Here is a 72089-nt window from a genome sequence, read left to right on the forward strand (position 1 = left end):
CTAGAGGACTGGCACCTAAGACTCAAAAAGTGGAAATTTGCCCTAAAACCTGCTCCGACCATAATGCAGTGAAAATGGAGATGAAATTAACACCTACCGGCTCCTTCAGATGGAGGATGAATGACACCTTGTTTAGAGATCAAGAAGTTACCAAGAAGGCCCAAAAAACCTTGAGAGACTACTTTGAGATAAATATGAACACCACCATCGAAAAAAGAGTAATCTGGGACGCAAGCAAAGCGGTTATGAGAGGGTTTCTAATTCAACAGAATGCAATAAAGAAGAGAACTCAAAATGAGAAAAAAGATAAAATTTTGGAAAAAATAAAAGAGGGGGAGAAGAAACTGAGAGCGAAACCAAAATCACAAGAGATTCTGAGAGAAATAAAGTTATACCAAGTGCAATATATGAAGATGATGAATCAGGAAATAGAATGGAAAATTAAACAGATGAAACAAAGGACATTTGAATCGGCTAATAAATGTGGAAAACTGCTAGCTTGGCAAATGAAAAAAAGACAAAAACTTAACACCATTACCAACTTGGAAGTGGAAGGAAAGAACATCCAGAATCCAGTGGAAATTAGAAAATGTTTCCAGAGGTACTTTAAACAGCTATATACACAAGGGCCACAGAAAGAGTGTGATTTAGACAAATTTTTAAAAACAAATGGACTTCAAAAAATCTCCCAAGAAAATAAGTCAATGTTGAACTACAAAATAACAGAACAGGAGGTGGAAGGTGCCATTCAGAACAAGCAGTTGGGCAAATCTCCAGGGCCAGATGGCTTAACCTCAAAATATTATAGGTCCTTGAAGGATTGGATAATTCAACCATTAAAGGAGGTTTGCAACGAAATTTTGGAGGGGAAAAAAGTGCCAGAGTCGTGGAAGGAAGCTTATATTACACTAATACCGAAAAATGAGTCTGAAAAGACGCAACTTAAGAACTACCGCCCCATATCCCTGCTTAATGTGGATTATAAAATTTTTGCAGATATTTTGGCTAAAAGGTTAAAAAAAGTATTAGTGGAGGAGATACATAAAAGCTGTTTTAATTTTTGTAGATGCGGAGAAAGCCTTTGATAATATTTCTTGGAGTTTCATGAAGAAAAACCTTCAGGGGATGGGGGTTGGTCAAGGGTTTGAAAATGGTATAAGTGCAATTTACTCAGAACAAAAGGCCAAACTAATAGTTAACAATGTGGTGACAGAGGAATTTAAGATAGAGAAAGGGACACGACAAGGCTGCCCAATTTCCCCATTGCTGTTTATTTTGGTCCTGGAGGTTTTGCTAAATATGATCAGAAGGGACCGTCTAATTAAAGGTATACAGGTCGGAGCTAAACAGTACAAATTGAAAGCTTTTGCAGATGATTTAGTATTGACGTTACAGGAGCCAGAATCTAGTACTAAAAGAGTATTAGAATTGATTCAGGAATTTGGTCATGTGGCAGGATTTAAGTTGAACAAGTCAAAGACTAAGGTGCTTGAGAAAAATTTAACACCGATTGAGAAAGAGAGGCTTCAGAAGGAGACAGGTTTAACATTGGTTAAGAAAGTAAAATACTTGGGGGTTAACATGACTGCTAAGAATTTAAACCTATTTAAAGACAATTATGAGAAATGTTGGTCAGAAGTGAAAAAGGATTTAGAGATATGGTCAAACTTGAAGCTTTCCTTGTTAGGTCGAATTGCTGTTATAAAGATGAATGTATTGCCAAGAATATTATTTCTGTTTCAATCATTGCAAATCTTGGACAAAATGGACTGTTTCAAGAAGTGGCAGAGAGACATTTCTAGATTTGTCTGGCAGGGCAAGAAGCCCAGAATAAAATTTAAAATACTAACCGATGCAAAGGAAAGAGGTGGATTTGCCCTGCCAGACCTTAAACTTTATTATGAATCAGCAGCATTCTGCTGGTTGAAAGAATGGCTGCTTCTTGAGAACACAGACATTTTGGATTTAGAAGGTTTTAATAATGTTTTTGGGTGGCATGCATATTTGTGGTATGACAAGGTTAAAGCACACAAAGCATTTAAAAACCATATTGTCAGGAAAGCATTGTTAAATGTCTGGATAAGATATAAGGACTTACTTGAAAACAAAACCCCAAGGTGGTTGTCACCGATGGAAGCAAAGGCTCAGAAAAGGCTCAATATGGAGGCCAAATGGCCGAAATATTGGGAAATTTTGGAACAAGAAGGAGACAAATTGAAATTGCAGAGTTTTGAGAAATTAAAAGACAAAGTGCGAGACTGGCTTCATTATTATCAGATAATGGAGGCATACAATTTGGATAAGAAAATTGGCTTCCAGGTGGAAAAATCAAAATTGGAAACAGAACTGTTAGAACCCAAAACTAAGATTTTGTCAAAAATGTATAACTTGCTGTTGAAATGGAATACTCAGGATGAAACGGTGAAATCTGCTATGATTAAATGGGCACAAGATCTTGGACATAACATTATGTTTGCTGACTGGGAACAGTTGTGGACCACAGGTATGAAATTTACGGCATGTAATGACCTAAGAGAGAATATTATGAAGATGATATACAGGTGGTACATGACACCAGTCAAGCTTGCAAAAATCTACCATTCGCCCGATAATAAATGTTGGAAATGTAAAGAAAACGAAGGTACATTCTTTCACCTTTGGTGGACGTGCCCAAGGATTAAGGCTTTCTGGGAGATGATATATAATGAATTGAAAAAGGTATTTAGATATACCTTCTTGAAGAAACCAGAGGCCTTTCTCCTAGGAATAGTCGGCCAATTGGTGCCAAAGAAGGACAGAACTTTTTTTATGTATGCCACAACAGCAGCAAGAATTCTCATTGCAAAGTATTGGAAGACACAAGATCTACCCACCTTGGAAGAATGGCACATGAAGGTGATGGACTATATGGAATTGGCGGAAATGACTGGCAGAATCCGAGACCAGGGAGAAGAGTCGATGGAAGAAGATTGGAAAAAGTTTAAAGACTATCTACAGAAATATTGCAAAATTAATGAATGTTAGAATGATGTTGGACAGAAACTAAGTGGTCTTTGGCTGAAATGTTATAAGGGAACATGAAAAAATGGTTTATTAATACGTAAAAAATTAAAATTACAATATTTTATGATTAATGATTAGGATACATAAAGAGGGGAGGGATTTGTTGAACTAACAACCGAACTGGAATACAAAAAAGGGAGGTGCGAGGAGGTCCTGGAAATAAGCAAATGAAGGCTAAGTATCAGGTGATATAAGAGTAAATATGAGGACTAATGGTGGCAAATGATCCATATGTACACAAGTGGCACATATAGTGTGGTAAAAAGCTGCTGCTCTAAGCATCATAGAAACATAAGAAGATGTCAGTATTCATGCCTGGACCATCCAACCTTACAGCTGTGTTAGAATTTGGTGTGATTTCACCCTGGCTTGGCCTTTTGATGGAGTCACCACCTAACGGCATTTGTTTAAGGTGTTCACATGGTGTTCCTTTGTGGTGGCACAAGGAATTAAAGGTAAGCCATTATAGTGGTTCTGCTCCTACCTGCAGGGTCAGTACAAGAAACTAGCACTAGGAAATCATTGAATGACCTTTGGATTGTGGTGCCCTGTTAGACCCCATTCTGTCTACTATAGTATTTATCATCTATAGGAAACCCTTTGGAATAATATCCTAGGATCTGACACATGGTGTCATCTGTATGCTGATGATTTGAAGTTCTACCTTTCCATTCCATTGGAACGAGAGGAGGTGGTGAAGGTGCTGGACAGGTGTCTGAAGACAGTGATGGAAGGGATGGGGGCTGAATCCTTATCAGAGAGAAATGCTTTGGATGGGTGGTTCCTATGCCAGACCTGCTCTGGGAGGGGTTGCATTCCCTTTGAAGCAAGAGGTCTATGAGCACTCTTCTAACTCATCACTAGAGTCTGAAGTGTTTTTTGGTGTTAGCTAGGATTCCTCCAGCCACATCAGACATATTGACCAGTTACAAACAGTCCTAGATGCATGCACTCTGAAGTTAGCTTCATACAAACTAAAAAAAGATTATGATGTTCATTCTCAACCCAAGTAGTGATATAGCTTGCTCCTTCTTAGTGGGAGATGTCTTCTGCGCATGTTGCTCATTTTGGTATTGTGGCTCATTTGTTTATGTACGGATAGACCTTACAGCATTTCTCCAAGATGGCTTATTAGCATGCATTAAATAAAAAGGGAATGTCAGTATCCCATGTAATATCATGTAAAAAGAAAAGTGCCATTAGCAAAATTGAAGGCCAACAGGTGCAAAAATTAAAGGTGCAAAAATAAAGGAAAAGTCACTCTTTCAAATAGAGTATCTCTCCAATAAAGCACTATCCATCTAGATATGAAAACCTCTTATTTTAAGCTATATTTAATAGTGAATTTCAAAATTAATAATGTATGAATGGCTTTTGTTACATCACATTTTGTGGATAACCACAAATTATGGCATTTCACATACTGTGCCATTATTCCCATACCTGAGTGAAGTATCTGTGCCATTTGATTCTGTCCTCATTAATAGTGAGCTCTTTGCCAGGAGGGGCCTGAGAATCCAGCCTCCCCACTTTGACCCTGACATATGATCCATATGTCTGAAGTGGTTTCAGGTGCTAGTGAATTTCAAAATGAATAATGTATGAAGTGCTATTGTTACATCCCATTTTGTGGATAACCGCAAATTCTGGGTTTTCAGGGACTGTGCCATTATTTCCATACCTTAGTGAAGTGTCTGTGCCATTTGATTCTGTCTTCATTAATGGTGAGCTCTTTACCTGGAGGGGCCTGAGGATCCAAACTTCCCACTTTGACTCTGATATAGGAATTATTTGGGAAAGTGACCAAGTTTGTAATATCAAAGCCAGCTGCTAACTCTCTATATTCATTTAATGTAATTTCATCCCCAGCACTGTTGTTGAATGAAATTCTCTGCAGGAATGAGTGGAGCTAAGTGGAAAAGAATAAAAAGGTCTATAAAGCATTCCAATAGTCTGATTAAGATTGTTGAATAGCTTTCCAAGATGGAATTAATTCCTTTTCCTCTAGGAGTTAAACACTTCAGTTCACTATGGAGAGCATCCATATTTCAGTTGCACATACAGGTGAAGGTGGAAATCATGAATCAGTGTCAGTTCAACAGACTTCCATAAAGATATTATGAAGGAGAATTGAGCCCATAGACCTGCTTCCTTCAGACCTGCCTTTGTAAATATCCATGACAGGGCAGAAGAGAAGCGATGGGAGCCCATGTTCTGAAAGGATAGGAATGCAAGATGAGAACATCTGACTGAACCTTTCCTTAGTCTATAGAGTGGATTTGAGCATGGTGTCATGGACTTGCTGGATGCAGAGGAGTGGCAGAAAGCAGCAGCTGGGGAACTCCCAAGGGACACCCAAAGGAAAGGAGGTTCGGAGCCAGGGATTGGTGGTGGGATGACAAGGAGTGGTCAGTGGCAGAAGAGGGAGCAGCCTGGGAGGAGGGGGTGTTGGAAATTGAAGAGGCAACAGCAGGGGTCAGCAACCTTTTTCAGCCGTGGGCCACTGTACCTCAGACCTTGTGAGGGGCCGGACTATATTTTGGGAAAAAAATATGAACGAATTCCTATGCCCCACAAATAACCCAGAGATGCATTTTAAATAAAAGGACACATTCTACACATGTAAAAACACACTGATTCCTGGACCATCCGTGGGCCTGATTGAGAAGGTGATTGGGCCGCATCCAGCCCACGGGCCTTAGGTTGCCTAACCCTGGGCAACAGGGTTAAGTGAGATGGAAGAGGCTCTGACAGACAACAATCCAGTCTCAGAGGTGGAAGAGGAGGCTTCATTATTATCAAATAATGGAGGCATTTAAACTAGACAGGAAAATTGGCTTCCAGGTGGAAAAATCAAAATTAGAAACAGAATTGTTAGAACCCAATACTAAGAATCTGTCAAGAATGTATAACTTGCTGCTGAAATGGAATACTCAAGATGAAACGGTAAAATCGGCTATGATTAAATGGGCACAGGACGTAGGACATAACATTATGTTTGCTGACTGGGAACAGTTATGGACCACTGGTATGAAATTTACGGCATGTAATGCCTTAAGAGAGAATATTATGAAAATGATATACAGGTGGTACATAACCCCAGTCAAGCTTGCGAAAATCTACCATTTGCCCGATAACAAATGTTGGAAATGTAAAGAAACTGAAGGTACATTTTTTCACCTTTGGTGGACGTGCCCAAAGATTAAGGCTTTCTGGGAAATGATATATAATGAATTAAAAAAGGTATTTAAGTATACCTTCCCCAAGAAACCAGAGGCCTTTCTCCTGGGCATAGTGGGCCAAATGGTGTTAAAAAAGGATAGAACTTTCTTTATGTATGCAACAACAGCAGCAAGAATACTCATCGCAAAGTATTGGAAGACACAAGAACTTCCCACGCTGGAGGAATGGCAGATGAAACTTATGGACTATATGGAATTGGCGGAAATGACTCGCAGAATCCGTGACCAGGGAGAAGAGTCGATGGAGGAAGACTGGAAGAAATTCAAAGACTATCTTCAGAAACACTGCAAAATTAAGGAATGTTAGAGTGATGTTGGATTGAAAATAAGTGGTTTCCAGCTGTACAGGTTAAAGTTAAGGATAGATTAAGATTAAAGTTCAAGATTAAAGATGTTTAAAGAAATGGAAATTTGATAATAAAAGGGAAAAATTTAAAGGTATATGACATTAAGAACAAGGATTATGTTTAAAAAAGTTGAAGCTATATATTTTAATATTTTATTAAATTAAAGATTGGGTTTAAAAAAGTGGAAAAGAAACTGCTGGACAAATAATGCAGACTGGAATACAAAAGAGGGAGGTATGAGGAAGTCCAGAAAATAAGTAATTTAAAATTGGGAATGGAAAAGAGAGTTTGTTTTTAATTGTTATGTTTTGTGTTTTTATTGTTAAATTTTGTATTGTTTTTGTGTGTGTGTTGTTTTTTCTTTTTCTTTGTTTAAAACCTTAATAAAAAATTATTTAAAAAAAAAAAAAAACAGAGGTGGAAGAGGAGGATGGAGAGAAGCATGGTCTAGAGACAGTGGCCACACAGTTGTTAGCCTCTTCTGGGGTTAGCCTTCATGGCCCAGAAACCTCTGGTGGTGGGCAGGCAGGCAAATCTGAGGAGTCGGGGACAGTGGCCTCCCTACCTGTTTTCTCTTGGACAGGCTGAGGATCCCCCTAAAAGCCAGTGCCTGGGGTGGGGGTCCTGGTTGTACTCCCTCAGAATTATGGGTCTGGGGCCATGGACCCCGGCCTCCAACTTTACACCACTAGGTAACTGGACAGGTAAGAGAGACAGAGAGAATTGCAAAGGGATGTGGGGAGAAAACGGAGGGGTTTGCAGTGTGAAGGAGGTGGTTGGCACAGCTTCAGTTACGTGTAGTTGTTGGTAGTCTGTTGCTTATGAAAGTCTGTGTCATCTAATGTCTGTTCAGTATCATTATAGGAAATATTCTAATTCCCATCTTTGATTCAATAAAAATTCCTTAGCTTTATTTTTAATTTCTTAAGTTCTATTTTTTTATTTCTTTACTGATGATTAAAAGCCAACTCACATAATTTATCAATGCAGTGTACCTGCCAAGATTCTACATATTGTGGAGAGATTTCCCCCCGGGCATCTCTTCTCTTGCGGATGGCTCCAGCCAAGTGCATGCTATTTAAGGCATGTGCCAAAGCATAGACAGCATTATGGATACTGTAGCTGTGACCAGTCATGCTCATTTCAAAATATGGTGCAGGAAGGCTCTCCAGCATCTCCTCTCCAGTACACATGGTTGGTGAGAGATTGGAATTTGGAAGTGAACAACTGAATGCATCTTCCCAGAAATCTTGGATGAAACCATCTGCGTCTGTCCAATAAGGATGTATATTCTGAAGAAAGTCTTCTACAGCTGCTGCAAACTTCATTGACGTTTGACATCTTCATCAAACTACTAGGACCACAACATCTTATTTTTGATTTCTTACAACCAGTTGAGACCCCATGGCTGCAGAAGTGAAATTAAATTTTTGCTCATCATATCGCACTTGCTTACAGTGAATTGCATTTGCCACTTTTCTTCCTATGCATTCCCTTTGAAGAGATCATTTTGTTGCTCTTTGCAACCCATGCTTGTTTTCTCCACCCTGGACATTTTTGTATCATCAGCAAAGTTAAGTATCTCACTGCTTGCCCATTTGTTCTTCTTATGTTTTTATGCCACCCCTTTTCTCTTGCTCTTACTCTCTTTTCTCTCTGCCTTTATAGACTTAGATAAAAAAGCTTAATGTTCATTGCCATTAAACTTTTCTGCATAGCCTATGTGCATGGAGATTTCTAATAAAAATGTGTGTGTGTGTAGAAAATCTTTCCATTCTTTTTCTTTAAAAAATTCTAAAGCTTTTTTCTCCAAACCAATCAAAAGTTTTTTTCCAGTCAGCCATGACATATAAAGAATAAATAAAATAATATTAAGTACCAGTTACTTACAGTGGGGTATTAATGAAGACCTGGGAAGGGTGTTCATTGAAAGAAACTCTGGGTAATATGTAATACATGTAAGATACTGTTGCACCAATGACAAGGTCCGCTGGCTCATACCACTCGTGTGGAACATGAACAGAATTATCTGTTGTGCATTTAACACTTTGTACTTGGTACCCCATGTTGGGGAGAAGCAGAAGCAAAAGAAATATTCTGATGACAAATGTCCTTCTCTGCATAGACACTCCTGTTTCTCTCAACAATATTATTGCTGTCCTCCATCTGATTTGAACAAGAGAGATTGGGTGGTCGTTGACTGTTAATTTGGTACTTTAAGGGACACGTATCCACCTTATTGTCAACTTAAAGACTATCACAACAGAATGCCTTGGATGCTAAATAAGATGCAGTAATTTGATATGAAAGAGGGAAACTCATAACTGAGAGATAACAAAGCCCACCCTCTCTCCTCCTTTACCATAGCTGCCTATGAAACACTGGGGAGCTTACAATCATTTCAAACTAGCTTGTTGATTCTTTTTTTCCAGTTTGACATCCAGAGCTTCAGCCAGGTGAATTGATTACACTGGTCAACAACAAATTTGTTGTCTGCGTTTTTTCAGTTGATTTAGGACGAATCTGATGTGCTGAATTCAAAAATCACATTGGTTTTGCTCAATCAGGTCAAGTTTTTGAGCTATGGCCACATATCATTTTTTTCCGTTTTTGTTCACATGTACGCTTGTGTGGAGCATTTTAGAAGAAGTTGGTGGGGGTAAAATGCCATGTCAAATAATTGTTTTGATTGGAAATGATTATTTTAATGACAAGAAGTATTCAGGTCTGATAGTTCTGGGTGATTATGTTGAAAAGGGATCAGTTTGAAGTAATAAAACCTCGAAATCTTCCATAAATTGGTGCGGCAAAGCATAAAGTTGGGGGATCAAGACTAAGTTAATGGGGCAGCCGCCCCACGAAGAATTGTCAAAGGACTCTGCTGAACTGTTGGCATCCAGATTGAAGGAAATAAACCCCTTGTCTGACAGTGCTCACATCAGCTTCTTCCGCAACAGGCATCAAGAGTACCTCCGTTTTTTCTCGGAAGAGAAGGACTTGGTGTACTGTGCAGATATTGCGCAGCTTCTGCTCAAGCTTGGAGTGCCACAGTACAAACCCAAAGATTGGAGACTGTTCATTGACAGCAGCAAGCAATCACTGAAATGTGTTCTGCTACACAATGGCAACCAGTTTGCCTCTATACCCCTGGCTCACTCGACTACACTGAAGGAGAACTATGAAGCGGTGAAGTATGTGCTGGAGAAAATTGGTTATGATCAGCATAAGTGGTTTATTTGTGTTGACCTGAAGATGGTGAACTTTTTGTTGGGACAACAGTGTGGCTTCACCAAGTACCCATGTTTTCTGTGCATGTGGGATAGTAGGGACCGTGCTCAGCATTACACAAAGAAGGACTGGCCTGTGCGGGAGGAATTGGTGCCTTGCAAAGAAAGGAACGTCATCAACGACCCTCTGGTAGACAGAGACAGAATACTCTTCCCACCGCTGCACATCAAGCTCGGCTTAATCAAGCAGTTCACCAAGGCTCTGGACAAGGATGGTGACTGCTTCACTAACTTGTGCCAGGCTTTTCCAGGATTGACCATGGAGAAGTTGAAAGCTGGCATCTTTGACGGTCCTCAGATCAGTCAGCTCATCAGAGATCCAGAGTTCGGAAACTCAATGAACGAAGTTGAACTGGAAGCGTGGAAGGCATTTGTTCTGGTAGTGAAGAACTTTCTTGGCAACAATAAGGCCAGAAACTACACAGAACTTGTCAACAACATGCTGACTGCTTTCAGAAACCTGGGCTGCAACATGAGCATCAAGATGCACTACCTATTTTCACATATGGACCGGTTTCCTGAGAACCTGGGTTCAATGAGTGACGAGCAGGGGGAGAGATTCCATCAGGACATGAAAGAGATGGAGACCAGGTATCAGGGTCACTGGGACGCATGATGGCTGACTACTGTTGGACTCTGAAGAGAGACCTCCCTGCCGCTGAGCATTCCAGGAGTTCCAAGAAACGGAAGTTCAAGCCCTGAAGTTTGAAAAATGGTGAAGCAACATGCAATTTACATGTACTTACCTTTATCAATGCCCACCATTCAGTTTACAGTAATCAATGTTTCTATCAGGTAATCAATATATGTAGTTGGAAAAACATTTTTTTCTCTTAAAAACATATTTAGGATGATATGTGTTGACAAAAATCAGCTGATAATGCCACAAAAATGTAATCGATTTTGTCACAAGATCTGATTTTTTTCAAATCAACATAGCACAAAAACCTGACCTGATGGAGAGAATCGAATACCATTTCCTGATTCAGCAGTGCAAAAATACCCTAAATCAGTTGTAGAAATCTAGACAACATTCAAAAAGTAGAAAATTGTTGCCCAGTGTTATTGTAATTCTAATAATGATAGGGTAGATAATCATATGTTCAATGTTTTTGGAGTTTATAGCACATCAGCGGTAGGGAAAATGCCAATGTTTTCATTTTTCTTACAGTGTAGAAAGAGCCTCCCTGGGTGAAAAACTGGGACAAGAAGATGCACAGGAATGACAAAATTGCAAGCAAAAGAAACTTAAGATTTGGGGTAATGGGAATCTAAATGGAGTTCTATTGTGCTTCTGATTGGCTAAGAAATTGAGAGAAACAATGTATGCAAGTAAAGCTGTCAGCCAGGGATTTTCAGAGAGTTTGTGTTTGTCTTGGGAAACTGATGAAGAACAAAATGAAATTAGAATAGGAGGCTCCAAGAACAGAAGAAGATGAAGTCTGTGAGGGGTGGAAGTTCTTGCTGACCTTGGTCTATATGGACCAGCAATTCCTCCATTCTTAAGCATTGTCTTCAGTAGTGAACACTTCTAGATACTATTTAGCAGGAAGTATTCTGCTATTTTCATTCGGTTTTATGTTTACTTGTTCAAACTGTGGTTATTTACCATATGCCTTGGTGTGCTACCACCCAAAGAAGTGCATACACTGGAAGTGCATATATATATAATTTTTTAATTGAAAAATTGTGATATAGAATATAATATGAATCAACCTAGTCTACAGAACAAGACTAATAAAAAGAAAAACCCAAAAAAATAAGGAGAAAAAGAGACAGAAGAGAGACCCTTTATCATATTTATATCATATAAATCCAGTAATTTAGTCACACAGAGAGAAGTAGAGCCTACCATCTCCCACCTTTGACCCTACTTCCTGTGCAGCTGCTAAAAAGAGTTTCAAGGGAAATATGGACATGAATCCAGCAGCAAAATCAATGAGATAGGGTTCCATGCTATTGTATCCACATATGGGTAGAACAGATTTCCATGAGCTGATAAGGGAAGGAGCATAGCTTAGTAACATTTTCTTTTTATTGAAGTGAGCCCAGTTCATACCATTGGCAGCCACTTGCTGAACTGCTTTTCTTTGTCAGTCTTTGGAGTCTTTTGTCCTCTGTTACATGCAAAACCATGTATCCATACGGGTAACTAGTGTTCCAGAGATTGTTCACAAAAGGTTATTGAGCTGGCATGGACATGGAGTGAAGGTGGAAACAGGGGTGAAAAGCAATCCAGTCCAGGCCCTACTTGATGAAGACTTCTGGCATGATCTTGGATCCATCCTGAAGCAGATCAAGAACTGGCCTAATGTCTAATACAGTGGTACCTCGGGTTAAGTACTTAATTCGTTCGGGAGGTCCGTTCTTAACCTGAAACTGTTCTTAACCTGAAGACCACTTTAGCTAATGGGGCCTCCTGCTGCTGCTGCGCCGCCGGAGCACGATTTCTGTTCTCATCCTGAAGCAAAGTTCTTAACCTGAAGCACTATTTCTGGGTTAGCAGAGTCTGTAACCTGAAGCGTATGTAACCTGAAGCATATGTAACCTGAGGTACCACTGTAATGTCAAAAGCTCCAATTAAACATATGTCTGGGAGCAGAGTGGGAGGATATGAAGTTGCAACTTCTCCAAACTCAGGATTGGGTGGGGGCGGCGGCGGCAGGGGGGTATAATTCCAAAACTTTCTCTTTTGCAAACAATTTATTTGTGGGGAAGCTGCTTATGGTTGAGCATTCTACAGGTTCTCTGTCCCCAAGCAACTATTTGGTGAAGGAAAGGATGCCGTTGGGTGGGACATCAGGTAGGAAGGAGAATCAGTCAGTGAATCTCCTACATTATCCCGGGAAGACACACCGAGAACAAAGTTGGGTCTAGATTATTTCACAGGTAACCCAGCCTAATATCTGAGTTTAGTTCCTTCCTGATGCACCACTGCCGGACAACCCCAGAAAATTTTGAGGCAGCCACAGTCCCATTAGATAGACAAATGGTCTGACTCAGAATTAGGCAGTTTCCAGTATTCCTGTGGTTTTCTTCCTCTCTTCTCTTGGCAGCTTCCTATGGTTTCCCCAAATTTGTTCAGGAAAGGCACAGAGACTCTTGAGCAGAAATGTGGGGCACCCACATGAATGCAGGAGAAGAGTAGGAAGACAAAGTCAATATTCTGGTAAGGTCTTGGTGGGGAAATGGCAGGGAAAGTGATACCTGCCAGCAAGTCCAGGTAACCTAAGAACCAACAGAGCTACAAATTCCTCTGTCATTTAAACCTTCCTTTGTGTTAGCTGCTCTCTGTTGTTCAGGTCTGGCCTCACCACAATAATGTAGCATTTAGGGGCAAAGATACAAGCCAGTAACCCAGCACCAGAAGCAAAGATGGAGAAGATCTCCACAGCCACCATGTATTTTCCTCTGGTGCTCAGGTAGGTTGGAATGAAGGAGAGCCAAACACTGCAGAAGACCAGCATGCTGAAGGTGATGAACTTGGCTTCGTTGAAAGTGTCAGGCAACTTCCTGGCTAGGAAGGCCACCGTGAAGCTGATAGTGGCCAGGAAGCCCATGTAACCCAAAACACAATAGAACATGGAGACTGACCCTTCATTACAAAGAAATATGATTTCTTCAGGCATTGAGTGCATGTCCACATCTGGGAATGGGGGAGAGGTTGCCAGCCAGAGGACACAGATTCCTACTTGAACAATGGAGCAGGAAAAGACAATGGAATAAGCCAGTTCTTTGCCTACCCATTTCCTCATATTGGATCCTGGTTTGGTAGCCATGAAAGCCAAAACCACCAATATGGTTTTGGCTAAGATGCTGGAGAGGGCCACAGAGAAGACAATGCCAAAAGCAGTTTGTCGGAGAAGGCAAGTCACCATATTAGGTTTTCCGATAAACAACAAAGAACAGAGGAAACACAAGAGGAGGGCGATAAGGAGACCATAGGTAAGGCTTCGGTTGTTGGCTTTGACTATGGCTGTATTGCGATGCTTAATGAAGATGCCAAGCACCAGAATTGTGATCAGAGAGAATAAAAGTGCAGAAGATGTTGAAACAATGGCCAAGGTTTCATCAAAGGCTAGGAAGTTTGGAATCTTAGGAATGCATAGATCCTGGCTGCTCTTTGGAAATTGATCTGCTGGGCAACTGACACATGTTTCCATGTCTGAAAACAAACAAAGAATGCATGACAAATTTAAGCATCCAATACTATTCTTAAGGATTTCCTCATTGAAATTTTAGGATAGTGTTTTCTATCTCAAAATGTTTAAGAACTTCTGTATGAAATCTGGAATTTTCTACATGGGTGACATCTTTTTTACTGGTTCCCTTCTCTTTTTGTTGTAACGACTTGTAGTGCATAGCAAAATTAAAAATACATTACTGCAGAAATCTTTGGAGCCCAGAAAGGCAAGATTAATGGGACTTTCAACCTTTTGTCAAACAACCTAAGTCTTTCAGGAGAGACCACCACTTCTATTCCACCCTAACTTTGTAGAAGTTGGAGGTAAAATAGATGACTTTCCATTTTAAAATATTTTTAATATGTTTTAAGGATGGAATTAAATTGATACTAACTATAAACAATGAGAACAACACATCTATTTAAGTTAAGCCTTCCCTCCTCCATCAGTTTAATGACAACAAGTTTGCCAAAGAGTTCAGAGCTTATTAAAATAAATTGGTATATCCTAAGATGACATCTCCCACCTTTCTCATTTGAGATCATTCCTTCTGGACATGGATCACAATCATAACAGCAAAACTTCCTTCCTTCCTTCTTTTTCTTCCCGTATCCAGGATGGCAGTTGTCATTACATATAGAAAGAGGTGGCACCTATTCAAAGATATAGGAAGAGTTTAATATGAAGACAAGGTTTGGGTGAATTATTTCTGTTGCTTCTTGTAGGGTCATTTGAGAAACTAGTACTAGGAAACCACCCCATGGCTTTGGGGTTGTAGTGTCCCATTATGGTCCATTCTGTTTCCTGTGCTATTTATTATATCAATGAAACTGTTAGGAATAATATCCTAGAATCTGGCTCATGGTATCATCTGGATGCTGATGATGTGAAGTTCTACCTTTCCATTCCATTGGAACGAGAGGAGGTGGTGAAGGTGCTGGACAAGTGTCTGAAGACAGTGATGGATGGGATGGGAGCTGAATCCCTATAGAAGAGAAATGCTTTGGATGGGTGGTTCCTACATTTGACCTCTGCAGCAAGAGCTTCTTAAGTCTGGGATACTCCTTGATTCTATCTCATCACTGGAGTCTTAATTATGGAATTTCATGGCCTGTGCAGTTATTTCTGTACCTCAGTGAAGTCTCTGTGCCATTTAATTCTGTTCTCATTAATGGTGAACTCTTTGCCAGAAGGGGCCTGAGGGTCCCACCTTCCCACTTTGACTCTGATGTAAGATCTATTTGGGAATGTGACCAAGTTTGTAATATCCAAGCCAGCTGCCAACTCTCCATATTCATTGAATTTAATTTCATCTCCAGCACTGTTGTTGAACGAGATTCTCTGCAGGAATGAGTGGAGCTAGGTGGAAAGAGAATCAAAAGGTCAATACAGCATTCTAATAGTCTGATTATGATTGTTGAAGAGCTTTCCTAGATGGTATTAAATCCCTTTCCTCTAAGAGTTAAACACTTCAGTTTACAATGGAGAGCATCCTTGTTTCAATTCCCCATATGGGAACTAGGAAAACATAAATCATTGTAAATTCAACAGTTGACAGAATTCTATAAATAAATGTGAAAGAGTTAAGTATATAGACCTGCTTGCTTGGGACCTGCCATTGTCAAGATCCAAGAAAGGGAAGGATTTTGAGAAGTCAAGTAAGAGCTCATGCTCTCATGTTCATGTTCTCAAACATCATGTTCCCTGAGCATAGGAATGGAATATGAGAACATCTGACTGGACCTTTCATTAGTTTCTGCTGTCAAGATGTATGAGAAGGAGAAGGGTGTGACTGTGGTCTCACTGAATGCAAAGCTCTACAATTGTGCCCTGTGCAACAGGCGAAGCATTCTTCTGGCTATCTCTCAAACTCTTTGGTCCTTGTAGCATCTGAAGCATCATTCAGTGAGGGAGAGGAGGGGGAGAAGGAAGATGAAGAGCCACATTTGTCCCTCGCCAGTAAGTACAGCAATTCTTAAGATGTTTTTTTAAAAATTGGTTTTCTAGAGGTCATTCTGTCTTTAAATGATTTTGCTTGTATGTGCAACTGCCCCCTGTAAAATGTGAGTAAGTTTGTTGCTTATGAAAGTCTGTGCCATCTAAAATCTGTTTACTATCATTATAGGAAATATTCTAATTCTCTTTCTAATTTCTCAAGTCCTTCTCTGTTATTTCTTTACTGATAATTAAATGCTTACTCACATAATGGATCAATGAAGTGAATGCTTTGTAAGAGAGAATGTTACCTGCCAAGGTTCTACATATTGAGGAGAGAGTTTCCCCTTAGCATCTCTACACTTGTGGATCGCTCCAGCCAATTGCTTGCTATTTAAGGCATGTGCCAAAGCATAGACAGCATTATAGATACTGTAGCTTTGCCCGGTCATGCTCATTTCAAAATATGGTGCAGGGAGGCTCTCCAGCATTTCTTCTCCAGTACACATGTGATCGTTGAATGTTGAGAGAGTGGAATTTGGAAGTGAACAACTGAATGCATCTTCCCAGAAATCTTGAATGAAACCATCTGCGTCTGTCCAATAAGGATGTATATTCCGAAGAAAGTCCTGAAAGTTGTGGATCTCCTTGGAGTGAATTGCAAAGGAGATAGCACCATGGAATATTCGTATATTAACATAAATTTTTTTTTGAAGGCTGTGTAATATGAAATCAAGTTGGGTTGTCGTAATCCATACTTTTCCTTTACGTGACTTCATGTGAGGAAATAGGAGCTGAGTTAACTCCATCACGATTAAAGCATTTGCCAACCATAGAATAAATCTGCTTTCTCCGAATACAAGAACTGCATTGGCTTTGCTGGTTGTGAAAGTTGGTAACAATATCCTTGAGTCAGCCAGCGTTTCTAGAAAGTCACCATTATAATGCAGATTGAGTTCAACTCTTTCTGTGAAAGCTGAACAGATTCTATTCTTGAAAAACATGGGTTCAATTGTCTGTAAGAAATGTTCGCCGGCTTCATTAGCTGTAGTCACAAGCCCAACCCATTTCCACCTGAAATGCAGAAGTAGCCGGATAATTCCCTGATACTGAAGGTCTTCATTGGGGACCATGCGATAAAAGGAAGGGAACTTGGTTCCATAATTTATGGCTGGTTCAAATAAACCGTATGAAATCTGGAACAAGCAAAAGCCAAATGTTTCTAAGTGGAAACAAGAACTCATGAGATTCCAATTTATTCAAATATAAGCGCACACACACACACACACACACACACACACACACACACACTATGTTGAAAATATATCCTAAATGTACCAAGTTTAGGGACAGCACCAACTCCGGCTTATATAGGAAAACACTGATACTCTTGCTCAGTGGCAGGGCTGTCTTAAGAATATGTGGTGCCGGCAGGCAAAGATCCACCAGGCGCCTCTTCCCCAGGTTGCCCAGTCCCAGGTGCACAGGAGGTCGGAGCTGGCTGGCCATCTCAGTGTCTCGCTGGCTCGGTCGCCCCCAAACCTGCTGCCTGGCGCCCCTAAGAGCCCGGCGCCTGGATGCCCAGCACCCCTAGCGCCTATGGGTAAGTCGGCCCTGCTCAATGGTTTCTGTAATTATTATTTTTTTTATTATGGCATCATCACAGCTTTATACTTGTGCACACTGATTGTATCCAAGAATAGGGGAGCATTTATCATCACTCATGTTAATATACTAAGTGGATGATTGAATAAAACTCCAAAGGGAAGGTGGATCATGTACTTTTGCTCTGTAACCTTTATAGCGGTTGAAGAGGGAAGTTGATTCTTTGTCTACTTAGAACTCTCTTGGGAAGGTTTCCTGGGAATCACGAAGAGCTCTGAAAGATTAAATATGTTATTGTTCTCTGACTACAATAAACCACATCATATAAAATATCAGTAAAATGAAAATTAACGTACCAGCAGTAATTAAAAAAAATGAAATCCAACAATGAAGTAGAACAGCACAAGGCTGACACCACTATGTATATAACGCTCTGAAATCACAGGTGACAAATTCCAGAATAATAGCAAGAAAACAGTGTTTTCACTTAGCCTCTGAAAGTGAACTTTGGGAAAGGACTATCTTGATTTTTAAGGGGAGGAACATTTTTAGTTAATGTGTCCTGAGTTATTCATACCTTTGAAGTCATCTGTCAATTTCATAAATTGAGTAGCTCACAGGAAGCCAGTGCAGTGCTTTCAGGACTGATATACATGAACCAGTCTAGGCTTCTCATTTACAAACCTGGCAGCTTTGCAGCAATCTTCTATTACATCTATTAAACACAAATTGCCCTTCTTACACACATTGTTGGATATGCATATTATGCCCCTTTTACGTTGTCTATTTCCCCAATCCATATGTATGAATCAGTAGATTCCTAATGCAAGGAAAGCATGAAATCTGTTTTTCAAAACCCATATTGTACCTGTGGAATCTTGAAAAGACCTAAGACGTTTGCCATGCACCAGGAGGTATCAGAGCTGAGTCCCCCAATGACTCCTATTACATTTTTCTGGATCCCACACCTGTAGTTGGGAACAAAGTGATGTGATTTAAAGAGCAGGTCAAGAGTTGTTTGGTAGGCCATCTTTGAATCATAATAGTTATCATAGATGTGGAATCCCAGAGAGACATTGGGCAACATCCTGGGATTCTTGTTGATCTCATCAACACCAAAGACCAAAGCAAGGATGTGCTGGTAGAACTTTGTCATCACCCTGCAAATGAAGTCAGTTAATGTTTAATGGGAAAATTAAAGAGTGCATGTTATCTAGATATAGGAGAGATTCACCCACCTGCCTATAAAAAAGGGCACAGCCAGCAAAATTTATTTATTTATTTAGACAACCTTTATATAATACTGTGTCAATAAAAATACATTAAAGTGTTTTCTATAGCTGCTGCAAACTTCATTGACGTCTGCATCAAACTATCTACTAGGACCACAACATCTTATTGATGATTTCTTACAACCAGTTGAGACTCCATGACTGTGGAAGAAATTATTTTTGCTCATCACTTTGCACTTGCTTACAGTCAATTGCATTTCCCATTTTCCTGCCCATGCATTCAGTTTATCATTTTGTTGCTGTTTGCAACCCATGTTTGTTTTCTCCACCCTGGACATTTTGGTATCATCAGCAAAGTTAAGTACCTCACTGCTTGCCCATTTGTTCTTCATATGTTTTTATGCCATCCCTTTTCTCTTGCTCTTACTCTCTTTTCTCTCTGCCTTTATAGAATTGGATAAAAAAAGCTCAGCGTTCATTGATAGTATATGTGTAGCCTATGTGCATTGAGATTTCTAATAAAATGTGTGTGTGTTTGGAAAATCTTTCCATTTTTAAAAAAAAGTTCTGAAGCTTTTTTTTCCAAACAAAAGTTTTTTTCAGACAGACATGGCATATAAAGAATAAATAAAATCATATTAAGTACCAGTTACTTACAGTGGGGTATCAGTGAAGACCTGGGAAGGGTGTTCATTGAAAGAAATTTCGGGTAATATGTAATACATATAAGATACCGTTGCACCAATGACAAGGTCCGCTGGCTCATACCACTCGTGTGGAACATGAACAGAATTATCTGTTGTGCATTTAACACTTTGTACTTGGGACCCCATGTTGGGAAGAACCAGAAACAAAAGAAATATTCTGATGACAAATGTCCTTCTCTGCATAGACACTCCTGTTTCTCTCTACAATATTATTGCTGTCCTCTACCTGATTTGAACAAGAGAGATTGGGTGGTCGTTGACTCTGTCAATTTGGTACTTTAAGGGACACGTATCCACCTTATTGTCAATTTAAAGACTATCACAGCAGAATGCCTCAGATGCCAAATAGGATGCAGTAATTTGATATGAAAGAGGGAAATTCATAACTGAGAGATAACAAAGCCCACCCTCTCTCCTCCTTTACCATAGCTGCCTATGAAGCACTGGGGCGCTTACAATCATTTCAAACTACCTTGTTGATTCTTTTTTTCCAGTTTGACATCCAAAGCTTCAGCCAGGTGAATTGATTACTGTAATTCTAATAATGATAGGGTAGAGAATCATATGTTCAATGTTTTTGGAGTCTATAGCACATCAGCAGTAGGGAAAATGCCAATGTTTTCATATTTCTTACAGTGTAGAAAGAGCCTCCCTGGGTGAAAAACTGGGACAAGAAGATGCACAGGAATGACAAAATTGCAAGCAAAAGAAACTTTAGATTTGGGGTAATGGGAATCTAAATGGAGTTCTATTGTGCTTCTGATTGGCTAAGAAATTGAGAGAAACAATGTATGCAAGTAAAGCTGTCAGGGATTTTCAGAGAGTTTGTGTTTGTCTTGGGAAACTGATGAAGAACAAAATGAAATTAGAATAGGAGACTCCAAGAACAGAAGAAGATGAAGTCTGTGAGGGCTGGAAGTTCTTGCTGACCTTGGTCTATTTGGATCAGCAATTCCTCCATTCTTAAGCATTGTCTTCAGTAGTGAACACTTCTAGATACTATTTAGAAGGAAGCATTCTGCTGTTTTCATTCGGTTTTATGTTTACTTGTTCAAACTGTGGTTATTTACCATATGCCTTGGTGTGCTACCACCCAAAAAATTGCATACACTGGAAGTGCATATATATATACAATTTTTTTATTGAAAAATTGTGATATAGAATATAATATGAATCAACCTAGTCTACAGAACAAGACTAATAAAAAGAAAAACCCAAAAAAAGGAGAAAAAGAGACAGAAGAGAGACCCTTTATCATATTTATATCATATAAATCCAGTAATTTAGTCACACAGAGAGAAGTAGACCCTACCATCTCCCACCTTTGACCCTACTTCCTGTGCAGCTGCTAAAAAGAGTTTCAAGGGAAATATGGTCATTATTCCAACAGCAAAATAAATGAGAGAGGGTTCCATGCTATTGTATCCACATATGGGTAGAGCAAATTTCCAAAAGCAGATAAGGGAAGGAGCATAGCTTAGTAACATTTTCTTTTTATTGAAGTGAGCCCAGTTCATACCGTTGGCAGCCACTTGCTGAACTGCTTTTCTTTGTCAGTCTTTGGAGTCTTTTGTCCTCTGTTACATGCAAAACCATGTATCCATACGGGTAACTAGTGTTCCAGAGATTGTTCACAAAAGGTCATTGAGCTGGCATGGACATGGAGTGAAGGTGGAAACAGGGGTGAAAAGCAATCCAGTTCAGGCCCTACTTGATGAAGACCTTTGACATGATCTTGGATCCATCGTGAAGCAGATCAAGAACTGGCCTAATGTCTAATACAGTGGTACCTCGGGTTAAGTACTTAATTCGTTCGGGAGGTCCGTTCTTAACCTGAAACTGTTCTTAACCTGAAGACCACTTTAGCTAATGGGGCCTCCTGCTGCTGCTGCGCCGCCGGAGCATGATTTCTGTTCTCATCCTGAAGCAAAGTTCTTAACCTGAAGCACTATTTCTGGGTTAGCAGAGTCTGTAACCTGAAGCGTATGTAACCTGAAGCATATGTAACCTGAGGTACCACTGTAATGTCAAAAGCTCCAATTAAACATATGTCTGGGAGCAGAGTGGGAGGATATGAAGTTGCAACTTCTCCAAACTCAGGATTGGGTGGGGGCGGCGGCGGGGGGGGGGGTATAATTCCAAAACTTTCACTTTTGCAAATAATTTATTTGTGGGGAAGCTGCTTATGGTTGAGCATTCTACAGGTTCTCTGTCCCCAAGCAACTATTTGGTGAAGGAAAGGATGCCGTTGGGTGGGACATCAGGTAGGAAGGAGAATCAGTCAGTGAATCTCCTACTTTATCCCGGGAAGACACACCGAGAACACAGTTGGGTCTAGATTATTTCACAGGTAACCCAGCCTAATATCTGAGTTTAGTTCCTTCCTGATGCACCACTGCCGGACAACCCCAGAAAATTTTGAGGCAGCCACAGTCCCATTAGATAGACAAATGGTCTGACTCAGAATTAGGCAGTTTCCAGTATTCCTGTGGTTTTCTTCCTCTCTTCTCTTGGCAGCTTCCTATGGTTTCCCCAAATTTGTTCAGGAAAGGCACAGAGACTCTTGAGCAGAAATGTGGGGCACCCACATGAATGCAGGAGAAGAGTAGGAAGACAAAGTCAATATTCTGGTAAGGTCTTGGTGGGGAAACAGCAGGGAAAGTGATACCTGCCAGCAAGTCCCGGTAACCTAAGAACCAACAGAGCTACAAATTCCTCTGTCGTTTAAACCTTCCTTTGTGTTAGCTGCTCTCTGTTGTTCAGGTCTGGCCTCACCACAATAATGTAGCATTTAGGGGCAAAAATACAAGCCAGTAACCCAGCACCAGAAGCAAAGATGGAGAAGATCTCCACAGCCACCATGTATTTTCCTCTGGTGCTCAGGTAGGTTGGAATGAAGGAGAGCCAAACACTGCAGAAGACCAGCATGCTGAAGGTGATGAACTTGGCTTCATTGAAAGCGTCAGGCAACTTCCTGGCTAGGAAGGCCACCGTGAAGCTGATAGTGGCCAGGAAGCCCATGTAACCCAAAACACAATAGAACATGGAGACTGACCCTTCATTACATAGAAATATGATTTCTTCAGGCATTGAGTGCATGTCCACATCTGGGAATGGGGGAGAGGTTGCCAGCCAGAGAACACAGATCCCTACTTGAACAATGGAGCAGGAAAAGACAATGGAATAAGCCAGTTCTTTGCCTACCCATTTCCTCATATTGGATCCTGGTTTGGTAGCCATGAAAGCCAAAACCACCAATATGGTTTTGGCTAAGATGCTGGAGAGGGCCACAGAGAAGACAATGCCAAAAGCATTTTGCCGGAGAAAGCAAGTCATCTTATTAGGTTTTCCAATAAACAACAAAGAAGAGAGGAAACACAAGAGGAGGGAGATAAGGAGACCATAGGTGAGGCTTCTGTTATTGGCTTTGACTATGGCTGTATTGCGATGCTTAATGAAGATGCCAAGCACCAGAATTGTGATCAGAGAGAATAAAAGTGCAGAGGATGTTGAAACAATGGCCAAGGTTTCATCAAAGGCTAGGAAGTTTGGAATCTTAGGAATGCATAGATCCTGGCTGCTCTTTGGAAATTGATCTGCTGGGCAACTGACACATGTTTCCATGTCTGAAAACAAACAAAGAATGCATGACAAATTTAAGCATCCAATACTATTCTTAAGGATTTCCTCATTGAAATTTTAGGATAGTGTTTTCTATCTCAAAATGTTTAAGAACTTCTGTATGAAATCTGGAATTTTCTACATGGGTGACATCTTTTTTACTGGTTCCCTTCTCTTTTTGTTGTAACGACTTGTAGTGCATAGCAAAATTAAAAATACATTACTGCAGAAATCTTTGGAGCCCAGAAAGGCAAGATTAATGGGACTTTCAACCTTTTGTCAAACAACCTAAGTCTTTCAGGAGAGACCACCACTTCTATTCCACCCTAACTTTGTAGAAGTTGGAGGTAAAATAGATGACTTTCCATTTTAAAATATTTTTAATATGTTTTAAGGATGGAATTAAATTGATACTAACTATAAACAATGAGAATAACACATCTATTTAAGTTAAGCCTTCCCTCCTCCATCAGTTTAATGACAACAAGTTTGCCAAAGAGTTCAGAGCTTATTAAAATAAATTGGTATATCCTAAGATGACATCTCCCACCTTTCTCATTTGAGATCATTCCTTCTGGACATGGATCACAATCATAACAGCAAAACTTCCTTCCTTCCTTCTTTTTCTTCCCGTATCCAGGATGGCAGTTGTCATTACATATAGAAAGAGGTGGCACCTATTCAAAGATATAGGAAGAGTTTAATATGAAGACAAGGTTTGGGTGAATTATTTCTGTTACTTCTTGTAGGGTCATTTGAGAAACTAGTACTAGGAAACCACCCCATGGCTTTGGGGTTGTAGTGTCCCATTATGGTCCATTCTGTTTCCTGTGCTATTTATTATATCAATGAAACTGTTAGGAATAATATCCTAGAATCTGGCTCACGGTATCATCTGGATGCTGTTGATGTGAAGTTCTACCTTTCCATTCCATTGGAACGAGAGGAGGTGGTGAAGGTGCTGGACAAGTGTCTGAAGACAGTGATGGATGGGATGGGGGCTGAATGCCTATAGAAGAGAAATGCTTTGGATGGGTGGTTCCTACATTTGACCTCTGCAGCAAGAGCTTCTTAAGTCTGGGATACTCCTTGATTCTATCTCATCACTGGAGTCTTAATTATGGAATTTCATGGCCTGTGCAGTTATTTCTGTACCTCAGTGAAGTCTCTGTGCCATTTAATTCTGTTCTCATTAATGGCGAACTCTTTGCCGGAAGGGGCCTGAGGGTCCCACCTTCCCACTTTGACTCTGATGTAAGATCTATTTGGGAATGTGACCAAGTTTGTAATATCCAAGCCAGCTGCCAACTCTCCATATTCATTGAATTTAATTTCATCTCCAGCACTGTTGTTGAACGAGATTCTCTGCAGGAATGAGTGGAGCTAGGTGGAAAGAGAATCAAAAGGTCAATACAGCATTCTAATAGTCTGATTATGATTGTTGAAGAGCTTTCCTAGATGGTATTAAATCCCTTTCCTCTAAGAGTTAAACACTTCAGTTTACAATGGAGAGCATCCTTGTTTCAATTCCCCATATGGGAACTAGGAAAACATGAATCATTGTAAATTCAACAGTTGACAGAATTCTATAAATAAATGTGAAAGAGTTAAGTATATAGACCTGCTTGCTTGGGACCTGCCATTGTCAAGATCCAAGAAAGGGAAGGATTTTGAGAAGTCAAGTAAGAGCTCATGCTCTCATGTTCATGTTCTCAAACATCATGTTCCCTGAGCATAGGAATGGAATATGAGAACATCTGACTGGACCTTTCATTAGTTTCTGCTGTCAAGATGTATGAGAAGGAGAAGGGTGTGACTGTGGTCTCACTGAATGCAAAGCTCTACAATTGTGCCCTGTGCAACAGGCGAAGCATTCTTCTGGCTATCTCTCAAACTCTTTGGTCCTTGTAGCATCTGAAGCATCATTCAGTGAGGGAGAGGAGGGGGAGAAGGAAGATGAAGAGCCACATTTGTCCCTCGCCAGTAAGTACAGCAATTCTTAAGATTTTATTTTTTTTAATGGTTTTCTAGAGGTTAGTCTGGCTTTAAATGATTTTGCTTGTATGTGCAACTGCCCCCTGTAAAATGTGAGCTATCTGTAAGTTTGTTGCTTATGAAAGTCTGTGCCATCTAAAATCTGTTTGCTATCATTATAGGAAATATTCTAATTCTCTTTCTAATTTCTCAAGTCCTTCTCTGTTATTTCTTTACTGATAATTAAATGCTTACTCACATAATGGATCAATGAAGTGAATGCTTTGTAAGAGAGAATGTTACCTGCCATGGCTCTACATATTGAGGAGAGAGTTTCCCCTTAGCATCTCTACACTTGTGGATCGCTCCAGCCAATTGCTTGCTATTTAAGGCATGTGCCAAAGCATAGACAGCGTTATAGATACTGTAGCTTTGCCCGGTCATGCTCATTTCAAAATATGGTGCAGGGAGGCTCTCCAGCATTTCTTCTCCAGTACACATGTGATCGTTGAATGTTGAGAGAGTGGAATTTGGAAGTGAACAACTGAATGCATCTTCCCAGAAATCTTGGATAAAACCATCTTTCTCTGCCCAATGAGGACGTATACTCCGAAGAAAGTCTTTAAAGTTGTGAATTTCCTTGGAGTGAATTGCAAAGGATATAGCACCATGGAGCACTTGTATGTTAACATTTAATTTTTTTTGAAGGCTATATAATATGAAATCAAGTTGGGCTGTTGTAATCCATACTTTTCCTTCACGTGACTTCTTTTGAGGAAATAGTAGCGGAGTGAACTCCATTATGTTTAAAGCACTTGACAACCATATATTAAATCTACTTTCTCCATATACAAGAACTGCACTGGCTTTGCTGGTTTTGAAAGTTGGTAATAAAATCCTTGAGTCATACAGCATTTTTAGTAAGTTACCATTATAATGCAGATTGAGTTCAACTCTTTCTGTGAATGCTGAACAGATTCCATTCTTGAAAAACATGGGTTCAATTGTCTGTAAGAAATGTTCACCAGCTTCATCAGCTGTAGTCATGAGCCCAACCCATTTCCATCCAAAATGCAGAAGTAACTGGATTATTCCCTGATACTGAAGGTCTTCATTGGGGACCATGCGGTAGGAAGAAGGGATCTTGGTTTGATCATTTATGCCTTGTTCAAATGAACCATATGAAATCTAGAGAAGGGAAAAGGCAACCATATCCAACGGCAAAAAAATACTCATGTTAATCACATTTCTTTGAATATCAATAGAAAACCTCTGAATCCCTACTGTACAAAGTTTGGGGACAGCACCAACCTCAATTTGCATAGATAACAAAGACAATCTTGCTCAATGTTTTCTGCATAAATTATTATTATTATTATTATTATTATTATTATTATTATTATGGCATCATCAGATCTTCATACTTGTACACATTGATAGTCTCCAAGAGCAGGGTAGCATTTATCATGGCTCATGTTAATATACTGCTAGGTGGATGACTCAACAACAAAAAAAAAAAAGGTGGAGGTGGAGCAATAGAAATTGTTGATCATGCTTTTTTGCTCTCTAACCTTTATAGCGATTGTAGAGGGAGGTTGATTCTCTATCTACTTATAAGTCTCTCGGGAAGATATCTTGGGGAATCCTGAAGATCTCCATTCGATTGTATATGTTATTCTTCTCTGAGCAGAATCAACCACATCATATAAAATATCAGTAAAATACAGAAATGCCATACCAAACACTTTCAGCCAAGGTTAAAACAACAAAGAATGAAATCCAACAATGCAGGAGAACAGCCCAATACTGACACCACTATATAATTATATTGTTCCAAATGCTGGAACAATAACAATAAACAGTGTTTTCAATTAGCTTCTGAAAATTAATAATGCTGAATAACATCCTAGTTCCCTAGGAATGGAATATCTTGATTTTTAATGGGAGGAACTTTATTAGTTAACGTCTTGTGAATTATTTATGCATTTGTCTTTTTAAAATATTTTTTTATTAAAGATTTTCCTCATTTACAAAAGCACATTGTCTCTTTCTTCATGTTGTGCTTTCTATAGATCAGTTACATTTGTTTTATATGCAGTATAGGACTGGGAAGAAAATAGGCGGGGAGAGGAGTGTGGGTTTGGGGTGGTCAACCTTATGTTCTTTTACTTAGTGTATGTGTGGGGTTTTTATTTCAGTGAATATGGCATGAATAGTTTTTTCTTTTCTGTTCAAAATCCATATTCTACCTGTGGAATCTTGAAAAGACCTAAGACGTTTGCCATGCACCAGGAGGTATCAGAACTAAGTCCCCCAATGACTCCTATGACATTTTTCTGGACGCCACACCTGTAGTTGGGAATAAAGTGACGTGATTTAAAGATCAGGTCCAGGGTGGTTCGGTAGCTCATCTTTGAATCATAATAAATATCATAGATGTGGAATCCCAGAGAGACATTGGGCAACATCCTGGGATTCTCGTTGATCTCATCAACAGCAAAGACCAAAGCAAGGATGTGCTGGTAAAACTTTGTCATCACTCTGCAAATGAATTGAGTTACTGTTTAGTGGGAAAATTACAGAGTGCGCATAATCTAAAAATGAGAGATTCACTTGCCTTTCTGTAAAGAGAGGACACAACCAGAAAGGTTTATAGATTTTTTAGACAATACAGTCATACCTCATGTTACTTTTGCTTCATGATCTGTTTTTCAGGTTGTGTCCCGTGGCGACCTGGAAGTACCGGAAAGGGTTACTTCCGGGTTTCTCCGCTCGCACAAGCGCACAAGCGCCAAATCGCACCATGCACCTGCGCAGATACGGCAGGCTTTTCATGTTGCAAAAGGGCCTCCAGAACGGATCCCGTTCACAACCAGAGGTACCACTGTAGTATACAGCTGTGTCAGAAGAATATACTAAAGTGCCTGTGTGCCTGGAGATTTCTAAAAAACAAAGTTCTAAAGCTTTCATTCTAAATCAATTCAAGTTATTTTAAGTCAGATACAACATTTAAGGAATAAAAAAAATACAAAAAATACTGGTTACTTACATTGGCTTATAAATGAAGGCTTGGGAAGGGTGTATATTGAAGGATAAATTGGGGACGATATAACAGATATGAGATGCCATTGCACCAATGACCAGGTCACCTGGCTCATACCACTCGTGTGGAACATGAACAGGATTATTTGTTGCGCATTGAGCGCTTTGTCCTTGGGACACTATATTGGGGAGCAGCAGAAGCAGCAGGAGCAACATCCTGATTGCAAATTCCCTTGTGTGCATGGACTCCCCTGCTTCTCTCTACAGTATTATTCCTCTCCTCCACCTGATCTGAACAAGACAAATTGGGTAGCAGCTGACTCTGTCAATTTGGCACTGTAAGGGGCACGTATTCACCTTATTGTCAACTTAAAGACTGTCACAACAGAAATCCTCAGATGCCAAACAAGATACAGTGATTTGATATGAAAGGGGGAAACTGATAACTGATAGGTAACAAAGCCCAGCCTCTCTCTCCTCCCTTACCATAGCTGCCTATGAAGCACTGGGGAGCTTATAATCATTTCAGGCTTGCCTGTTGATCTTTTTTCCACTCTGACTTCTGGAGCCTTGGCCAGGTGAACTGATTATTGTAATTTTAATAATTACAGGGGAGAATATCAATTGTGCAGTGCTTTTGGAGTCTATGGCGTATAAGCAGTAGGCAGTGTTTTTTTCTGATGGTACTCAAGGTTATGTAGTACCGGCACCTGTTTTCCTGGGTGAAAAGCACTGATTTAAAATGTGGCACTTAGTGTAACAACTTCATGGTGAGTACTGGCACTGTTTTCCTAGAAGAAAAGCACTGGCAGAAGGGGAACTGCCAATGTAAACATATTTGTCACACTACAGAATCTTAGATAATGAATGAACCTACAGTCCACTCCCTATGAACCCCCTCTTATCAGCGGCGTAGCGTGGGTTATCAGCACCCGGGGCAAGGCAAGTAATTTGCGCCCCCTAACCCGGGGCAAGGCAAATAATTTGCGCCCCCTAACCCGGGGCAAGGCAAGTACAGTAATTTGCTCTCCCAAGCAGCAGCAGCTGCGAGGCTTCTCTTTCCCCCGCGCTCTCCTGGAGCTGCCTCTTTTCTTTCCTTTTTTCCCTTTCTCCAAGGCTTTTCGCTTTCTCTCCTTAATTGATTCCTCCTCCACACCGCAGCATTTCCTAGCTGCTTCCCCCCCCCTTCCCCTCTCTCTCCTCCTCGCTCTGCTTGCCTTGCCCTGCACCGGCAGCAGCAGGCGCAGCCAGACCCCCGCCAGCCAGCCCGCCCGCCCGCCCACCCGGCTTCCTCTCCTTTTTTTGCCCGCGGCAGAAGGCTTCGCTCTCCCCCTTCCGCGACCTCCTCACCAAGCCGAGCGAGCGCGGGCTCCCTAACCCATGGATTTTAGTAGGGGCAGAGAGCTGCTAGTGTGAGCGCGCCCCCCGCCCATGTTGCGCCCGGTGCGGCCGGCCCCCCTGGCACCCCCCACGCTATGCCACTGCCTCTTATTGCAACATTAATCCTGTCCCTTGCTTAGGAAATAGCAAGGGAAATAAATCAATATATTTTATGAACACATGTTTGCCTGCGTTTCAGCACCTGCACTCTTAGGGGAATTATTTGGTTGTCTCCCTGGGGTTACAGAATGTTTATAAAATGTTTTCTCTTTCCATCCTGCCCATGTTCAAGATGCACAACAGGAGTCTCCATAAATTCCTTCATGACGATAAAGCAATCAGCTGCAATGGATTAAAATGTAGAAGGGACCTTCAAAGGCCTTGATATCAGATGCACCCATGGTTGAATTTCTGTAGCCCTTTGGAGGAAAGGTAGCTTGGATGACTCTTCAACATATTTGTTTTGTTTTGTTTTGTTTTGTTTTGTTTTGTTTTGTTTTGTTTTGTTTTGTTTTGTTTTTTGTTTTGTTTTACTCTGACAAAATGAGTATTGTAAATCAGAATCAAGTTTGTTTTTGCGTTAACATAGGGGTGCAAAACTAATGTTTGTTCATCAAGTGCGGTTCAGAGATAGTTTGAAAGGGGTTTTAAGCATAAGGTAAAGGTAAAGGGACCCCTGACCATTAGGTCCGGTCATGGCCGACTCTGGGGTTGTGGCGCTCATCTCGTTTTATTGGCCGAGGGAGCCAGGTCATGTGGCCAGCATGACTAAGCCGCTTTTGGCGAACCAGAGCAGTGCACGGAAACGCCATTTACCTTCCTGCTGGAGCGGTACCTATGCACCTATTGCTTCTGTGACAATGCTGGGGAATTCTATTGCCGGAGCCTTCACTCAAATCTGGATTTACTTGCAAAAAAATGGCTTGGACTCATGTGAACACATGATGCTGCCTTCTACTGCGTCAGAAGCACATTGATCCATCTAGCCCAGAATGATCTACTCTGAGGCCCCATCTGCACAGAGGGGTTTAACACTCAATCCCAGGGAACGCTGGGAAGTGTAGCTCTGTGAGGGGAACAAGGGTCTCCTAACAACTCTCAGCTCCTTTAGCAAAAACCCATAGCAGTTTCCCTCAGTATAAACATATCTGCAAGCCATTTCCCCTAATATAATGCATTTTTGTAGGTTATTTTCACTAATATATATATTTTAATGCACATGTTAACCTAGCATGTGCATTGTTGTACACATTACATGGCAGTATTTAGGGTTGCCATATTTCAAAAAAGTAAAATTCCTGAGTTTTTGCTGAGTTTTTTGGGGGAACAAACCAAAATTGCTGGGGAACCCCCCCATAGTGATTTTTAGCTTTTGGAGCTGTTTCCGCTGCTTTTGCCATAACACTTTCCCAGACATTTTCCCAATTCTGCAAAAATCCCCCCCTGACACCATTTTTACACCCGAAAACTAGGACATGTCGAGAATTTTTCTGATGTATGGCGAATCTAACTGCATTGCAAAATTCAGAGAAGTGAGAATTTTGAATGAATGGCTGCATTTTGGTTTGTGAGTTGTGCTGGGAAATGTAAATTAGGTAGGTTTCTCCTCCATTTCTAGAAGTAGCCTATCCTCAATTTGCCAGCACTTCTACTATCACCGAACACCCAATCCACTTCCATCCTCGTGCTTGCCTCCACCCCATCTCATCCATCAAATGTACATCCAATATTTCTGCTTATTAAATCCTGCTCATTGTGTTCTGTCCAGTGCTCATTAAAGGGATTGCATAGTGATGTGTATTTAACATTTCTTTCTCCGTTTTTTCTAATGGCAGCTGTGGGGGAAGAGAAGAATTTCTGCTTTTGTTTGATCTTCTTGCTTAGGTGCTATACCTTCTTACTTAGGCTCCCATGATCTGGAACACAACCACTATTAGATGAAGAAACCCAACCTGACTGTGGGGATTCAGTTCACTCTCTCTGGGTTTTCTGATGTTCTGGAGCTCCAGCTCCTCTTTTTCCTGCTCTTTCTTTTCATCTACATGTTGACTCTTCTCGGAAACATCCTCATATTCCTCACCATCTGGTTCAGCCCTGTGCTCCATTCCCCCATGTACTATTTTCTTGGCGAGCTTTCCATCCTGGATGTGCTTTATTCCAGCACCACCGTGCCCAAGATGCTGACCAGCTTCCTGACTGGTTCCCAAGCCATTTCCTTTGAGGGCTGTGTGGCTCAGCTCTATGCCTTCCACTTCTTTGGAGGCACCGAGTGTTTCCTGCTCACTGTCATGGCATATGACCGCTATGTGGCCATCTGTGACCCTCTCCGCTACTCTGGGATCATGAACAACGTGTCTTGCATCAGACTGGTGACTGCAACCTGCCTGGTGGGGGCACTTCATTCGACTCTTCAGACTGTGCTCACGTTTCGCCTCCCTTACTGTGGGCCTTACAAACTTGACCACTATTTCTGTGATGTCCCGCCCTTACTGAAGGTAGCCTGTGCAGAAACCTCTCTGAATGAGACCGTGGTCACAGTGAACATTGGTGTTGTGGCACTGAGCAGCTTTGCTTTGATCCTTGGTTCTTATATCCGCATTGCCACCACAATTCTCAAGATGCGCTCCGAGGAAGGGAAGAGGAAGGCCTTCTCCACCTGCGCGTCTCACCTCACTGTAGTCCTCCTCCTTTATGGCCCTTGCATATTCATTTACATGCAGCCATCCACCAACCACTCTGCCCTGAACATTGTGGCCCTCTTTTACACATCTGTGACACCTGCCCTGAACCCCATCATCTACACCTTGAGAAATGAAGAAATCAAGAAGATGGTGAAGAAACTGGCATTCAAGAAGGTGTTTTCTTGAAGGACAGCAATGCAGCTTCTGTAGACAGAAGCACCATGAGCTGGGATGAATTGTACCTCTATGAGTTGTAGCCACTGCTAATCTTGCTCAGAGTAGAACCTCTGGATGCCAGTTGCTGGGAATCACAAGTGGGGAGAGTTGCTGTTGCGCATAGATCTTCCTGTGGGTTATTGGTTTGCCATTGTGAGAACAGGATGTTGGGCTAGCTGGGCCTTGGGCGTGATCCAGTAGTGGTCTTCTGATGTTATGTTCTTAATGGACATGTCTATATTTGCTCCAATATTTTCAATGGGTCTATTCTGAGCATAACTTTGTTAGATACAATCCTATGTCTATATGTGGGGGATAGTCGTGCCATGAATACTACTCATATTGATCCAGAGGAGAACTCCAACGTATAGTTAGCAGAGTAAAAACTTAGCTGCAGGATTCCCCCCAAATAGACCAGAGGCAATTAATATTTCATTCAGCAGAGCTTTATGGCTACTGAAGGCAAATGGTCACAAATCCAATACAGTGGTACCTCGGGTTACATACGCTTCAGGTTACATACGCTTCAGGTTACAGACTCCACTAACCTAGAAATAGTACCTCGGGTTAAGAACTTTGCTTTTTTTTTTAATAATGATATTTATTAAAGTTTCACAAAATTATACAAAACAAAGAAAAAAGTATAAAGTACAGCAAAAAAGTAGAAAATAAGAAAAAACATACAAAATAAAACAGGACCTCCTCATACCTCCCTTCTTTGTATTCCAGTTCCATTTGTTGGTTCAGCAAATCCTTACCATTAATCTTTTACCCAATTGTTAACCTTTTTTTTCCCCCATATCTCTTAAAGCATTACAGCTAAAAACCTCTTAGTTTCTATCCAACATCCTTCTAAAGTTCCTTAATTTTGCAATATTTCTGTAAATAGTCCTTAAATTTTTTCCAGTCTTCTTTCACCGATTCTTCTCCCTGGTCTCGGATTCTGCCGGTCATTTCCGCCAATTCCATGTAGTCAATCACCTTCATCTGCCATTCTTCCAAAGTGGGTAAATCTTGTGTCTTCCAATACTTTGCAATAAGTATTCTTGCTGCTGTTGTAGCATACATGAAAAAAGTTCTGTCCTTCTTTAGCACCAGTTGGCCGACAATGCCCAAGAGAAAGGCCTCTGGTTTCTTCAGAAAGGTATATTTAAATACCTTTTTCAGTTCATTATATATCATTTCCCAGAAAGCCTTAATCTTTGGGCACGTCCACCAAAGGTGAAAGAATGTACCTTCAGTTTCTTTACATTTCCAACATTTATTGTCGGGCAAATGATAAATTTTTGCAAGCTTGACTGGGGTCATGTACCACCTGTATATCATTTTCATAATATTCTCTCTTAAGGCATTACATGCCGTAAACTTCATACCTGTGGTCCATAACTGTTCCCAGTCAGCGAACATAATATTATGTCCAACATCTTGTGCCCATTTAATCATAGCAGATTTCACCGTTTCATCCTGAGTATTCCATTTCAACAGCAAGTTATACATTCTTGACAAATTTTTAGTTTTGGGTTCTAACAATTCTGTTTCTAATTTTGACTTTTCCACTTGGAAGCCTATTTTCTTATCCTAATTATATGCCTCCATTATCTGATAGTAGTGGAGCCAATCTCTCACTTTATTTTTTAATTTTTCAAAACTCTGCAATTTCAATTTATCTCCTTCTTGCTCCAAAATTTCCCAATATGTCGGCCATTTGGCCTCCATATTGAGCCTTTTCAGAGCTTTTGCTTCCATTGGTGATAGCCACCTTGGGGTTTTATTTTCCAATAAGTCTTTGTATCTTATCCAAACATTAAACAATGCTTTCCTAACAATATGGTTTTTGAATGCTTTGTGTGCTTTGACCTTATCATACCATAAATATGCATGCCATCCAAATACATTGTTAAAACCTTCTAGATCCAAAATGTCTGTGTTTTCAAGAAGTAGCCATTCTTTCAGCCAGCAAAAAGCTGCTGATTCATAATAAAGTTTAAAGTCTGGCAGGGCAAATCCACCTCTTTCCTTGGCATCAGTTAATATCTTAAATTTTATTCTAGGCTTCTTGGGTTAAGAACTTTGCTTCGGGATGAGAACAGAAATCGTACAGCAGTGGCACAGTGGCAGCAGGAGACCCCATTAGCTAAAGTGGTGCTTCAGGTTAAGAACAGTTTCAGGTTAAGAACAGACCTCCAGAACGAATTAAGTTCTTAACCCGAGGTACCACTGTACATTCAGGATTGGCACTGTCCGTAAGAAATCCAGTTGCAGCAGACTTAGTTTAAGTTAACTTACAGTAACTTATAATAAGACTGAAACCTTAACACTAAGTAAGCATACTATATACAGAACACCATACCAGAAGGAAAGAGAGATAGAAAGGTGAAACCCAGGCACCTTCTGGCCTTATTATTATAGCATGACCTTGACAGAAAGAAATAACAGAACCATTTTAAGCCAGCCATACTCAGCTTCTCTGAAGGAATAACCCAAACATCAGGAACCAACATTTCTTCTTCTCCTCCCCCCTCTTTATTTTTTCTTCTTTTTTCCTTTCTTCGTTTCTTCTCTTTTGTTCCTTTTTTCATATATATGTGCTTATTTGAAATATATATGTATGTATGTATTTGTAACATTTTGCTTATATTTTGTAACAATTATGTTAAATAAACAATAAAATTATCCAAAAAATAGAAAATGAAAAAAAAACCACTTTATTTTTCTGTTATTAAACCTGATCTCATTCTAAAATGTTATTTGTTGTATTTTATGACCGAATGTAGTAAGACCAGGTATCTGATGAAATCAGAAGTCCTTTGGAGAGATAAAATACTGCATGGAAACAAATACAACAAAACTCTCATTTCTCACTGGTAGTTATTATTCTGCACAAATGATGCAAACACCAGTAATTGCTCATTAAACTTGGTGTGTAGATCCTTTAAGGTACTTTTCCTTGGAGTCACCAAACTGATGTCAAAATATGCTTGGGGAGAATTCTCGACTCCCATGATGAATAAGAACCAGAGATATGGTGAGAAGAGGGTTCATAACTCCCCCAGCTGGTGTACTCAAACCGACCTTGAAATGTGGCTGAGGAAGACATTTGTTTTGTCCTTGTACATTCTTGAGCTTCTCGTTGAAGCGTCTTGCAACTTCTGAAGAAGATGCAAACACTGGCTCCTTCTCAAGGCAGCTAAGGAAGCTGCATGGGTCATTGACTTGGATCAACCCTCTCTAAAAAGACAGGGAGATCTATTTGTCAGAGTATTTGCAAGATGCAAGAATATTGTGCATGTGAATACAACTAATCTGACATTCAGTTTTACCAACAGTTCAAATCCTTCCAACTGGAAATTTCCATAGTTGAGGGACTCATGTTCTTGTAGATCACGTATTGACTTTGATGCAAGAGTCATTGTCTGGAGACATCCCAGAGCTCTTATAAAAACAGGGAGATCTTCTGCCAGAGAGATACAGCTATGTTCTGCATTTGAAGGCCAATGCAACTGATTTTTGCCCGCTTATTTGTGGTTCAGGTAAGTTCAAATACTGCCGATTGAAAAGGTCCATAGTTAAGAATCGATGTTCTCATAGCTCAGTATGACTTCAAGAGGGCTATCTCCTCAACCCAGATATTTCAGGGTGAGAACACACCTGATCTGCATATTGCTCCTAATTTGATTAGGGAGACTATGCTGTGGGAAGTGGGTGTTGGAAGAACAGAGAAGCAAACCTGCCTAGTTTCAACTTCCTGAAATAAAAAGTGAACAAAAACATAGCTACCCATCAAAATTGGCTATTCTCTGTATTTCACAATGCTGCTCTCTAAGCAAATGCTGTGTACAAAAATGCACATATTAGGGGGAAGAGTGCATAGAAATGCATATATTAGTGAAATCAATATACAGAATGCATTATGTTAGGCAAAATTATTTGCCAAAATGTGTCTATTAGCCAAAATTGCATGTAGAATTCTGACTATATTGGGAGAAATGCTGGTGAATTTCCATGAGGATTTTTTAAAAATGTAAATTGATGTGGAAATGTGGCAAACTGATTGGAAAAAATGAAATGGAGATAAATCAAAATGGACTGATTAGTTTCTCCTCCTCTTCTTCCCCTCCTCAAAATTCTCATTTTCTTCCCACATTCAGGTGTGTGCCATTAACAACCACAACAATCAATTGAAGGTAGATGGAGAAAGACAACTTCACTCTTGTGATTAAATTCACTCTCCTGGGTTTCTCTGAAGTCCAGGGTCTTCAGATCTTTTTCACTCTCTTTCTTGCCATCTACCTCTTGACGTTGCTCGGGAATGCCGTCATACTCTTCACAATCCGCCTCAGTCCTCAGCTCCACTCCCCTATGTACTACTTCCTCTCTGAACTGTCCCTCCTAGATGTGTGTTACTCCACTACCACCGTTCCGAAGATGATGGCTGGCTTCATCAATGGCTCTCAAAGCATCTCTTATCAGAGCTGTGTGGCTCAGCTTTACTTCTTCCACTTCTGTGGGGGCACAGAGGGCTTTCTCCTCACTGTCATGGCCTTTGATCGTTATGTGGCCATATGCAACCCCCTTCGCTACTCTTCCATTATGAGCAAAATGGTTTGTGCCCAGTTCATAGCTGGAACGTGCCTCGTCGGGACCATCCATTCTACTATTCAGACCGTCCTCACTTTCCGTCTCCCTTACTGTGGCCCTTATGAGCTTGAGCACTACTTCTGTGATGTCCCACCTTTGCTCAAAGTGGCCTGTGCTGACACATCGATAAACAAAGTTGTCATCATGATCAATGTTGGTGTGGTTGCCCTCTGTTGCTTCATCTTGATCGCGGGCTCCTATGCACATATTGTTGCCACCATACTAAAGATGCGCTCGGAGGAAGGAAAGAGAAAAGCTTTCTCCACCTGCACAGCCCACCTCATCGTGGTCTTGACTCTCTACGTCCCTTGTGTCCTCATATACTTGCAGCCAGCCACAACCAACTCGGTTCAGAAGGTGATGTCCATTTTCTACACAGCTATCACCCCTGCACTAAACCCCATCATCTATTCCTTGAGAAGTGAAGAAATCAAAAGGGCAATGAAGAAACTTGTATTTAGGAAGATATCTTCCTGAATGAAAGGGAAGGAATGAAGGAGAGAGAGAGCTTGGCAAGTGGTGAGTTCAAGTAAACTGGTCACTATGTAGCCCTCATTACCAGTAGCCACCAATTGCTGTATCCTCCATCACCTTCTCCAATCCTATTCTAAAACCATCTTTGTTGGTGGCTCTCACCATGTCCTGTGGTAGCAAATTTCGCAGTCTAATGGAGTGTATGGGATGATGAATACCCTTCTTCCATCTTGAATCTCTTTGCTTTCAGCTTTGTTCCATGGCCCTGGTTCTAGTACTATGAAAGGGGGAGCAAACTGTTTCTGGTTCAGTCATAATCTCTTGACCTGACCTACTTCATGGGTTGCTGTGAGAATAACGGCGGTGGGATGTTTCATCCCTTCCACCCATCCACCCACCGTTTTTTGTTTTTGTTTTTTGAAACTGAATCTTCCACCTGCCTCTTTCTACACATCCCTGCTGGAACACTGAGGTCTTCAGGGGAGTTATAGTTATTTGTCTCCAATAATTTGGTGGCACAGCCCATATTCATGAAGCATCATGCATTCAATATAGTGGGTTCAATTTTGTGGAACGCCCTGCCAACTGAGATGAGACAGGGCCACTCCCTGATGGAACTTCTGGAGACTAGTTGGTAACTTTTTATTTCAGTAAGAATTTAAGGACATTTCTGATTTTATAGCTGGCTTGTAATGGAGTTTGTCACTATTGTATTTGTTCAGCTTACTGTACACTGCTTAGAGACAATTGCAGTTAAGTGGTATAAATAATAAATAAATAACCTGATTAATCCAATTCTGCATTAAGACATCTAATTGTATCTTGGCTGGCCCTGGCACAGTATCATATGTGCTAAAAATTCAGCTTTGCTCTGCTCACCACCTATCATGCTGAAAGTTTTGCTGCTGTTTATGGGTCTGTTTATAGATTATTGTATGACTTTTATTGTAATGTGCTTTTCTTTTTTATTTTGTGTCATGCTTTATGCTCTCAAATTCTGCAAGTTGCTTGGAGCCGCCTTATGTGGGTAGCAACTAATAAACTGAAATAATAATAACAATGGTAATGTTGTAAACCACTGTTATATATATATTTATACAGATAGATAGATAGATAGATAGATTGTGGTTCGAGGACCCGATCCCCGCTTTGTGGAATGAAGACACACGGACACAGTGTATAAGGTTAATGGGCAAGAAAAGGCCACAACTTTATTGATTACAGCAAGTGAAAAGGTATTGGCTTAGGCATTGGACCATGACAGATTGACTCCACCCACTCGGAGAGGGGTGAGCCTGAAGGGGGTTTATTCACCAGAAGGTGGAGCCTGTTGATGCCAGTACAACTATAAGCTCTCCCCTGATGTCACCGAGGGTCGTGCCATGGCCCCCCACCACACAGGCATCGGACAGGATCCACGACCGCCGGATTCCTTTAACGGAATACCCAAATTTGAAGGGGTAGGCGATGGCCACACCTAGCCCTTCCACACACCAACAACACATTCCAATGCCTAACCGCCAAATACCAAGAAAGTTGTGACATTTGCTACGAGGCAGGTGAAAAAACCAAAAGGCCTAATGCCAGTTGGAAAAATTCCTACCAGGCCCCCTGGCAACCTGGGTGACCAACCAAAGGTCCATAGCAAGGTCAAGCGAAAAGCTAAGCCCTAAGGGAGTGGTGGGTGGGTGACTCGCGACGGGAAAGCGAAAAGTGAGGCAGAATGGCTGGCACAGCAGTATCTCCAACTGCAAACCACGCCCCCTCCAAGCCGCCCGGTTGGGCACTTACCTGTGGGCATGGTGCGCCAGTCAGGTGAGTGGGGCAGGGGGCATAACGCCCCTTGCGTGACGCAGAAATCACGTCCCGCCCACAACACCTCCCCTCCTTGAGGAGGAGAGGCCTAACAACAACTCCTTGTGGTTGTTGCTATGGGAAAACTACTGTATTAGGAGTCAGAAACTCTTGCCAATCTACCAGAAGATCTTCCTTTGCCTTCTGCTCACCCCTGTTTATGGATTTTAAGCCTGTGGGCCATAATTATATTGTTTATTATTGATTTTATGTAAGCCACTAGACCTTTTCAACTGAATAAAGGGGCAAAAGGGCTGTAGGTCTACATGTAGTTTGGTGGGTAAGAACATAAAAGCCTGCTGGATCAGGTTCATGGCCCATCTAGTCCAGCATCCTGTTCTCGTAGCGACTAACCAGAAGTTCAGAGGAAATCAGCAAATGGGACCCAAGCACACAAGCACTCTGTCCCCTGCTGCGGTGTCTGGCAACTGGTATTCAAAAGCATGACTGCCTCTGACTATGGAGGAAGAGCCTAGCTATGATGGCTAGTAGATCATAGATAGTCTTATATGCTGTAAATTTGTCTAATCCTCTCAAAGCCTTCCAAGTTGTTGGCCATCACTGCCTCTGGTGGCAGCACTTAATTTTTTATAAAATACAATTTTTATGACTTTTTCATTGATAACACTCCAATTTGGGCCACATTATTACAATATCAAATCGTGCCAAATCATAATACAATTTATAAAGCCAATTATACATTCCAAATTAAACAAATTGGGTGACTTCCCGTGTTCTGATCGTGGCAGCACTTTAACTGCATGGTGTGTGAAGAATCACATTACAGTCGTACCTTGGTTCTCGAATGTAATCCGTTCTGGAAGTTCGATCGACTTCTGAAAATGTACGAAAACCAAGGCACGGCTTCTGATTGGCTGCAGAAGCTTCCTGCACTCAACTGGAAGCCGCGGAAGCCACATCAGATGTTCAGCTTCCAAAAAACATTCGCAAACTGGAACATTTACTTCTGGGTTTGCGGTGTTCAGGAGCCAAGACGTATGAGTACCAAGGCATTTTAGAACTAAGGCACTAAGGTTGATGGATCTCAACCAAAACTCTTGCTACCAGCTGCCAAATCATACAATTCCAGGACGACGAACAGGAACAGAACTTGCTTGACTAGTAACTTGATTTTTAGTTAGCATTATTATATGCAGCAGAGTAAAGCACAGCTTGGGGACGCGGGTGGTGCTGTGGGTTAAAGCCTCAGCGCCTAGGACTTGCCGATCGAAAGGTCGGCAGTTCGAATCTCCACGGCAGGGTGCGCTCCTGTCGTTCGGTCCCAGCACCTGCCAACCTAGCAGTTCGAAAGCACCCCCGGGTGCAAGTAGATAAATAGGGACCACTTACCAACGGGAAGGTAAACGGCGTTCTGTGTGCTGCGCTGGCTCACCAGATGCAGCTTGTCACGCTGGCCACGTGACCCAGAAGTGTCTGCAGACAGCGCTGGCTCCCGGCCTATAGAGTGAGATGAGCGCACAACCCTAGAGTCTGGCAAGACTGGTCCATACGCGCAGGGGTACCTTTACCTTTACCTTTAAAGCACAGCTTTGTACAAGTTGCTATATACACAGACTATTCAACTATTCAGACTATACACAGAAGATTCAAACTTCTTTCCAAACTTCAACACTTCAATACTCCAATAAGGAAACTGCTTTGTCATTCTCCTTATAAGGAAGAACTTAGCCAATCACTATCTGTTGTTAGGCTTCCTTATCTCCAAGCAAACTTTCTCACATACTCCATTTAACTTGGCTTGTTGCCAACCCACTGATTGTTCACTCCAAAAGCTGCCAGAAAACCAAAGTCTCAACAATGACTGTATTTTCTTTGTCCTGTATCTTCCATATGCTTCAGGTTACAGACTCCGCTAACCCAGAAATATTACCTCGGGTTAAGAACTTTGCTTCAGGATGAGAACAGAAATTGCGCGGCAGCAGCAGGAGGCCCCATTAGCTAAAGTGGTGCTTCAGGTTAAGAACAGTTTCAGGTTAAGTACGGACCTCCGGAACAAATTAAGTACTTAACCCGAGGTACCACTGTAATAATATCAGCATATAAAAATTAAACAGAAACCCACTCTTAACAATTACAATAAATAATTTTGAAACTGCAATCAATAAAACGACGGCAAGCCACAGTACATAAAACAATACAATACAAATTCAGAAACAGAGACTGGAGGGTGGGGCAAGGCAGGTGGAAGAAGGCCTTGCCTGGTGGAGTCTCTCCCCTCTTCTGTTCATCTATCTCTGAGCTGTGACCTTCCTCAAACCCCTGCTGTAAATCAAGACTACATTCCTCTTCTCCTGCAGCATCAGGAGAATGTGTGTGTGTGTGTGATCTCCACCATTCCTCCTCCATCTTGTCCTCTTGAGTCCAATCCCTGACATCTACTGAATGATGTAACTGACCGTGTGTTTTAAATGAGTCTTATGTTATTTATGAACCTCATTTTTTGTATTTGTTTTAATCATTGATGCAATCCCTGGATTCGGTTGGAGAAAAGGTGATACATAAATGCAATATATAATGTAACAGTAATAATATACCACCACCTCCCCCCTTTCAATACCTCTCATTATAGTTTGCCAACATGAGATATCATTATAGATTTACAGTGGTACCTCGGGTTACATATGCTTCAGGTTACAGACTCCGCTAACCCAGAAATAGTACCTCAGGTTAAGAACTTTGCTTCAGGATGAGAACAGAAATCGCGCAGTAGCGGCAGCGGGAGGCCCCATTAGCTAAAGTGGTGCCTCAGGTTAAGAACAGTTTCAGGTTAAGAACGGACCTCCAGAATGAATTAAGTTCTTAACCAGAGGTACCACTGTATTTTGAAAACAAATGAAATCCCCACCCACTAGTTGGCTGTGGCTGATCCTGAGGGAAACAGATTAATGTTATGGGAACTGGTGGTGATGAAGCCTGATGACATAAATTGCCATGTTGCTACCATCTAGGACTAGGTGAAATACCCAAGACAAAGCGAGAGTTATTGTTATGCTCACAGCATGCATTCTGGAGTGATTTTGGATTAGAGATTATTTTACTGTAACAGGAGAATATTTTTGTCTTCTATGGTTTCAGGTTAAAGAGATACACAGGTTGCTCATAGGCCACAGTCAAAAAGAGTACAATCTGTGTACCTACATACCCAAATAGTTGAGCTATACGCTCATACAGCTATTCACATATAATGTTCAATGAGTGTACAGTGTGTACATGTGTACACAACAGCAGAACTGTACAGATCAACAAGTGTATACTCTTTCACATATAAACTTGTACATGTCTACCTCTGTTCAGTGTAACATGTGAACCTGCCTAAGCTGAGAAAGGATTGGAGTTCTTTTCTCACCAAGGCATTGACTTTATGTTTAAGAGTGGTGACTGTCTTGAAATGCAGAGAAAGAAGACTAATGAAACACTGAAAAGGACTGCGGCATAAAATAAAGAGAGCTTCAATTTCTGCAGGCTACAGAACATCTGACATTGCATCAAGCAGAAAGGTAAGATTTCGTGATGGGATGAGTTCAACATAGTTAAGCATTATGAGACATAATCTAGCACCAGGACCAGCCCTGCTATCAGGTGGAGTGGGCAGTCATCTCAAGCAGCTGCTTAGGGTGCCATTTGCTGTTTATCCTGAATGTCTTTGGCCAGTCCTGCTAGTTTTCTCCAGTTCTGCATGCTCTTCTCTCTTTTGCCACTGTGAGGAGAAGTTTTGATTAACTGCAGTTTGCTGTGGCATCAAAACCTGGGCAAATTGTAGTTACTCTTATCTATCAATAGAAACAAGCCAATGACAAACCACAGCTGATGCAAATTTAATAAATAAAAATTTATTAATTAAATTTAAATAACAACAACAGCATCAATTAATAACCGACTAGGTTTTTGCTAACCATCATTAACCACAGTTAAGGAGTTTGGATGACACAGGAACATAAGGCACACTAAACATTGGTTACTCTAAATCAGAACCTGAAAGAACCTGAAGAATCTTATCATCTCCTTATGCCTATACCAGAGGAGAGAAAGGGAAGATGTGTGTACATTCTTGAAACACCATACCACAATTTGGTGTTGTCTCTGAACACAGTCAATATCTAGAACTATTGAGCTTCAGAACCTAGGAAACTCCATTCTGCTGAGATAGACTATCATCCTTTCTTACATCAGCTCCGCAGAGTCTCAGGCCAGTATTGATTTCCCCCATCTCTGTTTCCTGAGATTATTTTGGCAGGTGAAGATTTCAGGGTTTGAACCAAAGGGTATATTCTGTTTCTGAGAGAATCACCTTTCATCTTTAAGAAAGAAATGGAACCAAAATGGACATGTTCGGAATTCAATTGTTTTGCAAATTCTGGATCTGAGAATACTTGTTTGAGAATTGCCTCCCAGACTGAATTTTAGCATGGCTTGTAAGATTCGTGTGCCAAGCCAACTTTTACAGCAAGCCAGTGTCATTTTTGTTTCTTAGGATCATACAGAGCTGTTATATTCTGTGTCATACCTGGGTGGCTCTCCAGGGTTTTAGGCAGGAGGTCTCTCCCAGACCTACCCAGAGATGCCTGGGATTGAAAATGAGACCTGTTTTATGTATTTCCTGGAGAATAGCTGGAGTGAGTAAACAGAGATGATACAGTGGTACCTTGGGTTACATACGCTTCAGGTTACATACGCTTCAGGTTACAGACTCCGCTAACCCAGAAATAGTACCTCGGATTAAGAACTTTGCTTCAGGATGAGAACAGAAATCGCGCGGCGGCGGCAACAGGAGGCCCCATTAGCTAAAGTGGTGCTTCAGGTTAAGAACGGACCTCCGGAACAAATTAAGTACTTAACCTGAGGTACCACTGTATTAAGTTTCAGAGACAACTTCTGCTTTCAGTTGTAGCCAAGGTCTTCTGAAATCGGAGTTACAAAAAATTAACTTGTGTTTTGGCTACTGTACAAAGCTATAATACAAAAACCTGCTAGTGAAAAATGAAATCCTTACAAAAAAAAAGCAAAGCAACCTACTCTTACAGCTTGAACAACTTTATTTGGCGATCAGTACTATGATCTATTTGGCGATCAGTACTATGAACGCGGTCACGCTGTGGGGGATGCGGGTGGTGCAGTGGTCTAAACCACAGAGCCTAGGGCTTGCCGATCAGAAGGTCAGTGGTTCAAATCCCTACAACGAGGGGTGAGCTCCCGTTGCTCGGTCCCTGCTCCTGCCAACCTAGCAGTTCGAAAGCACGTCAAAGTGCAATTAGATAAATAGGAACTGCTCCTGCAGGAAGGTAAACAGCATTTCCATGTGCTGCTCTGGTTTGCCAGAAGCGGCTTAGCCATGCTTGCCACATGACCTGGAAGCTGTATGCCAGCTCCCTCGGCCAGTAAAGCAAGATGAGCGCCGCTACCCCAGAGTCGTCTGCGACTGGACCTAATGGTCAGGGGTCCCTTTACCTTTACCTTTACTATGATTTTCAGCAAAATTAATCTCTGAGCATAGCAGTCCAACTAAAAACTTGAACACCTAGTTTGAAATTCATATAACTAATGGTCTAGACGTTTGATATTCCATGTGAAAATTGAGGGTACGGTTTGGAATCTGCCACCCACCCGCAATGTTAATTTTATCTGTACTTTCATTTTATCTCCTAGAAATAACCTAAGTGGTTACAAGTAATTTCATTCAGAACTGAGCAGTTGACGTGGCATGCCAACCCCTTCTCTCCCTTGTTTGGATTTTGCAGTCTAATCATTCACAACACTAAGGTGAACATTAAGTTACATGGAGTGTGAAAACCAAACGGGACAGTACCATTTCATCATTGTCGGGTTTCCTTATCCCCGTGAACTACGAGTCCCATTGTTCCTCTTCTTCTTGCTCATCTACCTGCTCACCTTCATAGGAAACCTCATGATCCTCTTGGCAGTGGCATTTGAGCCCCGGCTGCACAAACCTATGTATTGGTTTCTTTGCCACTTGTCCTTCTTGGATATGACTGTCTCCTCAGTGGTGGTACCCAAGGTGGTCGCTGGGTTTCTTGAAGGTGGTGGGGTCATCTCCTTTGGTGGTTGCGTGACCCAACTCTTCTTCTTCCACTTTCTGGGCTGCACTGAATGTTTCCTTTATACCGTCATGGCCTATGACCGCTTCCTGGCCATCTGCAAGCCGCTCCGTTATGGCACTATTATGAGCCATAAAGCTTGCCTCTGCCTCTCCTTTGGGACCTGGTTTGGGGGCTCCTTGCACTCTATGATACAGACCACTCTCACCTTCCACTTGCCCTATGGCCATGGGGACCAAGTGGGCTATATCTTCTGTGACATCCCAGCTGTGCTTAAGCTGGCCTGTGCTGACACGGCACTCAATGAGATGGTGACCTTTGTAGACATTGGCTTCTTGGCCATGACCTGCTTCTTCCTCATCCTCACATCCTACGTGTACATCATCTCTGCAATCCTGAGGATCCGTAGTGCTGAGGGACGCCGCCGAGCATTCTCCACTTGTGCTGCTCACATCACAGTTGTCATAACTTACTATGTTCCCCTTGTGTTCATCTATCTGAGACCAGGGTCTGAAGACCCACTGGACGGAGTGGTGGCTGTGTTCTACACCACTGTAACCCCACTCCTGAATCCCGTCATTTATACATTGAGGAACAAGGAGATGAAGTGTGCATTAAGAAAACTGTGGAGCAGGAAGATGTCCTCACCAATTGAATGATTCCCTGGGCAACTAATAGGATTTCACTGGCCATTAGCTGTGTTCACTCAGACAATATGGGGAATGTTATCTTTTACTATGTTGGTGCATAATAGAAATGTGTTCGTTTTCCAATGGTGTCTGTGGTGAACAAGAATCTTGGGTGATCTAAAGAATGTTTCTAGCTAATCAGTTTTCTTAAAGGTGGGCATACGGGAAAGGGAATGTGGGATGAATCAACTTCCCCATACCTAAGGGGCTGGGGTTTGTTGTGGGGGTGCTGTTGGTTTTTCTGTATCTTTATTCTAGATCTTGTTGTGATTTATATGGAAACTGTTCTATTTGGTTGGGTATTTTTTAAATGTTTATGACTACTTTTGTTATGTTGTAGTTATGTGCTTTTTTAAAAAAATGTAAGTTGCCTTGAGCATGGTTTTAACTGTGCAAAGGTGGCATACATATAAAGTCATATATGTATATATGTAATTTTGTTTGTATGCCAACTTTCCATAGTTGAAACCATGCTCAAGGCAGCTTACAACTAGGAAAAAAACCACAAAGTTCTGACATAACAAAACTAGTCACAAAATACACAAAAATACACAACCAAATTAAACAATTTCCACATAATAAGATATAAGTAAAGATTTTTTTTTTCGTATAACAATAACAGCAACAACCTCCCCAACAAAACCCTATAAACAATATCCCAGCCCAAGAGTCCGTTTAGCAGCCTCAGGTTCTGTAGCTGAAGTCAGTCAGAGCCCTGTGCTCCCAGGCCAAGTGGAAAAGGGTTGCATGGCAGGGAGACGGCCTTCCAAGATTCACCCTTCTGATGGGAATAAGCACCACCCATGGCAGAACTCAACAAACTTTTCCCACCAAGTTCTCACCTGCTCAAGCTGTACAACTGCAGCAACACAAGGCTATCTATAACTTGGGGTGGCAGGAAGATATAAAATCCTCAGGCAGGCTGAACCAATTTGCTTTGGCTTCTTCATCACCCCTTCCCCCCACCTGGATGCAACTCCTTTGGGCGACTGGCCAGAGTCAGCGGAGCAATGTACGTAAATTTTAGTCTTATACAGCAAGCTTTGTGTACACACGCACGCGCGCGCACACACACACACACACACACACACACACAAACACACACTTCTGTATCCGTCCAGAGAAGCAAGATGAATGGATTCATCCAGAGAAGCAAGATGGCACTATAAGAGTCTGATGACACATTCCCACTAGGCAAAAAACTCAATGTGCAAGGCAGGACAAATGAAGGGGTGTGTGGTAGAGGAGTACAGGACTTACTCCCTGATATATGTTATAGTAGGGGTGGGAACCTCAGGACCCAGGACCAAATGCAATCCTCTGCCCCCTTAAATCAAGTAAATAAAATTTCTACTAAAAGTAGAAATAATCAGAATATTTGAAACTGAGATGCTCACTGGGGTCACTTGGGCGACGTTGTAGCGCATTCTAGCAATGCAACTGGCAACCTGACTGAGTGATAGGTGTGGCTTCTGTGAAGTGACCAAGCAGGTAGTTCAGTTCTGGAACAGGACAGGTTGGTGTCCTCCCTTCCTCCTCTGCCCATGTGTCTAGGCCACACCCCCTTTCCCAAGCCACACCCCTCATCAGCCCTACTTCATACTCTGATAATGCTCCTTGCTTGCCTGAATGGAGAATAGAATGAGAGCCCTGCTGGTTCAGGCAGAGTTTCATCTAGCCCAGCATCCTGTTCTCACAGTGGCCACCCAGATGCCCATGGGAAGTTTTCAAGGAGGGCCTGAGTGCAACAACATTTTTCCCTCCTGTACTTTCCAGCAGCTGGAATTAAGACTCATACAGTGGAGATAAAACATAGCCATCAGGGTTTGTGACCACTGATAACCTTATCCTCCATGAATCTCTCTAATCTAAAGTCATCAAAGTTGGAGTCTATCATTGTGTCTTCATGGCTTAAGCATGATGTTGATGCTGATGATGCTTACAATTTATATTTCACCCTTTATCAGAAGATCCTAGGGCAGTGTACCACATTAAAAACACATTAAAAGGTAAAGGTAAAGGGACCCCTGACCATTAGGTCCAGTCGTGACCGACTCTGGGGTTGCGGCGTTCATCTCGCTTTATTGGCTGAGGGAGCCAGTGTACAGCTTCCAGGTCATGTGGCCAGCATGACTAAGCCGCTTCTGGAGAACCAGGGCAGCGCACGGAAACGCCGTTTACCTTCCCACCGCAGCGGTACCTATTTATCTACTTTCACTTTGACGTGCTTTCGAACTGCTAGGTTGGCAGGAGCAGGGACCAAGCAACGGGAGCTCACCCTGTCGCGGGGATTCAAACCACCGACCTTCTGATCGGTAAGTCCTAGGCTCTGTGGTTTAACCCACAGCGCCACCCGCGTCCCAAAAACACATTACAGAGCATCAGTGATTAAAACATAATAAAAAATCATAACGTCAGACAGCCTAATAGGATACAGAGAGGCATACAAGCATGTGTAGAAATTAACTTATTTGTCAGGGAACTGACATCGGAGCCAGAGGCGGAGGCTAGGCTCTCGAGCGATGCTGGAGAAGGGCCCAGCAGGGGGAGAGGCAGCTCACCATCTGGGGAAAGAAATCAGCGTAATACCAGGGATAAAGGGGGGCAGATGGGGGAATCGGCGAGGGGGCTCCAGGACTCCTCGCCGGAGATCAGCGAGGAGAGCACGGGTCCTCTGCTACCCATGCCCTCCCTGCGCAGAAGACTTCCGTGCAGGGAGAGTAGGAGGAGACTTGGAGTCAAACAACTTTTATGCTGGAAAAGGTTTAAGAAACGCCCACTGACGGATTCTGCTAGCGACTGAACAGCCACAAAGTGCAAGGGCTGTCCAGACAGAAAAGGTGTAACAAGGCAACCTAGCCAGGAGTGGCACCAACTTGCGCACGAGCAACCCCTACATTTATTACATTATTGTACAAAGGTAAAACTCACATCCATAGCTGTGTCTACTTTTGCCTCTGGCCCCACCCACAACTGGAGTATGGCCCCTGTAAACCCAGAGGGAATGTAGCTTTTGCTATGTAAAAGTTATCCCTCCCCTGTGTTTGCTAGGAAAAGGAAGCTTTTGTCTCTCAACAGGGGGAATTAATGAAGTGATCCTGCTAGAATACCCAGAGGAAACTGTTATATTTGTCCTAGCTGGTTATGCCCTTGCCGATATCAGCAGCACAATGTTGCTGTGTCAGTCGCGTTGGGCGAAAGGAAGAGAGCGACAAGATTGCCCCCGTAATGGTGGGACCATCCCTGATACTCCCTGGGCATCAGCCAAGGCCCTCTCAGGCCCCCATGGAGTGTATCCTTCCCCTAGAAGGCTGTGGTTTGGACTGTGCAAGTATATAGACTGGTGGACACTCAAGAACTGTGCCACACTGGAAACAATGTCTATATTCATCTTCACACTGCAGGTTTACAGGAGGTGAGAATATCTGAATGCGAAAGTTATGCTTCTATTAAGATATGCACATATCCTTCTCGGAAGCTCTCTAGCTGGTGGTTCATTCCTTAAACAGCATTGGGGAGCAGGTTCTGCTAGAACATCTCTTTCTGAATCTCAGTTGCTGGAAGCTACAGGAGAGAAGAGTGCTGCTGCACTCAGGTCTCATAGGACTCCAGTTGACTGTAAGAACAGAATGTTGGACCAGGTAGGCCTTTGGATGGTCTTATGTTTTAAAATGATTTTTAAAAATTAAAACGAATCCAGACTAGCAGCAAGCTAGTTCAGTAGAAAGCAATGCTTGCTCCCATTGTATGCTTGTCCGGAAAATGTGCTGGAAGCTTGCAGACCGAGATCTGTAAAAAGCAGCTGTGACAAAGCGAGGAAAGTGTCCCCCTCCAAAACTTCAGAGAATTTAATTCTTCTAAAATTGGCTTTTCTTTTACAACGTTATAAAACACTGATGAAATTTAGGGAAATTCCTGGAAATCCAGGAAGTTCACTGTTAAACCTCAGCGCTTTAATATCCATCAAGAAAACGTGACATCTTATTTTAAATTTTGAGTTTGAGGTTTCGTTGTTTTTGTAAAAATAGCCAAATGTCAAATTCTAGTCCTGCATCCTGATATGATGGTGGCCAAGTCAGTAGATGCCTAAGAGAAGCTTGTAAACAAGGACTTGCAGGCAGCAGCACTTCTCCCTACTTGTGATTCCAAGCAAGTGGAATTCAGAAGCATCCTTCCTCCAACAGTGAAGGTTGAACGTAGTCATCAGGGTAAGCAATAAATACCCATGGCAGTTAAAAGAGAAAAAGAAGGAGAGAGAGGGAGAGGGAGAAGAAATGGATAAAGAAAGAGACAGAGAGAGACAGAGAAAATGAAACGAGCCTGACAATTATTATTTTCTTTCATCATTTGAATGCCTAAATTACTTTTCTTCCTGTTAGGAGCTGCAGGGCTCATACTGCCAACCTTTGTGTATACAGTGGTACCCTGGGTTAGATACGCTTCAGGTTACACAGAAATAGTGCTTCAGGTTTAGAACTTTGCTTCAGGATAAGAACAGAAATCAGACTCCGGCGGCACAGCGGCAGCAGGAGCCCCATTAGCTAAAGTGGTGCTTCAGGTTAAGAATGGTTTCAGGTTAAGTATGGACCTCCGGAACGAATTAAGTACTTAACCCGAGGTACCACTGTATATGTAACTTCCCCTTGTGGTGAGCCACTGAACTGCATATTGCAACTTGCATGTTCTCATATCCTTGGTTCTTGTCTTGCCCTTCGGTTCAGATTACTCACTTTGTTCCTTGCCTCCTGTACTATCAGATGGACCCTGCCAACCAAACTGTGACGGTCTTTGTCCTGGGGGTGCTGCCAAACACAGCCGAACTCCCCCTTCTCTTCTTCTTCATCTTCTTGGTCATCTACATGCTGACTGTGATGGGGAACCTCCTCATCCTGATCACCATCTTGCTCGAACCCCAGCTCCATAGTCTCCCCATGTACTTCTTCCTCTGCCACCTCTCATTCCTAGACACCTGTCTCTCCTCTGTCACAGTGCCCAAAGTCTTGATGGGCTTCTTAAGGTCCAGCTACAGAACCATCTCCTTTGGAGGCTGCATTGTCCAGCTCTATACCTTCCACTTCTTGGCAAGCACCGAGTGCTTCCTTTACACCGTCATGGCTTATGATCGCTACCTTGCCATCTGCCGCCCGCTGAACTACAGTACACACATGAACAGGAGGGTCTGCTCTGGTCTCACAGCTGGGACCTGGCTCACTGGTTCCTTTCACGCCGCTATCCATACCAGCCTGACGTTCCGTCTGCCCTACTGTGGTCCCAACCAAGTGGACTACTTCTTTTGTGACATACCAGCAGTGCTCAAGCTAGCCTGTGCCGACACAGCTGTGAACCATGCCGTCATACTGGCCAACATTGGTGCCGTGGCTGCCGGCTGCTTTGTGCTCATATGTATCTCCTATGCCTACATCACATCTGCCATTTTGAAAATCCAAACTATGGAGGGAAGGCGCCGGGCCTTCTCCACTTGCAGTGCTCACCTTACAGTGGTGCTGCTCTACTATGGACCTCCAGTCTTTATATACTTGCGTCCATCTTCAAGTGCTTCCACCTATGGGACTCTGGCTGTTTTCTACACCATCATCACTCCTATGCTGAACCCGTTCATATACACATTGCGGAACAAGGAAGTGAAAAGGGCATTGAGGAAATCATTCAAGAGACATATCGCTTCTCAGGAACGATAGTTTGGGCAGTCAGATTCCACAGGGTGGATAAGCTCTGCACAAATTTAGGAGCAGATTTATTGGACTGGGATAGAAGAGGGGTTGGGGAACCATTTTCAACATGAGGGCCACAATCCCATCTGTGAAAACCTCTTAGGGACACATACCAGTGGTGGCATGACCAGAAACAAAAACACAGCAACAGAACCCGAGCGGTCCAACTTTCATACAATATAGTAGTGAGTGATTTGAATGTTCTTACTCTTACTCTTAGCTGTGGTATGCCTTCTCTTTATAGGTGTTGCTAGGCTCTGAAGCAAAAGCCATATCCGAAACATCACAGTGAGATTCCTGAGATGTGTGTGTCCACAATTGCCTAATTTGAAGTCAGTTAAGTGCTCAAGGTTAAGGCTGCAATCACACAGCAGTTTATTCCTATTCCCCTCACCAAACTACAGTTGTTGCAATAGTTTTTACAACACCCTGTCTTCCTAGGGAATCCTGGGAACTGTAGCTTTTGTGAGAGGAACAGGGGTTAGCACCCTTAACAAACTACAGCTCCCAGAATTTTTTGGGGGAAGGCATGACTGGTGTAAGTGGTATCATGGTGCTTTAAATGCATGGTGTGAATGTGTCAGGGCCTGGGCAGAGGGTGAATGGCAGAGACCGCCTCCTCAGCCTGACCCTTCCAGGGAGGAGGAAGAGGAAGACAGTTTAGATTTGCAACCCGGAGGTCACAGCTCAGAGGCAGCTGAGGGAAAAAGTTGGGAGATGATGGGAGAGGAGGAGGAGGAGGAGACGAGGCAACAGCTGACGGGCACGGTGTCATTGGAAAGCCTTCCAGACCCCCCTCTCCCAGAACCCGGTGAGCCTTAAAAGTAGGAGAGCAAAGAGCTCAAAGACAGAGGGCATGGAGCAGCACCCATGGAAGTGACGAATGAAGAAGTGGGAGAGACAGAGGGTGGAGATTCACTCGGGACAACACCATTATCCAAGAGGCTGGGTTCTCTAGCCTCTCTCTGTAATTATTGAATTAAAAAATGGTAAGAACCTTCCCCTGTCTTTATACTTTCCTGGGGCAAACGGCTGGGAGCCGCTGACAGCATCCTACAGAATGTGGCTTCATAGCTTAGTGGAAGTTCCTAGGCTGAATCCCAGGCATCTCCATATCAGGCTGGGAGACAGTCATTTCAGGCGGTATAGCGCATATTAATATTGTGCATGCATGAAGCAATTGGATATATAAAAGCTCATTCCTTTGGGAGTAAAAATTGTCCAGACCCATCATTATGATTCAAAGCTTTACTAACCAGAACGTCTTCAAAATAGGTACAAAAACAATCAATGATACATTCAAATAATTCCATAAAGCATATTCTTATCCAAGCATAGGCTTCTCTTCTTAAATATATAACATAATTATGATCAGGGCAATAAACCAAAGCTCTGTCTCTTCCATAGCTTGCATTAGCCTGCATCCAGTCTAAAGTTAAGCAGTTCCTGAAGAGGCTTTCTGACTGCCCAGGAACAAAAACCCAAGAGGCAACTGTTTCAAAATGGAGATTTGCAATTACCGTAAATACATTAATCACATGTGTTCTAAGGTTAAACATTCATGTGAGAGCAAGCAGAGAACATCAACAGTTAATAATCAACTCAGTTAGAAGCTTAGAGACCACTCTTCTAGCTTAGTATACTCCAATGGAATTTTCTAATGTTAAACCTTTAGTAATATACATACAAGCAATTTCTATTTCAGTGTGAATTAAACAATTATACTTAACAGAGTGTGTGTTACTTGTTTGGATATGCACCCTAGCTTGTTTAGTCCTGCATGACACCTAATTTATAACACTTTCCTGCTTTCCGCTCTGTTCCGATTTGAGATATATAGAGAGATACATAGTCTGAGTTTGATTCCTTCAGCCAATGGCCGCCAGTTCAATTTGCACTATACATTTCAAGCAGCATGATACCACTTTAAACTGCCTTGCCTTCCTCCAAAGAATCCTGGGAACTCTAGTTCCTCAAGGAACTGAGAGTTGGTAGGAAACCCCCTTTCCTCTCCCAGTTACAATCCTCAGCAGTCCATGAGAAGAGGGATTGAGGAATTGAGTGTTAAAGAGCTAGTGTGGTGTAGGGGTTAAGAGCGGTAGTCTCGTAATCTGGGAAACCGGGTTCACATCTCCACTCCTCCACGTGCAGCTGCTGCTAGCCACACTTTTCTGAAGTCTCTCAGCCCCACTCACCTCACAGAGTGTTTGTTGTGGGGGAGGAAGGGAAAGGAGAATGTTAGCCGCTTTGAGACTCCTTCTGGTAGTGATAAAGCGGGATATCAAATCCAAACTACTAAAGCACTCTGGGAATGGTAGCTCTCTGAGGGCAATAGGGGTCTTCTAACAATGCTCAGCACCTTCAATAAAGCAGAATTCCCATGATTCTTTGGGCGAAGCCATGGCTGTTTAAAGTGCTTTGATATCGCTTTAAATGTATAGTGCAAATGAGGCCTACATATCCGACTTCTGATTGAAGCCAGCTGGGCCACTGTAGCGTAAGGAATGACAACCATGCCCTCTGGGTAATCTCAATGATTGAGGCAGGGAGATAAGAGCTCAGGGAGTTCTTAAGCTATCCTGGACCCAACTTGCACAGGGCTTTATAAATTAAGAGCCTCACATAAGGAGCACTGTGGAATTTTGAGATTTCGGTCTTCGGAAAACCAACAGCAAGTTCCATTGTTCTTGGTTGGGGGCGGGAGCGGGGCAAGCAGTTTTGCTAAGCACAGTTCTGGATATAACCAAACCGCGTCCTCTCATTTCAAGGTTGTATCATTTCAAACTGAGAGGAGGGGGAACAGATGCTGAATGCTCCTCAGCCCAGACATGGGTTTAAGGAAACATGACCGGTTTTTCGAACTGGGCACAGAACCTTGCGAGCGCCACAACTATGATGTAGAATGGAAGGGAAGAGGTGGGGGAGGGGCACACAGAATTTTGGCATCACACAGAGTGCTGCTGAAATTTGAGGTGCCAAGGTCTGCCACTACTCAGCCCCACGAAGAGCTCCATGCGCATGGATTGAGTCAGGGAGAAAGTTGCTGGCTAGACTTTCTCCTTGCCCATTAGTTTCCTATGGTTAAAAAATTATTATGATGAGTCAGTGAAACCTTCAGCATCAAACGCTTCCACTGAAATGGTAGTTTTCCTCCCTGTCTTACTGTTATTGGGGCTACCCAGCGAAGGAGGGAGCATTCCTGATATCCCCTGGGCATCAGCCAAAGGCCTCTCAGCCCCCTATGGAGTGTATCCTTCCCCCTGTGGTTTGGACTGTACAAGTATATAGACTAGTGGACACTCAGGAACTGTGCACACTGAAAACAATGCCTACATTCATCATAGCACTGCAGCTTTACTGGAGGTGAGTGTACCTGAATGCAAAAGCTATGCTTCTATTAAGATATGCATGTGTTCTCCTTCTGGGAAGCTCTCTAGATGATGGTTCAATACCTAAACAATGCTGGAGGTCAGGTTCTCCTAACAATATGTCTTCCTGAATTCCAGTTGCTGGGAGCTGCAGGAGAGAAGAGTACTGTTACTTCTGGCCTCCCCATAGCATACTCTCCAAGTTTTAGGTAGTGAGACTATCATTTAAATGCAAGACCTGTAGGCATTTCCACACGTAGAGGGAATGTGTGTAGAGCAGAGGCCGAGACAAAGACAGACAAAATGCAATGAGCCTGACAATTATTATTTTCTTCCTTCCTTTGAATGACTGATTTACTTTTCTTCTTGTTAGGAGCTGCAGGGCTCAGACTGCAAACCTTAGTGTATATGTGTTGCTGTCCCATGTAGTGAGCCACTGAATTGCATGTTGCAACTGCTGCCTAGATAATTTAATATCCTCAAACCTTGGACTGAGCTTGCCCACCCAGGCTGGGTGAAGAAGGAGAAGGCAGTCTGTTTCAGTTAAGAATTGTTCAAGGTCTGGGCATGTTGTTGCATCCTTTGGTTATCCTGTGATCCTGTCTTGCCCTTCGATTCTGATTGCTCGCTTTGTTCCTTGCCTCCTGTGCTATCAGATGGACACTGCCAACCAAACTGTGACGGTCTTTGTCCTGGGGGTGCTGCCAAACACAGCCGAACTCCCCCTTCTCTTCTTCTTCATCTTCTTGGCCATCTACACGTTGACTGTGCTGGGGAACCTCCTCATCCTGATCACCATCTTGGTTGAACCTCAGCTCCATAGTCTCCCCATGTACTTCTTCCTCTGTCACCTCTCTGTCATAGAAACCTGTCTCTCCTCTGTCACAGTGCCCAAAGTCTTGGCGGGCTTCCTAAGGTCCAGCTACAGAACCATCTCCTTTGGAGGCTGCATCATCCAACTCTATTCATACCACTTTTTGGCGAGCGCTGAGTGCTTCCTTTTCACTGTCATGGCTTATGACCGCTACCTTGCCATCTGCCGCCCACTGAACTACAGTACACTCATGAACAGGAGGGTCTGCTCTGGTCTCACAGCTGGGACCTGGCTCACTGGTTCCTTTCACGCCGCTATCCATACCAGCCTGACGTTCCGTCTGCCCTACTGTGGTCCCAACCAAGTGGACTACTTCTTCTGTGACATACCACCAGTGCTCAAGCTAGCCTGTGCCGACACAGCTGTGAATCATGTCGTCACACTGGCCAACATTGGCGCTGTGGCTGCCGGCTGCTTTGTGCTCATATGTATCTCCTATGCCTACATAGCATCCGCCATTTTGAAAATCCGAACAACAGAGGGAAGGCGCCGGGCCTTCTCCACTTGCAGTGCTCACCTTACAGTGGTGCTGCTACAGTATGCGCCTCCAGTCTTTATATATTTACGTCCATCTTCAAGTGCCTCCACCTATGGGGCACTGGCTGTGTTCCAAACCATGATCACTCCCATGTTGAACCCATTCATATACACACTGAGGAATAAGGAAGTGGAAAGGGCATTGAGGAAATTGTTCGACAGGCATGCCGCTTCTCAGGAACGATAGTTTGGGAGATCAGATTCCACAGGGCGAATAAGCTCTGCACAGGTTTAGGAGCACAGCAGTGTTGAGTCTGCAGAAACATGTTCCCACTGTCAGAACTGCAAGATGTCCCCACAGTTGGAGCTACAAGGCCAGTTACACCTGAGCTCGAGATAAGGGAGGGTCAGAAAGTAACTTTTCTGTAGCCAAGTAGACAAATACCTGACTTAAGCATGCATTCCTAGCTATAAGTGACGCAGGAAATCATGCAATTGTGTGCTTGCTACAATTGTATAAATGCTTTGTGCTTTGTGTGCTCTACACTCAGTCTTTTGGAGATATCTTGCCAAGACTCACTGCTACAGCCTTGAGTAAACTCTTTTTACCTTTCCACCTGCGATTTCTTTATTGGCTTGGGAGGGACAGTGTTCTGGACTTGGTTCCAATAACAGGGCCACAGCCCTTTTTGTGCAACCTTGTTTGGGACACACATAAATGGGAGGCATGACCAGAGGCAGAAATCAGCAGACAGACAAATCATAGGTGGCCCAACTGTCATATAATTGTTATAAGGAAAACTGCTCCCTTTCCCTTATGGGGTATTCCAGAGCCCGTATAGAGTCCTTAAGTGAGTTCCCTATTGGTAGGAGAAAATAGCAGAGGTCAACCAGAGAATATTGAGAAGCAAAGCAGCTAGTAAGCCTGATATTTATTCAAAGAACTGTTGCAACAGGGTCCCCACTCACCCCACGCAGGAGGGAGGAGAACCCTGAACAATGGTGCACAAGCCCTTATATAGACTTTTGAAATTGCTCACCCTATAGCCCAAAACCACCATCCCCCCAAAAATCATACATACATCACAGAATGAGGCAGTCTACAGCAGAAATTCTGCCTGCCAGGATACCTGATAATGGTCACTGATTTAATTACCTGGGCAGTCTGGCCATTCTTTTGTGATGGTTAATACTTATTCATACACAAATATGCCCTTAAGACAGGATTTGCAAGCAAAAAGACAATTTGAAGCCAGTTAAGTGCCCAGATATAAGGCTGCCTTCACATGGAAGTTTATTCCTATTCCACTCACCAAACTACGATGGTTGCAATAGTTTTAAAATAAATTCCTCTTCACAGGGAACCGTGAGAATTGTTTTTGTGAGGGCAGCAGGCATCTGTTAACAGCTCTTAACAAATTACAGCTCCCAGAATTCTTTGGGGGAAGCCATGACTAGTGTAAGTGGTATGTGCTATGTTTACAGTCGTACCTTGGCTCCCGAACAAATTGCCTCCCGGACAATCAAAACCTGGAAGTGAGTGTTCCGGTTTTTGAACGATTTTTGGAAGCCAAACGTCTGGCATGGCTTTAAATGTAGAGTGCAGATGGGACCCCACTCACTGGTGTCACGTGACTGTGACGGCAGCATCCAGGTTCTGGCAAGATCTCACAAGAGGCCTGTGAGGATCATAGATTTGTGGGGTTGGAAGGGACCCCAAAGCTAATCCTGTCCCAACTCTCTTAGATTCAGAAATCCTGCCTATAGCCATCCCTGGGTGACTCATGGATGGGTTGACCCTGCCTTTTTCAGACAGGTAGCACTGGCCACAAACTTAAATGGCTTTAAAGGAGAATTAGACAAATTCATGGAGGATCAATGGCTCCTAACCACAATGGTCAACTCCATACAGGGCAAATATCTCTCCCCCCCCCCCCCGTTTCCCAGAGTTGTTGACCCTTTTTTAAGGGGGGCACTTCTGTCTGGCTCGTTTACATTGTGTGGTCCGACACACGCTCGACGCTGCACGTAAGAGGTGCCGGGATTCAACCCAGATGGCCTCCCGTGAAGCCTCCCTCTAAGAGCCTGGTGCCCCTTACTTGCCCCCGTCCGGGGCAGTCTGTGCCACAGGAGGGCTAGCAAGCAGATCAGGTGGCTTGCCAGCTGTGCCATCCTCGTTCGGCACCAGGATCACACAGGGCACTTCCCCGCTCCGCTCGCAGACTCCACAGGGAGGCATGCAGGCAGCGACGTGGCCAGAGAGGGGCACCCCGTGCCCACCCCTGATCGCACCCATCAGGCACCCAGGCAGCCCCAGTGGGAGGGGACGCCAGGAAGTGCCCTGAGAGGAGAGGAGCAGGCTGCCCCAGAGTGGAGAAGGGAGTGTGCCCTGACTCTCCTTCCCGGACACTCAGCCTGTGGCGCCCTCCAAAATCTGGCGCCCCGGCGCCCCGCGCCAGTAATGTCTATGGGTAAGACGCCCCTGACTCCATTGTCAGATGCCCTTGATTGGCAGTTGCAGAGAATCAAAGCTGGCGAGAGTGGTATTGTGCTCAGTTTTTGCTTGCAGGCTTCCCATAGTCATTTGGTTGGGTTGCTGAGAGAAGATGTTGCTAGACTAGTTGATTGACTTAATCCACCAGTGTTTTTCCAATGCTCTTATCCTGGAATATTTCTACTTCCTGTTTCCTCACTAGTTTTAGCCCTTAAGCATGCCAGCACATGGGAACACGTGATGCTGCCATACACTGAGTCAGACCACTGGTTCACCTCGCTCACTATCTTCTCTGGCAGAGACTTTCCAGAGTTTGAGGGGGGGGGACCTCTCCCAGCCCTTCCCACAGGGGATCGAACCTGTGACCTCCTGCATACAAGGCAGAGGCCCTACCACTGAGCTACTGAGCCAACAGCACTTCCAAGAGAAGCAAAGGCATTTGTTTTTCATTCCCCAGCATGCCTCACTAGTCCATTTGCTTCGGAAATGTTACACGATACCCTTTCCCCTGTCCTCAGCATCTGTTCAGCATTTGCTCATTTCATTGGAGAGCAAAACCCACAGGGGGAAGGAATTCCGTGCGGTTGCCTTGCTAATGAAGTCAATCGTGTGAGCTCCCCGATTGGTGTAATTGGAACATTAAACCCACTGCTTGCTTGCAAAGAGTGCGCGAAGCACAGGAACCACACAGCTGCCGCTCAAATATACCTATTGTTACCTGTTAACACTGTAATTGGCCTGGAGGGAACGGCAGGAGTTCAAACTGTTTGATTTGACTTTGGCTCGCCTCCATTTCGGCTGTGCCATAAATTGCACGGGGCATTGAATTCTCTCCTTAAGCTTTCAAACACTGGTGACGCTCCCAAGGCCTTGCCTAACTAGACACCGGGGAGGGCTCTAATTACATGCGCTGTTTAATTAGACAGGGGGGATTGCATGACCCAAAAGCCATTAGCACCAAATGAGACAATTAAGGATTCAGCGAAGTTCAGAGCTGGGAAATCCCCGTGGGTGCCTCTAATGAGCTCAGTGGAGGATCAGAGGTTAACATGGAAACACTTTCCCTTAGCAACTGCAGAAATACAAGTTGAAATTGGATGGTTGTCAAATAAATCTTCTTTATCAACGTTCCTAATGTCAGACACTTGAATACTTAGTAAACATTAGCTTTGAGCCATAACTGGATCACAGAAAATAAATACTGTAGTCTCTCTCTCTCTCTGAGTTGCTCCAATACAAATGATGCTGTTTCCAAAATAGTATGCACTGAACTTTTGGAACGGAAAGCTCAGAAGTCCTTCAATCCACTGAGCTGAAGAAATGCTGATACTATCCTTCAGGTTGAAGCCGTGTGGTGTTAATATGTCTAGCATGTTAATCCAGATGTTCTCCCTCTTTGTTGGCATCTCTATAGCAATTATTGATAAGTCCGACAGGCTACAGTTCTCAGAATTAAAGTGTTTAGCAACAAGTTGCTCCATTATTATTATTTTGGTCACAATTGCTGATCTGCTGTTTATAAAACTTGTTTGTAGGTCGACTGCAGTTTTGCCCACATGCTGCATATGTCGTTTTTGTGCCAGGGTTGTGCACGAACATCTGACGTTGACCTGCCCGCTGGTGTGCATGCCTGATTTCAGTGGGTGCGCTGATGTCATGTGCATGCACTGGCGGGCATGCTGATGTTGGATGTGCATGCCCCCATGCTGTGTGCAGCCCTGGCACAAAAATTTGTGGGTGCCCGGCCCTTTCATGGCAAATGTTGTGGAGGCTGGAGCCACGAGAGCTCCAGGCACCCTACACCTGTGCTCACCCATTTTCTGTCAGGCAGAGCCACTCCTTTTTTTTATCTTGGTGACCCATAAAGGTAAAGGTAAAGGGACCCCTGACCATTAGGTCCAGTCATGGCAGACTCTGGGGTTGCAGCGCTCATCTCGCTATTGGCCAAGGGAGCCGGCGTACAGCTTCCAGGTCATGTGGCCAGCATGACTAAGCCACTTCTGGCGAACCAGATCAGCGCACGGAAACACCGTTTACCTTCCCGCTGGAGCGGTACCTATTTATCTACTTGCACTTTGAACTGATAGGTTGGCAGGAGCAGGAACCGAGCAACAGGAGCTCACCCCATCGTGGGGATTCGAACCACTGACCTTCTGATTGGCAAGTCCTAGGCTCAGTGGTTTAACCCACAGTGCCACCCGCGTCCCTTGGTGACCCGTACCTTGGGGGCTATTACTTCACCAGGAAGCTAGCCTGGCTATTCCAGGAATTGTCTCCATGCTGGATCCAGGAATAAAAAGGGGGCTCAAGCATGCAAGACCTCATAACGATATAAATTATATTGCAGGACCTGCAGGCAATGTCCTGTTTTACGTAATACAGTCATACCTCGTGTTGCATCTGTTTCATGTTGCGTCTTTTCGCGTTACGTCCCGTGGCAACCCGGAAATACCGGAATGGGTTACTTCTGGGTTTCGCCGCTCACACATGCTCAGAAGCGCCAAATTGCGCTTTGCGCCTGCACAGACACTGCACTTTGAGTTGTGGGAATTTCACGTTACAGACGGGCCTCCAGAACGGATCCCATCTGTAACACGAGGTACCACTGCATGGTACCAACATTTCTGCAATGTAAAGTTTATGTAATAAATTATCATAACCTCCAACATTTCTCCAATGGAAATAGGGACATCCTATTCCATACTGTGGTATTGCTCCGGTGGAAAGGTAAACGGCGTTTCCGTGCACTGCTCTGGTTTGCCAGAAGCGGCTTAGTCATGCTGGCCACATGACCCGGAAGCTGTACGCCGGCTCCCTCGGCCAATAAAGCTAGAAGAGCGCCACAACCCCAGAGTCGTCTGCAACTGGACCTAATGGTCAGGGGTCCCTTTACCTTTACCTATTCCATACCCTACAACATTTATCTGAAGAAAATAGGGACATCCTACCATACCCTCCAACATTTTTTCCTATGTAGACACACACACACACACACACACACACACACAGAGCTTAAATGGAGGGGAAATAAAAGAATAAATTTGCATTCATTTTGTATTTAAGAAGTTTTAGTTGATTTCCCAATTTTAATTGAGTAGCTAGTAAAGTAGTTTTGGTGTTACTTCTTCGTGTTCCTTTTATTGTAAAGCACCTTGGAAAGTTCTATCAAACTGAAACGCTGCATGGAAGACGTTTTAATAAATAAACTAGGAAAGTAAATAAGCAAATAAATAAATAACAATGTAGTCCTATACATAACTACTCAGACGTAAAGCTTATTGAACCCAATAAGCTTTACGTCTGAGTAGTTATGTATAGGGCTGAATTGTTATTTATTCCCAGTGAGTAGGGACTTATTCCCAGCAAGTAGAGGATTGCAGCCTCAGTCCTTGACATCAAATAAGCAGCACACCAAATCTACTACAAAGAAGGTAAAATCTGTTATATAACTATGTTATTAATAGTGAAAGCACACATTTGGGGAACGTGTGCACACAATACATTTAACGTATGTATAATTATGTTAGAAGATAGGTAGCCGTGTTGGTCTGCCATAGTCAAAATAAAAAAATAAAATTATTAAAATAATTCCTTCCAGTAGCACCTTAAAGACCAACTAAGTTAGTTCTTGGTATGAGCTTTCGTGTGCATGCACACTGCTTCAGATACCAAGAAGTATCTGAAGAAGTGTGCATGCACACGAAAGCTCATACCAAGAACTAACTTAGTTGGTCTTTAAGGTGCTACCCGAAGGAATTTTTTTATGTTAGAAGAAACAGCTTGCAAAAATGTGTATCTTGGGCAAAATCGCACACAGAAATGCACTAAAATGCTGACAAGTTTTTCATGAAGACTTTAAAAAATGAAAAGAAATCGGAATAATTCACACAGGTAAATGTGGAAAGACTGGAAAAATGAGAAACGGAGAGAAAGTGAAGCTAATAGATTCTTCCGACCTCTGGTCTGAGATCAAATGCTATAGCAGCTCTTCGCTGGTTTTTATTTTGGCTCTCTGCTGCCACCTACTGGTCTCATTGACTTCTAGCGCTGCAGATTGCATTGATTCCAACTGTAGAGAAGTCAAGAGTTCCCCAACCCACAAGCAGCGGGGTCAGTGGGTGGCCACTGGCAGCGGGATGCGGGGGGAGGACAGGCACCCACAGGATAAAAATTATGGATGCCTGGGCCCCTGAGGACCCCTGGAGTTGATGCTCCTGCCCACAAGGGACATTAGCATTTTCTTCTAGAAAAAAAGATGCTGTTACTCACTATGAAGTTGTTATATTAAGTGCCACACTTTCAACCAGTGCTTTTCATTTAGAAAAAAAGGGAGCCGGTACTGCAGACCCTTGAGTAATGGTAAAGAACCCCTGGGCGGTTAAGTCCAGTCCAAGGCGACTATGGGGTTGCAGTTTTCATCTTTCTTTCAGGCTGAGGTAGCCGGCGTTTGTCCACAGACAGCTTTCCCGGTCATGTGGCCAGCAGGACTAAGATGCTTCTGGCACAATGGGACACCGTGACAGAAGCCAGAGTGCACAGAAACGCCGTTTACATTCCTGCAGCAGTGGTACCTATTTATCTACTTGCACTGGCATACTTTTGAACTGCAAGGTTGGCAGGAGCTGGGACAGAGCAATGGGAGCTCACCCCTCGTTCCGGGGATTCGAACCGCTGACCTTCTGACTGGCAAGCCCAAGAGGCTCAGTGGTTTAGACCACAGCACCACCCACGTCCCCTTATACCCTTGAGTGCCCCCTGAAAAAAAAGTGCTGGGCACTAGTTCTGTCAAGTTGTGAAGAATGTTCTGATAGAGATCTGTCTCTGGCCCCTAACCGAGCGTTTGAGACCCATCAGCTCCCCTCGCCTGATTTAGCCTGCCAGTCGAAGCCAATCCCAGGGTGTGGCTGCTGCCACATGTCGACAGCTTCTAGGAGCCATAGGTGACAGCTGAGTGCAGGGTGGGGACCAAAGATGGACAAACTACCTCAGAAGGAGAACGGTGTGTCCCCTACCACCCATTTAGCTAATTACTGGAGACCAGTGGCGTAGCGTGGGTTGTCAGCACCCGGGGCAAGGCAAGTAATTTGCGCCCCCTAACCCGTGGATTTGCGCCCCCTAACCCTAACCCCCAGATGTTGCGCCCGGTGCGGCCGGCCCCCCCTGCACCCCCCACGCTACGCCACTGCTGGAGACCCCCTATTTTCTAAAGCCAAGCCACGGACCCCCCCCCCCACTTTTAACTTTTTTGATAACTCTATGGTAGTTACCTGCGCCAAGCAAGTTTTGGAAGAAAAAGTGGGGTGTCCCCGAATAAGCAAAGGGTTTTAGGTATACTGAAAAGAAAAGAAAACAGACCCTAAAATTTGTGAAATTACCACAAATTGCCTTTCCCCAGACAGCAGGAAAAACTCCACGACAATAAATAGCAAAATTAAAAAAGCAGTTGTGTCTCTAACTTGCAATTGCTCTATATGCAGAAGGCTTTTTATATGAGAGAGTATTCAAACATGCTATTCCTTACTTCTAATCTGAGATGGTATCACTTAGCAAATCTTTGCAGCACATGGTTCTGCTAACTGACAAATCTTGCACCTTCAAGACATAGGTAAAGGCTTGGTCAGGGCTTGATAAAGTCTTGGTGAAGACTGAGTGGAAAACAGCTGGAATATTGTAGTGTTGGTAATAGTAGTAGTAGCAGTATTACTAGTAGAATTTTATTATTATTTAATTACTGTGCCCCAGTTTCATTCCTGGTTTAAAGAGATTAATTAGTTAAATACAGTACTTATTTGGAGTTACAGATAGGTAGCCGTGTTGGTCTGCCATAGTCAAAATAAAAAAATTCCTTCCAGTAGCACCTTAAAGACCAACTAAGTTAGTTCTTGGTATGAGCTTTCGTGTGCAAGCACACTTCTTCAGATACACAGTGTGCTTGCACACGAAAGCTCATACCAAGAACTAACTTAGTTGGTCTTTAAGGTGCTACTGGAAGGAATTTTTTTATTTTTACTTATTTGGAGTGAGGTTTTTATTCTTGCTGATTACCCAACAGGAACAACCAACTTTAGAATTTATTAGGATTCTGCTGTACATCTGTTTCCTTTCACCCCCAAAATGCAACCACATTGCTTCCCACAGAAAACAAGAGGAAAAAATCCGCACAGGCTGCCTTTTGCACTAAATAGGTCTGGGTGATGTATTGACCCCTAATTGGGAACCACTGATCTAGAACAAGTAAGAATAAAATAGGAAGCTGCTTGAGAGATAAGTGATTTGCCTAAGGCCAGACAATAAATCTGTGTCATCATCAAATATCAGTCTGAGCCACATATTTCTTGTGTTTTAGTGGTGGCATTTTAAAATTTTGTCATAAAAGCCTCCTTTAAGTCATAAAAAACAGACTTTGCTCTGCACATTTGGTGGAAGAGTAACAGAGTGTGCTATTTTCCATTTATTTATTTATTTATTACACATTACATGTTAGTTCCCGTACAATTTCAGCACTATGCATAACATATATTATATTATATATACAGTGGTACCTCTGGTTAAGAACTTAATTCGTTCTGGAGGTCCGTTCTTAACCTGAAACTGTTCTTAACCTGAAGCACCACTTTAGCCAATGGGGCCTCCTGTTGCCGCCGCGCCGCCGGAGCACGATTTCTGTTCTCATCCTGAAGCAAAGTTCTTAACCCGAGGTACTATTTCTGGGTTAGCAGCATCTGTAACCTGAAGCATCTGTAACCCAAGGTACCACTGTATGGATTTCCCATATCTAACCCTATACTAACCCTATATCTAACCCTTCACTTTTTGTATAAGAACTAGTATGAAAGTGGCCTCCCAGCATTCTCACAGGCCCATATAAGAACAGCGTAAACAGTTGGGCCTGATGAACATTTACTGTTCCCAACCCTAACCCTGTGGAAAGCCATCTAATTAGATTTTATTTTGATCCTGACTTGTTTTTAGGAGGTAATTTAATTATTGTTTTATTTTATACCAATGTTATATATTTGATGTTAGCCGCCCTGAGCCCAGTCTCGGCCAGGGAGGGCAGGATATAAATAAAAGTTTATTATTATTATTATTATTATTATTATTATTATTATTACTATACCCAACACCATTTACCCAAATACCCATGTGACTTCCTTCACCCTCATGCATGATAATCTTCTTGCTACTTTAAAACTCTAACATTGTGTTCATAATTGTACGTCACGTTGATCAGTCCACTATTTTAAAATCATTGCATCTTAGCTTAATGAACTCAATCAGTACTTATCCAGAGATTTCTATTGAAGTAATTTTATACAATATATTCTTCAACACACTTCCATTCCTTTCTTAATTTTTTGTTTTGATTGCATTCTAATTGATGCTGTCATCTTGGCTAGTTCAATATATTCCCAAAATTTAATTTGCCACTCTGACATTGAAGGAGTCTCCTCGCTCTTCCAGTTTTTGGCCACCAGTACTCTAGCTGCCGCTGTTGTGTATAAAAAGTGTGCTATTTTCTTGGGTCCCATGAGAGAGGAACATGAAACCACCCACAAGTTTGTGGTCTGTGCCACAGCCCTTGCTGCAGATAAAATTCACTGAGGCACATTCATCACATCTGTCACCCAAAAGAAAATGGAGACCCTGGTGAGACGCATCATTCCTTTGCTCCTGGCTTTCTCCACAGGTATTTTCTCTCTAGTAAAGGGTTAACACAGCTGGATCCCAGCTCATTCATGATTCAGGGCTCTAGGCATGACCCAATCTTACCCACATTTATTCAGATTCTTCAATGGATGTAACAGAAAGAAAGATGAAAGTAAGAAAGAAATTGAGTAAAACTGAGAATTCACTGGCACTTTGCTGGAACACTCATTTTCTTCTGCTAAATGTGGAATGCTGAATTTAAGATTGGGAAAATGAGAAACAGAGAGAGTTCCCACCAAACAGAGGGGAAATCCCACCGAGTTAAAATCCTTCCTTTTAGGAAGGCAACAGATGCAGTCTGATGAAAACGTAACATAGGTTTAGCTGCTGCAATTTTCTCATACCCCGTTTACTTTGGTACGTAGTCCCATTGGGCACAGTGAGACTTACTTTTGAGTAATTGTTGATTTGATTGGGCTACTTTTCCCAGTAAAGGAAGTGTAGGGGACCTTTGGACCTCCAGGTGCTTCTGCTTCAAGTCCCAGCTGCCAGCATGGCGTGATCAGAGATGATGGTAGTTTTGGCCCAGCTGAACATCTGGAAGGCCAGAGGTTTTCCAGCCCTGCATTAAAGCTAAAGAAAACTGAGCCCTTTCCTCCTTCCCTCCTCCTCCTCCTCCTCCTCCTCCTCCTCCTCCTCCTTCTTCTTCTTCTTCCTCCTCCTCCTCCTCTTCTTCATAAATAATTATTTCTCTGATATTCATAATATTTATATTGCTGTTGGATAAGCGCTGGTAGTTTTTTTGTATTTTGAATTTTCACGCTGTTTGTGTTTTTATGTATTTGTAATTTGTATTTCTTTCTGGAAGCAATGAATAAATGCAATTTATTTTTTATTAATAATAATAATAATTATTGTTAGTTGTTGTTAATTAATTAATTAATAACAGTTTAAAAAAATAAGTATTAGCATTAATTAATGCTAATACTTATTTGTTTTAAACTGTTATTAATATTGGGTTTTAATTGTTTTAACCCATCCTGAGAACTTAGGGTGAATGATAATGATAGATGGTCCACTGATCTTATCCAGCAGGCTCTTCTTATGTTCTCAATCATAATTCCTGTTCCAGGCACTTCAGGCCAGTCTTCTGTGACCCAGAAGGACCAGTTTGCTTCTGTCAAGGAGGGAGAACCTGTCCAGTTCAACTGCTCTTACGAAGGAACTGAATATAGCTTGCAGTGGTACAAGCAGCAGTTGGGCAGGCGGCTCCAGTTTCTACACTTGATGGTTCAGACTGGAACTGAGTTTCATGAGCACTTCACGATCAGCCTGGACAAAAAGAAGAAAACCACCTCTTTGTACCTGATGAACACCAGGCTGAATGATTCTGCCATCTATTTCTGTGCTCTGGAGCCACAGTGCCACAAAGACACACCTGGCCTGACACAAAACCTGGAGAGGCCTTTCATGAGGGCTTTGTGGAGCAGAGGTTTTCTCAGGGTCACGACCAGCTTCAGCCTTCTGGATTTCAAGTAGTCCAATCACTGGAAACTTCAAGGATGAATTCAGCTTCAAGGTCATCCATCAGGGCAGACATGTCACTGCCCCACCAGCCTTGGTTTGCTGTCAGCTAGAGAAGGCACTTATTGATCCAAGAAGGCAGATCAGAACTAAATGGATGCAATAAATGTCACATTTACGTATTTATAAGAGCACAGTGGTACCTCGGGTTACATACGCTTCAGGTTACATACACTTCAGGTTACAGACTCCGCTAACCCAGAAATACTACCTTGGGTTAAGAACTTTGCTTCAAGATGAGAACAGAAATCGTGCTCTGGCGGCATGGTGGCAGCAGGAAGCCCCATTAGCTAAAGTGGTGCTTCAGGTTAAGAACAGTTTCAGGTTAAGAACAGACCTCCAGAATGAATTAAGTTCTTAACTTGAGGTACCACTGTATTTAGAAACCACCAACTCATCAGAAAGATAGTTTGGTGGCATACAATAAACCCATTAAGGCATCATAGGCTTATAATATAAGGAATAAGCAAGCAACTCTGAACCAAATTCATTCTCTAAAAATGCTTGGGGAAACAAAATCATTCTCTGCAGGCAAAGAACTATCAGAATTGTAGCTGCCTGTCTGATTTCAATAGCAATTGCAGAGTGCTGGTGCCCCATGCTAAAAGCCTTAGTTTGCATAGAGAACAAACAAGAAGGAATATTGCTTAGTTGGTAGAGCATGAGACTCTTAATCCCAAGGTCATGAGTTCGAGCCCCACGTTGGGCAAAAGATTCCTGCATTGCAGGGGGTTGGACTAGATGACCCTCGTGGTGCTTTCCTGCTCGGCAATTCTATGAGTATCTATGAGATACATGTAGGACAGACAGAAGGGCCTCTCAAGGTTGTCTCTTGCTGGAATCTGCAGCTGTATTTCCCATCCCTACAGTCCTCTTGTGTTCAGTTGTAGGAAGAAGGCTTGCTTCTGATTGTCTGAGAACAATAGCAGGAAAAGAAGGCAAATGGTGACTCCATCTCATTTTAAAAATTAGCTGCACACAGGGCTTGGCTGTTAGTTGCAACATGTGGCTTCTGCAGAGCTAAACCAAGGGCAGCGATGGAGATATCATCATGGACCTTGAGGCTGTTGTCAATAGCTTTTTGGGGGTAGAAGCTGAATCTTTTCTCACTGCTTCCCGTTTTAAAGGATGGATGGAGAAACTGTAACCATCTCAATGTTACTGGACCACAACCCCCGCAAATGTGGAATTTATAATGTTTTTATCATTGAGGTCCAGCGCCGAGGGACTTCTGGCGGTTCCCTCACTGCGAGAAGTGAGGTTACAGGGAACCAGGCAGAGGGCCTTCTCGGTAGTGGCACCCGCCCTGTGGAATGCCCTCCCATCAAATGTCAAGGAAATAAACAACTATCTGACTTTTAGAAGACACCTGAAGGCAGCCCTGTTTAGAAAAGTTTGAAATGTTTGATGTTTTATTGTGTTTTTAATATCCTGTTGGGAACTACCCAGAGTGGCTGGAGAAACCCAGCCAGATGGGTAGGGTATAAATAAAAAGTTGTTGTTGTTCATGTTCTAGAATGTGTTTTTAATATTGTACACTGCCCTCGGATCTTCTGACAACAACACTTGAGCATAAGATACATAGAAAGCTGCCTTATACCAACCATGAACATTGGTCTATCTAGCTCTGTAATGTCTATATAGGTTGGCAGCAGTTCTCCATGGGATCAGGCAAAGGTCTCTCCTAAACCTACCTGGAGATGATAGGTATTGGACCTGGGGCTTTCTGCATGCAAACTGATAGTCTACCTCTGAGCTATGGTCTTCCCTCAAGGGCCTTGCTGGATGAGAGTTGAGTCCAAAAACATCTGGAGGGCCATTGCTGACCCAGGCCTGCCAAGTTCTGTGAGATGTGAGTGGCATCACCAAAACGTTCGTGGTAAGGAAGCCCCCATTGATTTTAAAGTCTTTTGCACCTGACCCAATGAGCAGTTCGAAAAGTTATTTGTTATAGAGAAAAAATGCACATTTTTTTTTCTCTACACAGGGATCAGATGCCAGGAAAAGGGGCACCAGAAAGACTTGGAGGTCAGGAAAGAAGGAGAAAACTCCACCATCACCTGCCAGTATGAAATTAGCAATTTATTCAGCTTGCAGTGGTATAGGCAATACCCCGGAGAGGGACCTACTTTTCTGCTCCGGTTACTTACAACTAAAGAAAGCAAAGAGCCCAAATTCAGTGCTGAACTGAGTAAACAGGACAAGTCGAGTTGGTATAAGGCAGGATAGGCACATGGGAAGCTTCCTTATCCTGCTGGAGTCACAGCCATTGATTCATCTAACCCAATATTGTCTACACTGACAGGCAGCAGCCATCCAAGATCTTTCCCGGTCTGACCTGTAGGGAAGCTATCAAAAAACTTTGGTGCAGATTGATCATTTATTAATAAATAAATACAGTGGTACCTCGGGTTACATACGCTTCAGGTTACATATGCTTCAGGTTACAGACTCCGGTAACCCAGAAATAGTGCTTCAGGTTAAGAACTTTGCTTCAGGATGAGAACAGAAAGTGTGCTCTGGCAGTGCGGCAGCAGAAGGAGGCCCCATTAGCTAAAGTGGTGCTTCAGATTAAGAACAGTTTCAGGTTAACTACGGACCTCCAGAACGAATTAAGTACTTAACCCGAGGTACCACTGGACATAAAAATACATAAGTATGAAACATATCAATTTTAGAGAAAAGAACCATTTTCTCTAAACCTGTGAAATGCCCTCCCATCAGATGTCAAGAAGATAAAGAGCTACACAATTTTTAGAAGACATCTGAAGGTAGTCCTGTATTGGGAAGTTTTTAATGTTTGATGTTTTATTATGTTTTTATATGTACCAGATGGTCAGGTAATAATAATAATAATAGGAAATAGGATTTCGAATTTCCTTAGGTTTTTGGGCAAGATGATGGCTCTTCTTTAGGGTCCCACTTTCTGGTAGGTGTTTACTCACCATGGGACTCTGGAATCCAATTCCCATGTCACATTCTAGGATCTAGGGCAGGGGGAACAGTTTCAAGATCTTTCTGACCAAAAGTGCTACTCTGAGTCCCAAATCTAAGAAATTAATTATCTCCTCCTGCAATTAGCCAGATCACAGTAATTTGTTCAGCTGGGCAAAGCTCAATACTTTTCTGAAGAGGTTAGAAAACTGTCAACAAGCCAGCCTAGAAATAAACAGGCTCCTCCACCGCTGAGATTTAGAAGTGAGGGCATGAAGGTCTCTGTTTGTTTCATTACTGCCAACACCTTTTTCTGTAGATCAGTTATATCTGACGTGAGACTTTGATGTATACAGTCAAAGGTTGGGGGAGAAGAGAGTTGGGGAGAGACAGTAGGGCAGGGAGAGAATGAGGGTAGTAAACTTTCATTCTTTTACATGGTATATGTGAGATGTTTTTGTGTCAGCATCACGTGGGTAGGTTCTCTTTCTATTTAGTTTTCTATATCAGTTCTCATTGGCATTGAGAGAGGGCATTGTTGATTGCCTGTAGTTGACTGAAGTGGGTTTTGTTTGCTTGTTGGGTCAAGTCAGCTGTATTGATTCATATGCTGTCTGTGGGTTCTTGTTGTTGTCTTGTTGGGCTGTCTTGATCTCCTTCCACAGGGCCTGTAAGACAGAGCTATTCCGCCTGCCCTTCAATTTGAGTTAGCCTGATCCTCTATTCCCTTT

The 72089-nt window shown here is 42.6% G+C and overlaps 7 protein-coding genes across 7 annotated transcripts; 5 read left to right on the plus strand and 2 right to left on the minus strand.

Moving 5' to 3' along the window:
- Positions 1-13202: 13202 nt before the first annotated feature.
- On the minus strand, positions 13203-19728 carry LOC308460931 (vomeronasal type-2 receptor 26-like; the record flags this gene model as incomplete). The annotated part of the gene is made up of 5 exons (XM_080977469.1): positions 13203-14104; positions 14650-14776; positions 15255-15482; positions 18532-18823; positions 19553-19728. 5 exons carry the CDS (start codon positions 19726-19728, stop codon positions 13203-13205), a joined length of 1725 nt encoding a protein of 574 aa, XP_080833595.1.
- Positions 19729-22326: 2598 nt separating this feature from the next.
- Positions 22327-27734, minus strand: LOC308460932 (vomeronasal type-2 receptor 26-like; the record flags this gene model as incomplete). The annotated part of the gene is made up of 4 exons (XM_080977470.1): positions 22327-23228; positions 23774-23900; positions 24379-24606; positions 27447-27734. 4 exons carry the CDS (start codon positions 27732-27734, stop codon positions 22327-22329), a joined length of 1545 nt encoding a protein of 514 aa, XP_080833596.1.
- Positions 25133-37631, plus strand: LOC308461710 (olfactory receptor 10G4-like; the record flags this gene model as incomplete). The annotated part of the gene is made up of 2 exons (XM_080978847.1): positions 25133-25206; positions 36665-37631. Exon 2 carries the CDS (start codon positions 36705-36707, stop codon positions 37629-37631), a length of 927 nt encoding a protein of 308 aa, XP_080834973.1. The 5' UTR covers positions 25133-25206; positions 36665-36704.
- LOC308461709 (olfactory receptor 10G7-like) lies at positions 31557-32486 on the plus strand (the record flags this gene model as incomplete). The annotated part of the gene is made up of 1 exon (XM_080978846.1): positions 31557-32486. One exon carries the CDS (start codon positions 31557-31559, stop codon positions 32484-32486), a length of 930 nt encoding a protein of 309 aa, XP_080834972.1.
- A 7645-nt stretch (positions 37632-45276) lies between the features above and the next one.
- On the plus strand, positions 45277-46215 carry LOC308460933 (olfactory receptor 10G6-like; the record flags this gene model as incomplete). The annotated part of the gene is made up of 1 exon (XM_080977471.1): positions 45277-46215. One exon carries the CDS (start codon positions 45277-45279, stop codon positions 46213-46215), a length of 939 nt encoding a protein of 312 aa, XP_080833597.1.
- A 4787-nt stretch (positions 46216-51002) lies between these two features.
- Positions 51003-51944, plus strand: LOC308461705 (olfactory receptor 10S1-like; the record flags this gene model as incomplete). The annotated part of the gene is made up of 1 exon (XM_080978842.1): positions 51003-51944. One exon carries the CDS (start codon positions 51003-51005, stop codon positions 51942-51944), a length of 942 nt encoding a protein of 313 aa, XP_080834968.1.
- A 4057-nt stretch (positions 51945-56001) lies between these two features.
- On the plus strand, positions 56002-56943 carry LOC308461706 (olfactory receptor 10S1-like; the record flags this gene model as incomplete). Its single annotated transcript, XM_080978843.1, has 1 exon — positions 56002-56943. One exon carries the CDS (start codon positions 56002-56004, stop codon positions 56941-56943), a length of 942 nt encoding a protein of 313 aa, XP_080834969.1.
- Between the last annotated feature and the right edge of the window lie 15146 nt (positions 56944-72089).

The sequence above is a fragment of the Podarcis pityusensis genome, assembly GCF_964106645.2.
Source record: "Podarcis pityusensis genome assembly, chromosome: 13".
Classification (NCBI taxonomy): Eukaryota; Metazoa; Chordata; class Lepidosauria; order Squamata; family Lacertidae; genus Podarcis; species Podarcis pityusensis.